This window comes from Bidens hawaiensis, unplaced genomic scaffold (genome assembly GCF_021521415.1).
Source record: "Bidens hawaiensis isolate Kalapana, Puna unplaced genomic scaffold, B.hawaiensis_p1.1 tig00042226_1, whole genome shotgun sequence".
NCBI lineage: Eukaryota > Viridiplantae > Streptophyta > Magnoliopsida > Asterales > Asteraceae > Bidens > Bidens hawaiensis.
Window position 1 is genome coordinate 59,560 of NW_027505762.1, and position 72,089 is coordinate 131,648.

Consider the following 72,089-nt stretch of genomic DNA (forward strand, 5'->3'; position numbering starts at 1 on the left):
GAGTTTGTTAGAGAGACTGAGAGGTAATTTGACTTTCTTAAACAAGTTTTAGTTGTGTCATCTTTTATAATCGGTGTCGTGAATATTTTCAATCCGTTGTCTTGTTATTTCTATCAACATGATTCATTCCTAGGTAGACGTCTTTATTCATTGAATTTAAACCAAAGTTTTCTAAAAGTGTTTTGTCAAAAGTTTTCATTTAATTAAGTTACGTAGTTAAATTAAATCTAAAAATAAATCAATTAAATGTTTTGGTGAGTCTTGGTTAGAGTTTCTTAATTAAAAACGTTTTCACGTGTCTTCGAGTTCGATATCCGGACTTTCCTTATCTGTGCTATACGCGACCGGTACACTTGCCGTTTGTGTGAACTAGGATAGATTGTTTGGTTTTTAAAGCTTAGTTGCGACTTGTGTTTTATTTATATATATATTTTCGCACATCAGGAATGGAAGAAGGAAAATTTCTGGGAGTGATTGTCACGGATGCGGGCTTCAAAGCTAATCCAGACAAAGTTCAAGCTATAGCCCGCATGCCTTCCCCGTCCTCCCTCAAGGAAGTTCAGACACTCAATGGGCGTTTGGTTGCTTTGAATCGATTCTTAACAAACCATGCAGCCAAATCTCACCCATTTATCTCAATACTAAGAAATTGCCTTAAGAAAGCATATTTCAATTGGACTGCGGAAGCAGAACAAGCTTTCTTGGAGGTTAAAAAATGTTTGATGGAGCTGCCCACGTTAACAGCACCCTGTGCGGGGGAACCTTTAACGTTATACCTATCAGCGTCAGACATTGCCATTGGGGCTGTCCTCCTGACAGATCGAAAGAATATTCAAACACCGATCTACTACATTAGCAGAACACTATCGGACCCGGAAACAAGATACTCCATGCTTGAAAAACTTGTTTTGGCACTGGTCTATGCTGCCCGATGCCTCCGCAGGTACTTTCAAGGGCACCCCATCAATGTTTTAACCTGATACAAACTCAAAAATGTCCTCAGTAAGCCCGAATTATCTGGACGACTGGCCAAATGGGCCATCGAACTAGGTGAACATGCAATAGAATACAAACCTAGGCCAGCAATCAGAGGGCAGGTGTTGGCGGACTTCGTGACAGAAGTTCCGCATCACAAAGAAAAAGAATGTTTAATCGAGCAACAACCCCAAGCACCTCCGGAATTGGACAAATTTGGTCCTTATTCACGGATGGAGCTTCAAGCAATGAGGGATATGGCGCAGGCCTCAGGCTGGTCAATCCCGAAGGCCATGAGTTTACATATGCCATAAAGTTGGACTTCAAAAGTACCAATAACGAGGCAGAATATGAAGCTTTTTTGGCAGGCTTGCGGATAGCCAAAAAGCTCGGAGTTAAACATTTAGAAGCCCAAGTGGATTCCATGTTGATTGCGGGACAGATCAACGGTACATACGAAGCAAAAAACGATATCATGGCTTCATACGTGTCACATGCAAAGGCTTTGATGCTTCAGTTCTCTTCTTGCAAAGTCATTCATATAAAGAGAAGTGAAAACAAATCAGCGGATGCTCTATGTAAATTGGCTTCAACGAATTTCGAACATTTTGCCAAAGACATCCGCATCGAGGTATTAGATCGCCCGTCTGTTCCGCAACATCAGGTGTTAGTGATCCAAACGGGAGTAGAATCCTAGATGACACCCCTTGCAGCGTACTTGTCATCCGGAACACTTCCGCAAGAAAAAGCAGCGGCCCGGTAGATAAAGCACAAAGCCTTGAATTACCAAATACATGACGGTGTTTTATACTGACGTTCCTTCCTTGGCCCACTACTCCGATGTGTGGATGCTGAGGACGCGAATTATTTATTCAGAGAGGTTCACGAAGGCATTTGTGGTCTTCACGCGGGTCCGCGGATGGTCGTAGCAAAGGTAATGAACGCTGGATATTACTGGACGGGGATGCATATGGATGCTGTACGTGAAATCAGGAAGTGTGATTCATGTCAACGCCATGCTCCTAACACGCTGCGACCAAAAAACGAGTTAGTTCCAGTCACTTCAGCTTGGCCGTTCCAGAAATGGGCAGTTGACATAATGGGACCTTTCCCTGAAGCCCCCGGACGCGTCAAATTCTTGATAGTAGCCATCGACTACTTTACAAAGTGGGTGGAGGCTAAACCAATGGCTTCCATAACAGCAGCAAATGTTAAAAAATTCATTTGGGAATTCATAATATGCCGGTTTGGCCTCCCTCTGGAACTCGTTAGTGATAATGGAACACAATTCGCGGATAGTGGGCTACAAGAATGGTTAAAAGAATTACACATTTCTCAAATCTTCACCTCAGTAGCCCACCCGCAGGCGAATGGTCAGGTGGAACGAACCAATCGGACCATCAAAGAAGGAATTAAGGCCAGACTAGGAACTAAAAGGACGGGTTGGGTTGATGAACTGCCCCACGTGCTGTGGGCTTTCCGCACTCAAAGGAATTCCAGCAATTCCGAAACCCCCTTCAGTTTAACATATGGCACAGAAGCCATGATTCCCGCCGAGATTGGTATCCCATCCGCCAGAGTCCTTATGATTGAAGATAATGATCATGAGCTCCAGATGAACCTCGACCTCCTCGAGGAAAGGAGGGAAATGGCATCGATCCGCGAGCATAATTACAAACGACAGTTGCAAAAGTATTATGAATTGCGGGTTCAAAGATGTGAATTCGATGTGGGAGACTATGTTTTCCGCAGTAACGAAGCCTCAGGGCAAGAGCCTCCGGGCAAGTTGGCCCCTACATGGGAAGCACATTATAGAATCCAGAAAGTTTTGTCTAAAGGTGCCTATAAACTTGAAAGGTTGGGCGGGACAGAGGTCCCTAGAACTTGGAATGGGGCCCAACTGAAAAAATGTTACATTTAGTTGGTTTTTCTTTTGGCCTGCGCGCCTAACTAGATGTAAAAACCTTTGTAATTTCATTTCTTGTAAGTTGGCTTATGCCCTAGTTATGAAAATATTCATTTCAGTCATTTGAGACTTGTATTATTACGTAATCCTTTATTGGCATACAAAGAAGATCCTACTAAACACTTATATTATGACAAAATAAACAAAGTGTAACGGATGCAAAATTAAAACTTCTTTATATACACAAATGGGATTACAACAAAAGATCAAGTTACAAGAAAAAAGAAAATTCTATCTATGGCGCGGCATCTTCGTGTTCCGCATCGTTACCTCCAGCATCTTCAGCATGGTCTTCTTCTTCTTCTTCTTCTTCTTCTTCGTTACTTCTATCAAGTTCAAGAAGAGTCTTTAGTCGCTGAATGCTATCCTCCTCGTCAGCAAGTTCGGATATCTGTTCCGCTAAAGAAAATTTCAAAGAATCAAAGTCCTTTGATTTCTGTTTAAGGATGGCAACAGTATCCTGACCAGCCAAAACGTACTCCTCAGGAAGCTTGGAAGTGGAACCAAACTGATAACCTTCTTTAAATCCCAGTTGGCGACCAACTTGCTTTGAAGCTTTGAGGAGGATAGCAACACAATTCCCAAGTTCATCACTAGCCCGAACATCGGCAATGACCTGATAGAACAGTTACACATAAGTAACTCTAAAAATACTTGGAACATTTATGATGTAAATAAGGCACATACCTTGGGAATAGCTTCCGCCAATAACCATTTTTGGTCCGCCTTGGCCTGGATGATTTCCATCTTTTGTTTAGCACATTCCAAAGCTTGATCACCGTTTTTTTAGCGTTAAGATCAATCAAGCGCTTGTCCTTGGCCGCTGATTCAGCCTGCAGGGTTTCCAGTAATTTGGCCTGTTCATCTAATTGCTTTTGAATAACGACCCTGGCTTCCTCAGCAGCGGACCGAGCAGCTTTTTCCGCCTCCAGGGCCTGGCGGGCCTCCCTAGCTTCGTTTATAGCTTTAAGAGCTTCTTGTTTAGCATCAGAAGCAGAGGCCGCCAGCTCATCCCATTGTTCATTCATCGCCAACCAATCTCTGTTATCTCATGAGTAGTGGACATAGTATTCGCCAAATAATAAGAATGAGAGTTTAGTAATTCTTGGCGAATACTAAGGCGACGTCTCTCCTTTTGACCATGAGGAAGACACTCCCCCAAAAATTCAAAACATGTGTCCACGTCACGGAATGTTGAATCCCGACGCAAGGACCAGTTAGGCTGGTGCGGGGTGGGATCTTCCTCCCCAGGAGAGGGAGAAGTCGGGGAAGCATATGGAAATGTGCTCATGCCCCCTTGATCCCTGAAGCGGTAAACGTTATGAGAGGGTGACACCTTAGTACGATCAGTTGTGTCATCCCCTCATTCTTCAATGGAGAATCATCCATCACAACGACCGGATTTTCAACGGTGTTAGGAGGTGGTTGTGACGGACGGATAGGTGACTCTTTCAATCCGGAAATACCCTCGGAAAGAATATCCAGGTTCACTGAAAAACACTAACAATGATTTAACATCACAATAAACAAAGAGAAAAGGGAAGTAGGAACTTGGCATACCCAGCGAAGGGTCCTCCGCATCAAGTTGTTCCAAGGTATGTGCCTTATTCTCATCATAAATGTTCCAAGGAAGTAGGACGGGTCTTCCGGAGCCTTCACAGACATATCTTCCGAAGAATCATCCTCAGAGTCTTCCCCAAGATAGGCCTTCAAAAGTTGTAGGCCATCATCTGCGGATGCAAACTCCGGAAGCATTTGCTGAAGCGGAAACACTATGTCATCATGTTCCTTTACCCGCGCAACTCGGGCTTGTTTAACATCAACTCTATGAAGATGATGATCTCTGAATGTGCGGTTGCTCTGAGCATACTTCATCCCTTCATGAAAGCCCACAACACGCCCAAGTGAGGAAGAAGCAGACATCGCATTGGCAAAGCTGTCATCTAGCTCCTTACCTCCTTTGATATGGCGAACAACCTGTTAAGACAAAAACATAAGTTCCCAATATCAAAAGGTACGAGTGAAACAACAATGATAAAGTGTGACTTACAGCATCAACTCCCCGAGTAAGGAACCATTGACGGTCCTGTTCCGCACGCTCGGCCCGCGCTCGGAACTCCTTTGATTCCGCGATGGCTTCCTCATGAGCTTGGAGGAGGGAATCATAAACAGTCTGGATTTCAACAGCACTTTGATCCTTAAGTTCAGCCTGCTCCTTCTGCAGGTTTAGCTCCGCTTCAAGATCGTGAATTCGCGCACCTTGAAGGGCTACTTGATTTTCTAACGAAGTATTAGTCTCTTGAACACGAGTCAACTCGTCTCTTTCCCTCTGAGCCTTAGCTCGAGCAGCTTCAAGAACGGAATTCTGCTTCTCACAAGCTTCCTTCCATCGACGGGCAGCCTCAGCATTGCGATCTTGTTCACTCTTAAGAGCAATCTCCGCATCGGACTATTTCCATTTAGCGGTCTGGGCAGCAATACGTTGCTCCTCAGCTTCTTTCTTGGCAACCTTGGCCGCCCGACGAGCTACCCCCACATTCCCGCCTAGAGTATGCCACTCACTTAAGACCTCCTAGCTACCGGCTAAGGCATTAGCCAGATGATAAACAACATTTGTATGAAGGTCGTGGCGGGAAAGATCACGCTGATATGCCATCTCAGCAGGGGGTGTGCAATGTTCAACAAATTCCATACAAGTTCTCGGTTGGGAAAACCGAGAACCATTGGTAATGCCCCATGGAGGGACAACATTTTGGACTATCTTTCCCCACCTTCCCGCCTAGGAGATAACATTTTGGACTATCTTTCTAATCAAGAAAGACTCCCTCGAAAACATTTTGTTCATCATATCTTTTGCACCACTAAATATTAAGTTAACTTGTACCTCGAAAATGACAACATTTTGTTAAGGCCAACACTTAGCCCCTATAATCACCAACACTTTGATGCCCATGGGATCATTTTCATTGAAGAAAAGCAAGTAATTCTACAAGCAAAGACAATCCTATCATAACTTGTACTTAGAAAATATATATGGACTACACTAATAAAGAATTCACCCAAAATAGTTTTTTTAATATTGTAGAGGCAGGGTACCAAAAAGAGCCAAATACCCTTAAATACTACCCGCGGGTCATAGAGAACCCTCTTATAAACTACCCGCGGGACACTTGGGCCGCCCGCATGTTACGAATAAGGAGGAACGTTCTCATAACACACGCGGAAGCATCCTGGCGTCCTCAAAAGTCATCCGCATGATAGGACGTCTGTCCGCTTAAACAACTGGAGGACAGTGCCAACATGACAGCTGTCATTACTCAAATACTCTCTAGAAGAAAGCTTACGATTCTAACTTAGGAAATACATAACATATTAACCAATGAATAAAGGACACCTGGCCAGGTTGTTATAACCGTGCACATGGCCAGGGTGCAATCCGTCCTATCATTTGGTGACGCGTGTCCAGGTTGTTATACCCATGCACATGGGACGTATAGCCCAACCTATCACAAGAAGACACGTGTCCAGGCGGTTATAAAAGATCTTCTAGAAGAGGACAGCTGTCCCAGTCATCTTCCATCATCCTTCGGCTATAAATACCTTGTCAAACGGTATGAGGTATTCATTCACTCACCTATATTCGGACTACACTTAGTCTTTGTACTTCAGTACTTTCTTCATTACGAACGTTACTGATTCTCACGCCGCACTGTGGTTACAGGAAGACCCCCCCCCCCTTTTGTCTTTTCTTTAACGAGACTCACGGTGTTTGTTTTGCAGGTTCTGGTCACTGGACTTAAGGGAGCTTTACTCATATCGTGGTAGTAGTTATCGTATTGTACCCTGTGGACTCATCGAATCTAGGACCCATACCTGGGAATTGGAGTCGTGTTTCTTCAAATATGCTCTTTACCAAAAGCCATAAAAAAAGTCCCGACACGCAAAACATAAAAACATAACCTTAGTTAATAGTTCCAAGTCAAAACATTTGCGGGAGATCGTTAGAATCTCAACATGTGCGTAGACCAACAATAGGTGTTGGTCAACACCCAACCAACGTTGGTCAGTGCCGGGTTTGCAAGCTTCAAGGTTTTGGTGTTGGTCAATGTTGGGTTCATTCAACAAACATTTTCTAACCATTTTGGTAGTTAAATCCGGTTATATGTAAACCTTTGCAACTCTTCATAATTTGGTTACACCTCTAAGAACTTCATGCCTATAGATAGAGATCTTTGGCTTTAATTTTCACACATCCTGTTCCATTGTATCACAATGCAAATTATATTTGTGAGAAAGTTTTGTTGGTTCGTTCATCACCTTCACCCTCTAGACTTGAGCAGGTCAGAAAATGCTCTTAGTCATCTAACCCATCAATGATTGTAGTGGGGGATAATTATCATTTAGGACAATAACTTGATCACATCCTCGTGTTGTGTTTCCTATTTCTTTTCCTACTTAAATACATTAGCTATATATAGACTTTGACATAATATCCTGACCCATAACAAATGTGACCCCGTGCATATAACCAAACGGGTCAAGTCGTAAATTGGGCACGACCCGTTTTCAATATGCAAGCCCAAGTCAGCCATCCAGCCCGACATCTAAGCATCCAGCCGGCCCAAAGCGCCAAACATATAATTCCATAAAACAAGAAACAAATAATTAGAAATTAAACCATACTAATCATAAAGAAGATATTGAATTAAACAACTAGCGGATTACCATTGTATCTTTCAACATTGTGTGTAAACGCATGATAAAAAATCAAGTAACTTATTTAGATTGCCCGACACTTGGCTTAACGTAACCAATATTGACAATGATATGTTGGAAGTTGGCTTGACTATCAAAGTCCTTTTCAAGAGAAATGCCGGGCATGACAATGATATATTGTTTTGGAAACATGCTTACCACTTTCAATTTCAAAGGACATAAGATTCTTGGATCTGGAGCGGAGATTCATTGGGAGCATTCAAAGTTTAGTCCTTTCGTGAGATTATACATGGTGGAGCATATATCACCTCTAGTTAAACTCCAGAACAAATATTTTATGGCTCAAATGGGTACCGACTAAAGATGCTTCATTTGGAGAAACTTGCATAACCGTATTCCACTGTTTCTCCAACTCGTTGTAACGGGTGTGTATTGGTTTTATACCCCTTTTGCTCGCTAGTAGTGGAAACTATAGACGATTTGCTCCTTACATTCACATTCACCAAGTAAAAGCACCCACATTGGGCTACATATCCCAAGGTCCCCCCCCCCCCCAATCTTTTACACACACACATACTATGTTTACATATACAGGAAAATTTGGAATTTAATGTGGCGATGGTGTGTCGATTTGTATGGGTTTGTTGTGAATGCTCTTAGGTCCTTCGCCTTACATCCTTTAGGAACAAGAACACATGATTTATTTTTTTTATTTTTTTTCTCTAACCAAAGTACCAAACTAATTCAATGCTTTGATTTTTTTTTGTTATGTAACAGCCTAGATAATATCCATTAGCAATCCTATTTTCATATATAATTTGTTGTTAAAAATAGTTTCATTAATTTCGTTACATTGGTTGTACACTTATACCTAAAGTAGAGGCACACAAAACGGGTTTTTGCGCCGAGCTGGACCGGTTTTAAAAGTGGTTCGGATCCAGTGAAAGGAAGTTAAAAACATGATCAGCCAAAACTGGTTCGGATTAAAAACCGGTTTAAGAAGAAAATAAGTTGGTTTGGTCTGAAACATGTTTTAATCCGATCCAGTTCAGTTTTAACCAGTTTTTTAGTAATATATCTCAAAAGTGATTTCAAACCGGTGGATGGGATACGATCGAGACTGGTTTCACCCAAACGGTCCTGGTATAGATTATATGCTTTGGAACTGCTTACGGATCTCAAACCGGCTTTGATGTGCATCTCTTACACGAAAATTGATTATTCTAGAAGAATTTTGTGCTTTCTCTTTTCTTGATGGACTAATAGTTAGTATAATTAGCCATTTAATTGTTCTTTTAACTTGTTGGCTAATATTCACGAAAGTGGGACCTTTTCAATGGGCATGATCAGTGGGACAGAGGTAACGTGTATTTATATTTATTTAATTTAATTTAGTGGATCATGTTCTTTAGTGTGATCCGACCAATAAACCAGTAGAACAACCAATTTGTAGGTCCATCTTTTAGATTCTGAGTGTCAAAAGACAAGAAAGAAAGTTGGTCTTATATAATTTTTTTTCATGACACGTGCTCCTTAGCCCTCGTGACATTTTAGTTCCTAATTACGATCGTTGATGTTGAAAATGGCTATAACAACTTAACAAGATCAATTATCAACTAATTAGAACTATTGTTATGACTTAGGCCCAATTTATTAGTATTCTATTAGAACCTAGAAGACCAAAATTCATTGTTTAGTTTATATATGGACCATTTGATAAATTTTTAGGCTCTTTCATAAACATATACTTTTTAGTACTTAAAATAAAATTCAGCCCCACCGAAAACAAACCCTAGACGGCGCCCGTTTGATCTCCTATTTGGTGTTAAAAACATTGCTTAGCTTTAAGTAGCCATTCGAATAAACATATATGACTTATTGCATATTTCATAATAGCATGTAAAATGTAACCCTCTAATATTCTCTTTTATTAATTAATTATATCCTAGGTTGTGTGTCGTGGGCATTCAATGGAGCCGTGAACGGATGAGTTCAGCCACCTGGCTTGCGCACTTCACAACGGCCACGCTTCATCGGTCGTCGCGAACGGATGAATTCAACCAGCGCCCAAACGAATGGAGAAAAATTGAAGATTCGCGCGAATGGCTAGCGGACCACAACTGGGGTGAAGCGAACAACAAGGGGTGAAGAGTTATGTTAGTCAGCACCATGTGACGCAATATAATACGATGGATTCATCCGCCCGCGGCTCCGTTAAATGCCCACAACACACAGCCTTATAAAGAAACCACTGTTTAAATCGTCATTTTTATCATTGGGGACTCCAATAAGTGTTCAAAAATCAAATCATCATTAACATAAAGTAAAATTAATGGTTGGTGTATCGGTCGTGCATCCTAAATGACATATATTTACAACTAGTTTGAGGCCCGTGTATTACATGGGTAATTGATAAAAAAAAATTAAACTTTAACCATTAAGTGAAATACATTCAACAAATTGATCATATATTGTTAATACAATGACAATTAACATTAATATTACAGAAGTTGGATAACTAAGTTTACACAAATATGTTACAAATAAGTAAAAACTTCATTTTACATTACATTTGTGATTGTATTAGTAGGTATACATTGTTTATTAAAAATCAATATATTTAATCCATGTCTGCTTGTAACTCTTAATAAGGTAACATATAGGTCTGCTTATAACTCTTGATATAGCCACGTATAGTTGTCCGTGTCACAAAAAGGTTCTCCAAGTACATACCAACTCTAGATAAATGATAATATATCCATGAAACTAATAAAAATATATTCATACACATAAAATATCATAGCTTTTAATCAGTTAATATGATGTCATTTGAGAAGATCTGCTCATGTTTATCCAAAAAAAAATAACATGATTATCCCAAAAACCATATTACCTGAACTTTGATGATTTAATCATCCTTAGAATTTGAAATTGATTGAGTATGATAAATTTGTTGTCATTAATATTGTATAATCAAGCAATATAAAAACCGAAAATTAAACTATAACAAAATGATTTGTTTCATTTCATATGAATGTAACTGCTAGGAAATGACAAATGCATACTAACCTTAAAATCATGTTCAAATAATATTGATTATTCTGAGTTAAAAGAATTTTAGAAGATTTAAAGTTGCATAAAGTGAAGGTACGTAGTGATTCTTATTTATAATAGTTGTAAGTATGGCTGTCATTTTTACCCGTAACCTGAAACTCAACCCAAGAAAACCCATACCCGAGAAACTAGAACCCAAGAAAATACTAACTCAAACCTAAACCGAAGTAATTGGGGTTGGTGCTTTGGTCAGAATTCTAGGTTTCGAGTCAACACAAATAAACTTTTAATTTTAAAATCATATATATTTTTAGGTATTAAAGGCTAAGCCTTAGCTGCTGGCGTTATCAGGATTTAGTCTAAGGCGATTGTTCTTATTCCACATATAATGAATCGAGTGTTTATTTTTATTATTTTTAATATAAATCATAATAAACACTATAATTATGTATTAATAGGTAATGCTAACATAACATCAATTCATTGTATATGTATAAAAATACAATTAATAAGTTAATATAATACAGAAATTATGTAAATAACTGATGAAAATGATATTTAGGTTTCAATATCCTAAATGATTTTTGAAAAACGAAAATAATGGAATGGGATTGAAACAATTTTTTTGGTTTAAAATATCAAATGCTTTTAATTAAGTAATTTATCTTATAAGGCATATTAAATTAAATATATTTGAATGTACAGAATAAGTATAAATCAAGTCATAAAACATATGTTTCTAAAGCATTTTGGCCTGAGTTATGAAAGAAAATATTGAAAATTAAATATTGATCATCTTATTGCTAAAACTCTTTATACTACACAAAAAAGTCATATGAATAGATGACAGAAAGTTCAAAGATTAAATCGTTATATATATAGATTATAATTATACTATTTAACTTCAATGATATAATGCTAAACACCAAGATATATAAAACAAGTATTATTCACGTTTGTAATATTTATACAAAATGTTTGTAGAAAATTAAGAAAATACACATTTCATGAGTTCAAATGCATGCGAGGAAATTTTAAATCCAAATTTGAAACCAATCTTATATAAAAAAATTGTGCACTGCTGTTTGAATCCCTGCTTAAAAACAATTTGTAGTTTACCATACAAATCCAAATTTTTCGACAATAATGCACCTTTGTTTTTTTTAATTTGCAATTATATGTGACTTTCAAATTTTATTTTAACAGGTCTGCAACTTCAATTTTGATATTATCTTATTTCACCATTAATGTTAATGAAAGAATCCACTAATATTTACATTTAATAAACATAAACTTGAATTCATATATTGAAATGACTTAAAAAGATAAGGACCATATATAAAAATTGGTTACAAAAAAGGTAAGGAGGACTATGAGCTTGACAAGTGACAAAAGTTGTAGTCTTTTATTAGAATAGATATTTATTTCATTCCAGCTATGGTTGGGTGTTAAAGACTCTTGTATTTGATAGTGAACAACAGGGTTTAAGTTTAAATACTAGCATGGCCATAGATTATTTCTTAGTGTAGTTTAGGACTAGAAGTATGGATAGATGGGTGTGTAGCCGTTAAAAATACAATATTTATGGTATTATTATAAATGAGTTTGTGACCTTTATGTTGTGGGTAAGGGTAAGATATGATGCATATGGTTTTTTATGAAAAAAAATGACTAGGATGTTAAAGTTTGGCCATAGAAATATATAGATGTTTTGTTTAAAGGTGTCTTGCATCAAAAGGGAGTACTTTTTCATACTTACAAAGTGACTAGGATACATAGAGGACATACATGTATACAGCAAGGAGTGATAATGATACACATAAAGTTCATGTATATATGAAATAAGACAAAATAGTGTAAATGGGTCTAATCAACCATTAGTTGAAAAAATTAGGTGAAAAAGAAGTTTTATATGAACTTTAGACACAAATAGTGGCATACATTTGTGTTATATGTATATAATTTATAAGCTTGTGTTATTTTTCAATAATTAAGCAATAAGATCACATGTGTCCAAACGAATGATATATCAATAACATCGTCAAGCAAAGTTGTGTTTTCTTTGTGTTCTCTTTGATGAGAGCTTCACACCAAGCTAAGATATGTCAAACTGGAGCTTTGTTAAATTGCTTGATTGACTCGGAATATTCATAGTTGAGCGCCCGAAAAGAAAAGATTTACAAGACCGAAATTCTCAAGCTTACGCAAGATGGGTTTGCTTCGACCTAGTTTCTTAAGATTATAACTACAACTCACTAAACAAAAATACAAGATAAATGTTTTTTTTTTCTTTTCAAATTTAGGTATACATGTTAATAGTTGTACCATGAAACATAGATGTCAACTCTGTTTTATATAAACTATGTTTAACACGAGTTCTCATACAAACTATATTTATTTTGTTATGTTATAATTTTGATTCCTGTTGGCTATTTCCTATTAATTATTTATTTTTATACTCATGAAACTTTTGTATATACATTTGGTGCTGAAAGTAATCTGAGGACAAAAAGTGATGTGACAATTAGCTTTTACAATGGCCAAAAGTGTGATACATATTTCTTCTAAGTTTTAAGTATTTCGTCTGCATAAAGTCATGACGCACTGACTTACTTAATATGTGCATTTTAGGTCATAATGTTGTAATAAAAAACAAGGTAAAGGAAAAGTTTAACAAGGCCTTTTATACTATTGTTCGAATCAATAACTGTTTTTTAAATTTAAAACTAAGGTTGTATTGTAATTGTGTTTGATTCCTTGTTTCGGTACATGAAGATATTTTAGATTTGGTTTGTTGTATTTAACATGCTTAATAGACTACTGTTTGGATTAACCTAGTTATCCCATATAACTAAATAGGTTGTGTTTGAGTTGTATAAATTAAACAAATCCAACTGCTAGCTTGTTTTGCATTACTGGATGGGTGCCGCGTGATGCATCAGGTATTTACACACAGACCCTGATAATCACATAATAAATATGGATGTCCAAGGTTTGGTTTAAAACACTGAAACACATTAAACCAAACCAGAACCAGAGTGTTAGTAACAGCTCGGTTTTAATTTTCAACGGTTCAGTTATGATTTTGATGACAAAAATTTGTTACTAATGGTTGGCTCACATGTTTAACATAAAAACCGTTAAAACCGACCGTGAATACCCATTCGTAACATATTATAATTATTTTTTTAGTATAACATCATAGCCTAGACTGAAGATTTAAGCAACAAAACGAAAACAACATAAATCACTAGTGATTAGTGGGTAAAAAGATACGTTTTAATGTTTGATATCGTTTCTTTTTGTTAATTTATATATATTGAACACAATTACTTTGAGATCTCTTATAATTGCAGGTGTTTGATGCTTAAACAAGCAAATCCAGAGCACAAGTATGCGTTATGGAAGCTTTTGGATGGGAACCGAAGGAATGGGAATGAGACACAATGGAGAAAGAAAAAATATGGGCAAATATGAGTTTGGCGTACGATACGCCAAAATTAACGTACGGTAGCGTATGTGTCACCGTATGGCAAAGTGTTGGAGTTTTGCTTTGTTAGAGTTAGCTTATGGTACGCCAAACTTTGCGTACGATACATCGAAGGCCGACTGCGTTCGAAAAATCACGAAAAAAACACTATTTAAGCCATATGTTTTAGGGTTTCGGGGTAGAACTTTTATAAGCTTTAAACATATTGCATCACCACTTTTTCTAATCTTTTCTTGAGCATGGATTTTTTTTTCTGTAATGTGATAACGCTTGTTGGAAAGGGTAAGGGGATAGAAAGGAGAGTCGAGAAAAATGAGAAAGGGTGTGAAGAAACACTAAGTGATCCCAACAGATTAAGGATAATCTTAGGGTTAAGTAGATGTTTCCCACGAGGGTTAGGTCCGGCAAAGATGGTTATTCTTCTCAACCTGCAAAACAGACACCGTAAGCTCGTCACTGAGAAAAGGGGGGGGGGGGTTCCTCCTTGTGACCACCCTCCGGCGTGAGAATCAGACTAGATTGTCCATACCTTGGTAGGTATAGTACAAAAGATCTTCTAGAAGCGTACAGACTGGCTCTTTTGGGCGGGAATATTCCCGCCCTGCTCATTCCTTCTTCAGGTGACATTACTAAAGTATAAGAGTTAGTGCCTTATGCGTGTAGCCTTACTGTTAGTGCGGGTAGCCTTCCTTCTTGGCTTGTACCCACAGCTGCGGGGACAGGCAGGGTACTGTATCAAGGGAGGCTTTCCTGCGGGGACAGCTGGCTTACTGCGTGTAAGGTCTTCATCTCTCTGAGCATGGTGGGTCCTGCGGATCCAGTTGGTCTTTGCGCAGACGTACCTTTTTAAGGTGAGTCTTGCGGGTCCAACTGGGCTTTGCGGGGACCTACCTCTTCAAGTCCCCCCAGTCCATTGTTCTTCTCATGAATTGTTAATAAGTGAGGTGAACTTTTGGACTTTAAGCAAGGGGTTTTAAAGGGGTTTTCGTTTTTTAAGGTTCTCCGTGGGGATTCTTCCCGCAGTTTTCCTAATGTCACTTGCAGAAAATTCCCGACTTTTTCTGCCTGATCTTTGGGTATGATGCGGGTAGGTGCGTAACCTCTCCGCAAGTCGGGAGCGTCGAGTTTCACTTGTGTAGATTCTCCACGGGGTATTGGTAGTTTTAGACATAGTGACCAGTTATGTTAAAACAACCAATTCCACCTTGAAGCTTCAAACAATCTAGTTCTCAACGTTCCCGCCATGCGGGGGTGTTATTTCCCTTTCCGCAAGCATGACCCATAAGATCCATCTTGGGTTCAATTCCCTGCAAGTGCTGAGTATGTGAAGGGTTTCGCCTTGACACTGTACCCGCACTTGTCTTATGGTTTCTTGTTTTCCAAGGTATCTTCTTGGCTTCAATTCCCTGCAAGTGCTAAGTATGTGAAGGGTTTCGCATTGACACTGTACCCGCACTTGTCTTACGGTTTCTTGCTTTCCAAGGTAGGGGGGTATATTCCCTCTTATATTTGAATCTTTTTGAATCTCTGGAATTCGGAGAGTTGGTGAAAGGATAAGGACAGTCTAAACGGTTGAAGGGACGTTGGCGTCTTCTGACGGTTTCAGGACGTGCAGGAAGTTATGACGACGTGACAGCATGTGGTCAATCAGGACGCTTTTTAAAGCGCGTGGGCGCGAGTTTCATGACACGCGCCATTCCGACACCTGTTGCCAGCTTGCTTTATCCACACGTGTCGCCGTGTCATTGCGCCTGCGCTTTCTCTCTTATCCGCATTAAATTCATCGCATTTATTGCGATGAGTATATAAGGGGGGAGAGGGTGTATCTCGTCCCATACCTTCACTTCACCTTTCCTTTTCCTTTTATGCGATTTCCGGCGAATACTCATCTTTTCCGGCGAGCATTCTCCTGAAACCGCTTTCTTTTATTAACATTTAAAAAATGTCTTCTTCTACTCATGACCCCGAGGTTAACGTCGAGGAGTCCGACGTTTACCTCGAGAACCCGACGTCCACGTCCGATAAGGACGATAAGAGTACTGCTGGCGAGTGCCAGTGTACTCTTTCTGTCGATGTATACCATTACATCGTCAAGAAGTTCATGCTGGAGCCGTATGAGCCAGAGTTCCCGGAGGCCAACCAGACCGTATACGACACCCCTAAGGACAAGATAGGGGTCTACGCTTCGTTCTTCCTATATGGGAATCTAAGATTCCTATTAACGAAGTTCGTGTACCGTGTTCTGGAGAAGCACGGTGTTCACTTGACGGAGGTGCACCCAATGGCAATTGCCAAAGTTCGCCATTTCGAATGGGTGTGCCATATTTTGGGTATCGAGCCTCGCGTCGACCGTCTGATGACCTTCTACACTTGGAGGTGCATCCAGGGTTGGTATACCCTTGTTACTCGGATCAAGGGTTTGAAGATCTGCGCTACTGAGCGTAGTCTTCGTTCTTGGAAGCGGGAGTTTTTCTACATCTCCGCTCGCGTCGTCCCCATCGCGATGACGTTCAAGAATGGGAGGGCACTTCCTAACCTTTACGCCTCCAATTACCAGGAGACGGAATGGTTCACCAAGATCTCCCAGATTCAGACTCCGGTTTTTTCGCTTCGCGGAGTCTGGGATGGTGATGCTTGGGATGAGCCGCGTGTGGAAGGATGCCGGGTCTGGAACGCCGCAAATACTCATCGTCCTTGAATACGCTTTGAACTATATTCCCTATGGTATGCTCCGTCTTTTGTGTTGGTTTAGGATTTTCTTCTAACATTGTTATCTTTTTATTTCAGAAGGGAACAACTTACAGTCGCTCTTGCACCCGCGGGAGACTGGTGGTCCCGCACGATTGGGTACTCGTGATCTCGATGAGAACGAGTTGCCCATTTTGGAGCAGACTGCGGATAGATTTGTAGAAGTCTACCCGCCAGGCCACAAGATTTTAAGCGCCACTCGGCCAGGTAAGGAGTTTTTCAATCCTCGTCCTCTTCATGCTCAAACTTCTGCTGGAATTCCTCTGATCTTTTCATCTTCTGATAAGGGATCCGCAGATGGGCCTTTTATTGTGAGGAAGAAGAAGGCGGCTGGCGCGAAAGGCAAAACGAAGGTTGCTACCTTCGTTAACTTGGGGAATCAGTCTGATTCTGAGACTGAAAGTGAGGAGGCGGCGGGGAACCTTGGTGGTGGTGACGAGGCCATTGTCTCAGAGGTTGAGACAACGGTTGTCACTTCCGAGCCACCAAGCGCTGCGAAGGTGACTGGCGTGAAGAGGCCAGTTTCATCGGGTCCATCTCCACCTGTCAGGGCTTTCAAGATCAAGAAAACCAGTAAGTATACTTTTTGTGTACCTTTTCCGCATTTCCTTCCGCCTTTGCTTTTTATATCTTTTGTTTTTCTTCATGCAGGAGTGGACTTATCTGCTTTCGAGATCGGTGCGGGAGGAAGCGGTTCAGGACCCACGACGATAGGTTTGGTCAACCTATCCGAGGCGATGACCCAGGCGGCTGCGCCTGTTTCTGGTACTGGTTCAGTTGCTCATACTGTTGAAGCAACTGTTCTGGTTATGACGTCATCTGGCATGGCTGCTGTGCCGACGATGGCATCCAATTTCGTTGCTGCGTTGAGCAGTTCAACTTCTCTGCCGGCCGTCAGTGCCATCTTTACTACATCATTCATCGGACCGGCGGTGACTTTTTCCGCGAGCTCATCTGCGGCGGCTACCACGGTTATGAGTTCATCTCAAATGAGTTCATCTCCGATGGTTTCTACCTCAATGGCTTTTGCAGTGTCACATTCGGCGTCAGCGACTACCTCGTCCTTGCCCGGTTCTTCAGGTATGTTTAGAGTTGGGGCCTCTAGACTTACCTCTGTTGATAAGGGGGTCCAATCTTTGCCTCCTTCCCATCTCCTTGACCTCTTGGATGGATATCCTTTAGGTTCGGGTGATGGGTTTAGCGGCTATCGGCCTGTTATCGACCCTACAGGTGCGTGGGGTTACTTTGGCCTGTTATCCATTCTTGTCATTTTTTCCTTACTGTTTTTTGTTTTTGCAGTTTCGGATTCCAATGAGGTTTATGCTCCAAGGTGGAATATCCGCCGGGGAACAACCCTCCGGACGGTTGCAGACTGCGTCGACTGGGCGCGCCATGCCGCTTCAAGCGGTGCATTGGGGGAGGCAATGGCTAGCTACCAGGAGGGCAGGTTGTCCAACGAGCTCCGAATCCTTCTCGCCCGGATGCAGCCGCGTGTTGAGTTACTTTGTCGTGAAAACGACAAGTTAAAGACTGCGCGTAGCTTTGAGGGGGCTCAGGTGCGATCGCTACGGGAGGAGAACAAGAAGCTTGCCGCCACCGCTGCGGAGAAAGAGAAGGCCTTCAAGGACCTTGAGGCCGAAATTCAAGCTAGGCATGAGGCCCGTTCCAAGGCTACCCAAGCTATTAACGAACAACTTAGGTTGGCTAAGGAAACTGCGTGTAATGCAACTGAAAGGGCCACCAAAGCTGAAGCCGTTGCTGAGCCTCTGCGCGCTGAGAATGAAGAATTAAAAGCTAAATTGGAGAAGCTTCAGCAGGCTCATGAGGCTTTGGCTTTGGAAGATGCCAAGAAGCTACAGGAGCTCTTGGATCAGAAGGGTGTGCTTGATCGCACTGAGCGCAAGCTTAAAAGCGTTGAGGAGGCTGCTGCCAAGGAAGTGCTGCTCGCCAACTTAAACAAGAATGAGGCCGAACGCGGACGCGATCAAGCTCACGCTACCCTTCAAGAGGTTCTGTCCAATAAGGACTGGCTTCTACGAGAAGTGTTGCCACAGGTACGCATAGCTCCATAACTCTTTGCTTTTTGCTCCTTTTCTTTATACTTAGAAAAGTTTTTTTTTTTTTGTAGGTTGTGCATCGGATTTTTGCGAATACATCCTATGATGATGCCATGAGTGCAGCCCTCAACGCTTCTCATGAGGATGAAGAGAAAGCTGGATTCTTGCTTGGTCTAGGATTTGCAGAGAAAGGCATCCCGCCTTCCAAATTTCCTCTACATGATGTTGATACTGAAGCTGCCTATGACCAAGCTGTGAACCAGTATGCTGCTTTCTCTCATCCGGTTGTGGAGAAGGTGAATGAAGTTGCTTGCTGATGACGGACTAGCTGTTCTCAAATCTTTCCTTGAACAGCCGCAGCCAACTGATGGTGCGGGTTCAAGTGGGTTTGGAGGGAGTGGTCCCGAAGCCTGAATCTTGAGATTCCTCCCAGCCGTTAGGATAGATTTGTATTTTTTGTAGGCGGGTAGATACCTGGCCATTTTGTAATGTTTGAACAACTTTTAATGTGAATATAAATGTTTTGTTAACGCTTTGCCTTGTAAACATTATATGATTTGTTCATGCATATTTTAGTTTAACTTAGCAATTTTCTAAGTGTTTTGAATAAGTTAACCTTTCGACGCGTGTCAGATAATAGGTTAATGTTCTGTTTCCTCTATCATGATTGTGCGGGTAGGACCGTCACTTTCACTTAGTAGGATGACCAAACTTCATCTATGTCTGACCTGCGTGAAGGTTTTCCTCATCTTCCCCTTAGAAATTTTTGTTGTTTTTGTGTTTATGCGGGTCGTGCCGCTTTCCACACGCAACGACTTACTTCCTCCTTCACTTATTTATGCGGTGAATACCGGCATATCAGTGTGGTCAGTTCATAAGTATAAAGGCAAGGCTATCAACATCAATGTGATAAGGAGAATCATTTCCATTAGAAGTGGCTCTAGGCCTTTTCTTTACAAGTTTGGAATTGATCTACATGTAACATCTGCGTAATTGAGCTCCATTCCATGTTCTTGGGATGGGGGTGCCATTGAGCCTTTCGAGCCGGTATGTGCCCTTTCCTAGAACTTCTTTAATAATGTATGGCCCTTCCCAGACCGGGGCCAGCTTTCCTGGGCGCTCCTGGTTTGAAGCCTCGTTGTTACGCAGTATGCAGTCTCCGACATTGAAGTTGCAGAGTTTCACCCGCGTGTTGTAGTACTTTCGCATTTATCGCTTGTAGTTCTCTTCACGCGCTGCGGCTAAGTCTCTGCGCTCTTCGATTAGCATAAGGTCTAACCGTCTTTCCGCATCATTGTCTTCTGGTTGAGTCATGACTCTTGGAGAGGGTAGAGCAATCTCGACTGGAACCATGGCTTCAGTGCCGTAGGTGAGGCTGAATGGGGTTTCGCCCGTGCTTGCCTTTTTCTGCGTTCTGTTTGCCCAAAGGACGTGTGGAACTTCGTCCACCCAGCCGGATCTATGCTCCAAGAGTCTTTTCTTTATGCCGTTGACGATGCTTTTGTTTGCTCTTTCCACCTCACCATTACCCTGCGGGTGTGCCACTGAGGTAAAGGTGTGGGTGATTTGAAGCTCTTTCAGCCATTTTTGTAGCTTCTGGTTAGCAAAGTTGGTGCCGTTATCGCTCACCAAATTCTGTGGAAGTCCAAAATGACAAATAATAAATTCCCAAATAAATTTTTGATATGTTTTGCGGTTGTTTGGGCTAGGGGTTTTACTTCTATCCACTTGGTGAAGTAGTCGATGGCTACCACTAGGAACTGAACGTTCCCTGCTGTTGTGGGAAATGGGCCTGTCACATCGATGGCCCACTTCTGGAATGGCCATGAAGAAGTGACTAGAACAAGTTCGTTCTTCGGGCAATGCGTGTTGGGTGCATAGAGCTGGCAGGATCTACATTTTCTGATGTAGGCCAGCGCATCCGTATGCATCCCCGGCCAAAAGTATCCCGCGTTGTTTAGCTTAGCTACAACTGCGCGTGGACTTGCGTGTACTCCACAGATGCCTTCGTGTACTTCCCTTAGGAGGTAGTCAGCATCTTGGTCATCAACGCATCTGAGGAGCGGGCCAAGAAAATTACGCCTGTAAAGTATGTCATCGACAAGTTGATAGTTCAGTGATTTACAGCGTATCTTTCTTGCCTGTGTCTTTGACTCTGGTAGTACACCCGCTGCAAGGTAATTTATGATTGGTGTCATCCATGTTTCCGTGCCGGTTTGGATGACACAAATTTCCTTGTGCGGGACTGATGGTGCTCCAAGAAGTTCAACGCGGATGTCTTTTCCCAAGAGGGTGAAGGCTAACGATGCAAGCTTGCTTAACGCATCCACAGATTTGTTTTCGCTTCGCTTGATGTGCATAATTTTGCAATCGTTGAAATCGCGCATAAGGGTTTTTGCTTGTGCGAGGTACAGGGCCATTGTGTCTTTCACGGCCGTGTACGTCCCGTTTATCTGGTTGGCTACTAGCATGGAATCCACGTGGGCTTCCAAGTTTTTCACCCCATCTTACGCGCAATTCTTAATCCGGCCAAGAATACTTCGTACTCCGCTTCGTTATTCGTACTTGGGAAATCTAGCCGAATAGCGTAAGTGTATTCTTGGCCTGTTGGGTTAGTTAGTTTCAACCCTGCGTCTGAACCTTCGTTGTTAGCTGCTCCATCAGTGTAGAGTCGCCAGACATCGTTAATGTCTTGTGCTGGAGAGGGTTGAGCCTCTTCCTGGCACTCTTTTTCCCGCGAAGCGGGGACTTCTGCAATAAAGTCGGCCAAGACCTGGCCTTTTATGGCTGGTCTTGGCTTGTACTTTATCGCGTATTCTCCCAACTCAATTGCCCATTTAGCTAGGCGTTCCGACAACTCGGGTTTTCCTAGAACGGTTGCAAGTTTGAAGTTGGTGAGAATGGTGACTGGGTGGCCTTGGAAATATCGTCTTAGCCTGCGTGAGGCTTGTACAAGCGCTAAGACTAATTTTTCCAGGGTGGAGTACCGGGTTTCCACGTTTGTTAAGATGCGGCTTACATAGTAGATGGGCATCTGGACGCCCTTTCGTTCTACTAGTAAGACTGCCCCAGTTGCTCTGTCTGTGGCGGAGAGGTAGAGAATTAATTCCTCCCCCACTTCTGGTGCTGTGAGTGTTGGGAGTTCGATCAAGCGCGACCGAATCTCTTGAAAAGCTGCTTCCGCTTCTGGTGTCCAGCGGAAGTGCGTTTTCTTCAAGCAATTTCTCAATGTTAACACGAATGGGAACGACCTATCCGCATGGTTTGCCAAAAAGCGGTTAAGTGCGACTAGTCGTCCATTCAGTGTCTGAGCCTGTTTAATGGTAGCAGTTGATTCTATTTTCATAATGGCTTCGACCTTTTCAGGGTTCGCTCTGAAGCCATCTTTGGTAACGATGACTCCTAAGAACTTCCCTTCTTCCATCCCAAAGGAACACTTGCTCGGGTTGAGCTTCATGTTTATCTTTCTGAGCGTGTTGAAAGTTTCTTCGATGTCTTTCAACATCGCTTCTGGCTCGAGGCTTTTGATGACCAAGTCATCCATGTAGACTTCCAAGTTCCTCCCAATTTGGGCATGAAACTCTTTGTCCATCAGGCGTTGGTATGTGGACACGACATTCTTAAGTCCGAATGGCATCATTTGGTAACAAAATGTGCCATCGGGCGTCCGAAATGCGGTTTTATCCTGATCGTCAACAGCCATATGGATTTGATGGTACCCTTTATACGCATCAAGGAAGCATTTAAGGCGAAACGGTGCTAATGAATCTACCTTAAGGTCAATTTCGGGTAACGGGTAACAATCCTTGGGGCATGCCTTGTTTAGGTCTTTAAAATCTATGCACATGCGCCATTGTTTGTTGGATTTCGGTACCATGACGGGATTTGCAACCCATGTTTGATATTTACTAACGCGTACGATGCCTGCGTCAAGGAGTTCCTTGACTTGGGTTCTACACGCGTTAGCCTGTTCGGCACCCATTACGCGACGCTTTTGTATGACCGGCGCAAACGCCGGGTCACACTTGAGCTTATGCTCAGCCTTACTTCGAGGTACACCAGTCATGTCAGCTGGTGTCCACGCGAAGATGTCTGCATTTTTTTGCAACAAGCGTTTGAGTAAGGTGCGTGTGTGATTAGTGATCGTTGGGCCAATGGTAACAGCCTGGTCAGGGTATTTGCCATTGAAGGCCCATTCTTATGGCTCAGAGGTTGTTGGTTTAGCCATCTTTGGTTTGGGTTTAGATGAGACAGATGCGATGCATACCTGGGGAATAGCCGTGATCATCGCGACGCCCTCAGCTGTTGGCCATCCCATCATACCATAGACCGAAGACACCACGGCATTAAATCTTGCCATCCCATCTCTCCCGAAGAGAATGTCGTATGTGTGGTGTGGCTTCTTCATTACAACGAAGTCCACGTCTTCTGTGCGGGAGTACTTCCCGTCCGTGAGAGTGACGGGGAATGATAGGATACCCAAGGGGGTGTTTGTGCTGCCGTCAAACCCTTCCATCGAGGCGTAAACCGTTTCTAGGCGTTCTTTGTCTTCGTCGTCTAGCTTGTCGAAGAACTGCCAATACATGACCGTTGACGAAGCGCCATTATCAGCAAGAGTGCGGGAGGTGATGTAGTGCCCCAGCTGGCTTTTGATGACTATGGGGCCTTCTTTGTTGGGCCCTCCTGGCACACGCGGGAAGCGCACTTCAGCTTCCTTCCACGCACTTGGCTCTGTTGTTCGTCTTTTTCTTCCTCTGACGTTGCCATGAACCATGTGAATGCTGATGTCGACGGGCTTTCGTCCATTGCCCTTGTACCGATTGTCATTCCTCCCTCCGTTCTTGATTGACGCCACGAGGTGTGTGAGTTTCCCATCTTTGACGAATGTTACGACGATATCCTTCAAAGATGTGCATTCCTCCGTGGTGTGGCCTTTTGTCCCGTGGAAGTCACAGGATTTGCTCTGATAAGCGTTATGACGCTGTCGGATTATTGGAGCCTTTGGCCATGGGAGTTTCTCGGTGGCAAATATCTCGGTGACGCTTTTGGTGAGTGGCGTCCATCTAGGATTCCGGTTCGGCGAGTGCGTGTTGTCCCTTCCGCCTAAGAGAGGGCGAGAGCTGGATGAGGTGTCAAAGTTTATCCTTGACTGCCAAATACCAAGCTTCCTCTTTTTATTTTGTCGGGCGGTACAGACGTTATTTTCTCTTGTTCTCTGCATGTAGAGGTTTGTGCTCTGGGGAAGATTTCTACCCAGTTGCTTCTCCGTCTCGGCAAAGCGTTTAGCTGCCGTCATGATGGCATCCCACGTGGATGGCATGCCATCTTTACCCGTCAACGTGCGGATGAGCTCTGGGTACTCAGCGCCCTGGATGAAAGCGGCGCGAACAAGATCTTCGCTAATAGTGCCCAGACTTAGCTTCTTTGAGTTGAAGCGAGTGATGAAGTCTAGCAAAGATTCGTCTTCCTCTCGGATGCAGTTGAGGATCGTCCATTGCTCTTCAGAATATTTTCTTTGTTGACTGAAGTGCTGGCTGAACTTGTGCTGGAAGTCTGCCCAATCATAGATGTGGTGGAACGGTAGACGATCAAACCACGCTCTGGCTGCCCCCACGAGCGTCATCTGGAACATGTAACACCATGTGGGTTTCGTCCAATTACTGACGGTTGCCCCCGCTATAAATCTGTTCAGGTGATCGTCCGGGTCAGATATGCCATCATAAGTGCCTATGTTGGATATCTGTTTGGCACTCTTTGGAGCGATTGCTTCCGCAATGTCCCTTGCAAATTTGGACGTTCCCGCATTCGCAACAGTTGGTCTAAAAGTTTTGGAGAAGTCACGTGGGTTTCCCCCCGTGTTCTTTGGTTTTAAGGTTCCCTCGAAATTTCTTCTCGAGTGGAAGTCTACTTCTTTACGCTTCCCTTTCGCCTTATGACGAGGGTTTGCGTCACTGTTAGATTCTTCCCAATCTTCATCATCCAAATACTCGCAATCATTGCTCATGTTGAGTTGTTGTCGTGTGCTTCCGAATTCATCATTGGCCTGTTGGAGTGAACGTAAACGTTCGTCCAACTCGGCTTGGAATTCTTTCTGACGTGCTTCCGCCCAAGCTTTAACTTGATCTAGTGTTTGTCGGGGAAGCCTCGTCTGTTGTTTCTCCACCTGGGTATCAATGAATCCCAGGGGAGGATTGTTTACTGCACTTGCCCCGGCTTGGGTAGCCGGGGTAGTGTTCGTAAAAATCGTGTATTCACCGGTGTTCCCCCCAGTAGCTGGGGTTGTGTTTACCGGAGTTTCTTGGTTACTCGGTGGCTTTGGCATCGGAGTAACCTTAACCATCTTTCCAAAAGTTTGAAAAAACTGAGAAAAAGAATTAGTTCTAACTTAATGCACGGATGGCGCCAATGAAGAAACACTAAGTGACCCCGGCAGATTAAGGATAATCTTAGGGTTAAGTAGATGTTTCCCATGAGGGTTAGGTCCGGCAAAGATGGTTATTCTTCTCAACCTGCAAAACAGACACCGTAAGCTCGTCACTGAGAAGGGGGGGTTCCTCCTTGTGACCACCCTCCGGCGTGAGAATCAGACTAGATTGCTCTGAATATAAGTGTATATTGAGAGAAATAGCTAGAGAGAAGATGATGATACCGTTCCAAGGTGTTGGAGTATTTATAGCCGAAGGTAGGTTTCCAAGCAGGTATGGCCAGCTGTATATAATATTCCTTTTCCACCAACTATGGGCTACGTTCGTGCCACGATGGGAGTTGGTGGGTAGGCAGCGGCCGATAGTGACATTTTGTACTGGAGCGTGCTCCTCCTCGTACTATTGTCAGTGAGCTGTCACCCTGTGATTGGTTCATGGGTCGCTTTTGTCAGATCTTGTCTATTTGTCCATACCTTGGTAGGTATAGTACAAAAGATCTTCTAAAACCGTACGAACTGGCTCTTTTGGGCGGGAATATTCCCGCCCTGCTCATTCCTTTTTCAGGTGACATTACTAAAGTATAAGAGTTAGTGCCTTATGCGTGTAGCCTTACTGTTAGTGCGGGTAGCCTTCCTTCTTGGCTTGTACCCACAGCTGCGGGGACAGGCAGTGTACTGTACCAAGGGAGGCTTTCTTGCGGAGACAGCTGGCTTACTGCGTTGTTAAACATAAATTTCTAACATGTTTAAAGGAAAATTAGGCGTTGTTTGTTTTTTTAAGGTAAAATGTCTGTAGTTTGCGGACCACATTTGCAGACATTTGTACAAGAAGAGGTGACCAACCTCTGCAGTCTGCAAGAAGAAGACTGACTGTCTTTTAACGTCTGCAGACGACTAAATAATTTCCCAAATGCTCAATTCAAACCTAAACATGAACAATTTTTCAAGTGCTCAACTTAGACCTAAACATAAACAATTTTCCAATGCACAAATTAGGTGCTCAATTCAAACCAAAACATATTATATTCAAATCAAGTGCCAAATTCAAACCTAAACACTAATCACAAAACATAGCACAATCAGTTACATTACCTGCGGGTGAAGATTTATTGGCGGTTGCTGCTTGGAGAAGGTGGTGCGACGGTGGCTACGACGGACAGGGTGGAGGTGAGGGGGATGCGGCTGGGTGGGTGGAGGAGGTGCAACGGAGGACAACTATTGGGGTGGATGTGAGGGTGGAGGAGAAGGGAATCGCCGGTGGTGGGTTGGAAGAGAGGAGGATGGCGATGGGTATCACACCCCGACCAAATGCGGCGGAACATGTCGAGGCGTAACATATTGATTGGACAGTAGCTCCAAAGACACTAATTAAAGCGACAATAAATATTTAATTTCATTAACATTAAACAAGTACACAAATTCAATAATCATAATAAATACATCATAATTTTGTTATTTGAATAAATATCCTAAAAATTATCTTCAATCTTGAACAATATCACTACTTGTACCTGTAGCATGTATAGAGTTTGTCAACACGAATGTTGGTGCGAATACACAAGTTTTTGTTATATATATATATATAGATAAATCACAATTCATATGTAAATGATGAGCATTACAAATCTTATGAAAATGTAAACAACTAAATAGATGTTGAAAGCAACCTACTTAGGTATATGTATGATCATACTAGATGAGAATAGATGAGGATGAGATACCAACCACCAAACATAAAATAAACATTTAAGCACATAGAACATAATCATAGAGCATGCAATAATCACACATAAACATATATTAAATTGCATTTTTAAAAAAATCGGTAATTAACATGAGTAAAAGTTAAGGCATACATGCCACCCTCAAAATATTAAGGATGAAAAAAGGGTCTGTAAACTTACCTTTAATATAACGTAGACGGTAACGGGGATACGATAACGGTTATGGCGAAGATAAGTTAGTTAGTTCCATGAGGAGTCTTGACAGTAAATCATAGTTATAAAATATACAAGTAAATAAATATTCCGACGATATAACAAATAAGACATGATAGCATGGATTTTATAACGGAATTATGGATCGATAAGGCATTGAATAAAAAACATATTAATTTATATAAGTGTAATAAGAATGTAATCAATTTAAAAACTAAAACTTGCTTTGAAAGCTTAATGGTGACCGGCTTGTTTAAACGAGTAAAAACCAATTTTTGTATTAATTAATTTATAAAATTATATTAGGTTAAAACAAGTATACACACACACACGATTAAACGAAGACATCTGAGAGTTTTAACTGCGTTTGGTCGGTTAAACAAGTAAAATAATCACTAGGTTTTATTAAATATGTTGTTTAAATAGTATTAATAAATAAAATAAAAGAGAAAAAAATATATAAACAAAAAAGAAGCAAAACCGGCCCCAAAGGGGCTCGAACTCACGTCACACAAGGCCCAATGTTTTAATGTAGCATGCACTGACCACTTAGGTCGATGTTTAACCTGTTTACTAGATGAAAAACAAAATCTATAAAAACAACCCCAAACAAACCCAATTCCTTATAAACCCTAGATTAAACCACACTTGAATTGGGCTTTGATTGCCCTCTGTCAATCAAAATTAACAGAGGGCTTTTGTTTAAGCCTTAAATTCGATCAAGAAACACCAACCAATTACCTGCAATATGTTCTAATTGATGGAGACCGACGACCTAGGGTTCGCGGCAAGAACATGACATCATAGGTAGGCTAAAACTTCTTATGAGCATAAATTGATAAGGGGGATTGCTTTGTGGGTGCATTGACGACACTTAAGGTTAGGAGAATGGTGAAATATTCACGTATCACATAAAGGGTGGGGGCATGTGTATGGCTTCTAGGTGGGTTGGGCTTGTTGGGCTTGCGATTGGGCCAAGATATGGTTTTGGGAATTGGACTTTCTTTTATTTTTGCGATAGCGGGGAGAGTTGTTGTTGTTGTGCTTGAAGGATTTGGGCTTAGAGGATTCGGTCTTGGGTTCTTTAGTAGACTCGGTGTAGGGTTACATTGGGTTTCTTGGAATTCTTCAGTGTCAAGGTCCTGGCCTTAACGTGGTTTTTGGTGAGGGTATCGGTTTGAGTGATGGCATCATGAAGGACTTTTGGGTCACGACTCAGAATGAAATTTTGGATTTGCATAGGCAAACCCGAGATGTATTTATCAATGGCCCGCTCTAAAGGAGTGACCATATGCGGGATGAGAAGGCTTATTTCGTTGAATCGATTATTGTAAGCGGTATTATCACCACCTTCTTGCCTCAAGTTCCAAAACTCCTCTTCCAACTTACGGGGTTCGTATTTTGGGCATAACATTTCTAGCATGAGCTTCTTGAGATCGTCCCATGGCAAAGCCATGGCAACCTCGGCCCCAAGAGAGTACCTTTTACCATTCGACCAAGTGAGGGCACTCGATTTGCAAACGCTTGAGGCATAGGTGGTCTTTTTGTCTTCCGGACATGCGGATAAACACACTTTCCATATGTTCGAACCATTGGAGGAGGGAGGTAGTGTCACACCCCGACCAAAGGCGGAACATGCCGGGGCGTAACGCATTGATTGGACAGTAGCTCAAAAGACACTAATTAAAGCGTTTATAATTATTTAACTTCATTAATGTCACACCTCCATCTAAGGCCTAGGAGTATGACCAATAGTTGGTACCATAATTGTAAATAAATCAGAGTTGCGTTTGTAAGTGGAAGCCTTATAAAACTTTAAGGATCAAAACATAATATACATATATTCAGAAGACAGGTTATAAAATACCCGTTAGAGTTGTTACAAAACATTTACTTGTTTATAATTACAAACCACCATATTAATGTGTTAAGTTTACAAAATAAATCTGAGCCGTCGGATATATAAGTAGCACTTCGACACTCCAAGCGCTAAACTTGTTCACCTGCAAAATGTAATAAAATACGTCAGCAACGAATGCTGGTGAACACGCTGACGCTAAAATAATTTCTTTTACTTTATCACCCCTCGAGACTACGCCTGCCTCGGCCCTTCGTGGCTTAGGAATAACAAAGTCAAATAACACATTATAAACTCGAGCCTCTACTCTAGGTCACCTCAGCAAACGCCGCAGCGTTCGACTTAGTTAAGTACCTGTAAATATACACATAAGGTCGTACTCCCTGCAGGAGAGCGTCCTACGACCAAGGGTGGTGCGATGTGCCCATTCATCGCGTAGTACCACCTATGTAAGGATCCAGACACACGTATACCACAGCCTGAGGGCTATGTTTATACCCTTATTTATAACAGTTTTAGGAACACGTAGTTCCTTGTAAACAATTTCAAATAACATGTTTGACTTGTTTGAAAACAAGTTTATAAAAGTTTGGGGGCGTATTCACCTTGTCGCTTTGGGATCGGCTTCACTCACCGTCCGAGGGTTTTTCCCTTATTTATATCGCACCTATAGTACGAGTATAAACATTTGTTAGTCGGATACACGATCCGGCTTAAGACCTATAGTCTTATTTTATATCTCAACCTCGATGAACCTTTAGTTCATTTTCTTTTACTTGAAAACCTTTAGTTTAAAAGTAATTTATAAACCTTTAGTTTATATTTAGAAACCCGACGTTTCTTCTTCTCTAAGAAACGCATTCTTTTTCTTTTATTATTTAAGAATACTCATTATTTCTTTAATAATAATTTCATAACAAAGAATATACATATATACTTACACACATATATACGTATTTAATAACATCCATCATTCATTCTTTCATTCATTTCTTTGTTATGTTATGTTTTATTTTCTTTTATCGAGGTATCGAGTATAACCTCGACTTAAGGCTTAAGCCTTTTAATATAATATAATATTATATTATATTGATTTTTCGTTACGCCTAACCTTTTTGGCGTATTGGAAACCCTAGGAACTCGAGCAGCACTTCAACGCCGCTTCACTTTCTCGACACTCCAAACGATGAACACCAATCTTCAAAAATTGATGACAGGCCTTTCGAGAACAAACACCATCTTGGTCGTATGTGGGTGGAGGGTGGCACAAAATTTGAGGAAACGTTGGTACACAAGCGAGGTTTCGGACACGCAAATCGAGGAATTATGGCACATTTATCGAGGCGGATCGTTAATATGATTTTGGGGATTTAGAGAGAGGCTAGAGAGAGATAGATGTGTGTGTTTTGGGTGTGAGTTATGAAGACCCCGGACCTGCTATTTATAGACGAAATTCTGGATCCCATCGCGGTACACGACGGGCTCCTGGGCATCCGTCGCGTACCGCGACGCAGCCCAGGTGAGTCACATCGTAGGTCTGCCACGTGTTGACACGTGGCGGACATCGTGTCACGTGTGGCCACGTGTCGGGACACGTGGCGACCGGTGTGCCACGTGTGGACACGTGGCGTGCCACGCGTCTCGCTGTCAGACACCCCATCGCGGTACGCGATGGGTCTCTCTTCTGATCCATCGCGTAGCGCGATAGGTTAGAAAACAGAATTTTCACATTTAACCCTCGAGTTTGGATTTTGGCAATTTTAGTCCCTATACTTTGGAAAGTTGACAATTTGAACTCGAAATTTTCACGATGTTACAATTAACATTAAACAAGTACACAAATTCAATAATCATAACAATTACATCACATTTATTATTTGATTAAATATCCTAAGGTAAAAACTAATATCTTCAATCTTGATCAAAGTAAATTACTTGTACTTGTAGCATGTATAAAAATATAGTTTGTCAAAACGAATTTTGGTGAGAACACATAAGTTTAGTTGAGATATATATCGATAAAAACCACAATTCTTATGTTAATGTTGAGCATCACAATTCCTACGAAAATGTAAACAACTAAATAAATGTGGACCCGTTCCTATTGATACGAAATCAAAGTACTTTGGTAAGTGTATGATCATACTAGATGAGGATGAGATACCAACCACAAAACATAAAATAAACAATTAAACACATAGAGCATTATCATAGAGCGTGCAATAATCACACATAAACATATATTGAATTGTGTTATGAAATGATTAGTAAATAAAAATGAATAATTTAAATAGGATATACATGCCACCCCCAAAATATAAAAGATAAGAAAAGGGGGTATGTAAACTCACATGAATGATAGGGTGGTATTGAAAAGTAGTCTAAACGAGTTGGATGATGGTGCGGAGAGTCACACCATATTATCCTTGATTTGCCAATAATAGAAAAAGAATCCTCGCGTGTAAAAAGTAAACGATGCGAAACCTATAATTATTATGATTTAGAATCTAAAGTCAATATTTGATAAATATAATAAGTATCTGGTCAAAAGTCATTGTTTAAACTTTAATTTTAAAAGATGAAATCGTTTAAAATAACATTATGTATGTGAAATCTTTGAATGATATTGGCAAGCAAATGGTCTCACTAACACACTTTTAACATTTGAACAATGTCCGAGGATTATTTGTAAACTAATGTGAAAGAATTGATAATATAGTTAATAACCTGAAAACAATAGACAGAATTACAAATTTTGTCCTTTAAAAAAAGCCAAATTATGGTTCGTGTCCTTTTCTAAGTTTCCTTGCAGGCGGTGTACTTTAAACTTTTTTTTTCTACACGTTATGTCCTTTACGCTAACTGGGTTAGAAAAACTCAGTTAAATGCCCTCACGTGAGGCGCATGTGAGGGCATTTTTGTCTTTTCGTCTACTGGTAGTTATTTATAATTAAAAAATAAATTAATATATTATAACAAAAATAAATAATAGATATTAAATAAATACTTTCTCTCTCTCTTCCCGTCTTCTTTCTCTCTCTCTACTCTCTCCCTCCCTCTCACTACACCAACACCACCACTACCTAACCACCAAACCAACCACCGTTCTCAGCCGTGACCACCACAACTACCATCACCAAACCAACTCCCTTTCTTCTTAAGTCACCGCTGCCTGTAGGTCCCCCCGGGGCGTCGGCGATCGATACGAGATCCGCACGAGGTCTAGGAGTGCGGAATCCTCCTAGACTCGTTTATGGTGTACAGACGAATAACACAAACACGTACACGATCAAATACACAAACAAATACTAGAACGGGATAAACAAATCTGCAGATTCATATATAAAATAATCACGTTACATACCGTAACAAAAACAGAAAACACGACTGACCCGAGGTGAGCTCTACCTCGGGTCGTCTCACACGACTCTAGTCTCTTACTCTCTCTCAATAAACAAGCTGCTCAAACACACACTGATTTCTTGATTACTAAAACTAAACAAGACACAACTATATATAGACAAACATTCACGGGCCTGGGCTTCAGTAGGCGAAGTTGTGCTAACTTCGCCTATGGCGAAGTTGTGATAACTTCGCCTAAGGCAGAAGTTGTTACAACTTCACCGTTGGCGAAGTTGCTCTAACTTCGCCTAAGGCGAAGTTGTGCTAACTTCGCCTGTGGCGTTCCGCTGGTCAGAATTGCATAGCGACGGTCACAAAATGCACCAACAGTCTCCCCTTTGACCGTTGCTCTCAATTCTAACAAACACGAAAGATCATCTGTTACAAAACATGCACCAACAGACTCCCTCTTAACTGATGATCTTCTGTTTGCAGTCAACCAGCCGTGTCAGAAACTGTCCTGTAGCTTCACAAATCTACCAATCACCCAGCGTCTTCCATATCAGATCTCCCCTTCAGTGTAAGCTTCTCCGACTATAACGATTGAGGTCTTTGTAATGCATGCATCCTCGTGCCAATAGATCATCTCAACCAATCACGTGAGTCCATCTGACTTCACCACCACATGAAGTTGGGCTTCCTCCACAACTTCACCAACTCGTCGGCATACGATAAGGTTTAATCTTCAACTACTCAACATCAAGTGATCAATTTCATCACAAAACCATCCTGACAGAATCTAACACACGACCATTAAAAAATCTGAAGCATCTTCAATCACCAGGGATAACGATCAGGAACATAAACACTTTAATTCCCGGTTAAATCCAACTTGTTCCAGAATCTTCACTCTAATAAATAAGCATCACGTTTCAGGATCCAATTCTCGAACGCCTTGAAAATAACATAAAAAATATGCTCTGACCGCAATCCAGTAATGACGAAAAACCTTCAGTTCAATTTGACTTTCTTCGGTTGGTCACCACGAACAACAACAATTTCCTTTCCCACAAACACCCGAATATGTGTCACTATCCAGTTTCAAACAATAACCCATTCACAACCTCAACTCCAAATCAGAGTTGACACGTATTTGTTCACACGTAAGATCAAGAGATAACAAGATCACTCGTTGACGGAACAACATCTTCGGTCTCACAATAATCGCGTACACCTGGCCATAAAGACGAAAACTCCAAACAAATTATTTTTTTTTTTTTTTTTTTTTTTTTTAACTTCACCTGGCTGCTAACTTCACCTGGCCATAACTTCGCCTGGCTGCTAACTTCGCCTGGCCATAACTTCGCCTGGCCATAACTTCGCCTGGCTATAACTTCGCCGAGAAGTCAACTTCGCCTAAAGTCAACTTTGCCTGTTCATAACTTCGCCAGACCTTATATCTTCGCTGAAACCCTACGAACAGTGACGGCAACTTCGCCTGATGAACAATAACTTCGCCTGAAGAACTGTTCGGCCAGAAACGCACAGAAACGTGCCAGAAACACCAAAACGCAGATCTCGAACCATAGCGTAAGAGCCTAAGGCTCTGATACCACTTGAAGGTCCCCCCGGGGCGTCGGCGATCGATACGAGATCCGCACGAGGTCTAGGAGTGCGGAATCCTCCTAGACTCGTTTATGGTGTACAGACGAATAACACAAACACGTACACGATCAAATACACAAACAAATACTAGAACGGGATAAACAAATCTGCAGATTCATATATAAAATAATCACGTTACATACCGTAACAAAAACAGAAAACACGACTGACCCGAGGTGAGCTCTACCTCGGGTCGTCTCACACGACTCTAGTCTCTTACTCTCTCTCAATAAACAAGCTGCTCAAACACACACTGATTTCTTGATTACTAAAACTAAACAAGACACAACTATATATAGACAAACATTCAAGGGCCTGGGCTTCAGTAGGCGAAGTTGTGCTAACTTCGCCTATGGCGAAGTTGTGATAACTTCGCCTAAGGCAGAAGTTGTTACAACTTCGCCGTTGGCGAAGTTGCTCTAACTTCGCCTAAGGCGAAGTTGTGCTAACTTCGCCTGTGGCGTTCCGCTGGTCAGAATTGCATAGCGACGGTCACAAAATGCACCAACACTGCCACTTAACATATTGCCGGAGATCTTGTCCTCTACTGGCTGCCGCACCTCATGCCATGACTCAAATCCACCACCACCGTGACTCCTACTCGATTTCACCGATGAAACCCCCCACGCATCATCGTCAACTTTCATCTTGTGCCCTAAGTCATCGCCGCCCCTACCCCAAATCGATGAGGTAGGGTACAATTAGCACTCCGATTTAAGTGATTTCTGCCCAATCGTCCATTATATGGCCGGAAGTTGAGCGGAGTTAGTGTGGTGCTGGATGATGACACGGGTGGTAGGAGGTATGGTGAGTAGAGAGACGGTGAAGGTATGGTGATGAGAGAGACATATGATTATTGATTTGTTGGTGGGTTTTTATTTTTGGGGGTGGTGGCCGGTGATTATGATGGGTTGTGGTGGTGGTTCACATATGAAGAAATGAAGAAGATGAACACGATCTGGGTGTGGTGTGATGCTTCAATATATTAGAATATTGATTTTATATTTAATTTAAGTTTCTATAAACTTACCACACACTTTGATACCTCAACGAAACCCTATCGAAACCCATTCGGAATCCAAACACACCGGAACCCTATCGAAACCCATTCACTGTCTTTCGGTCAAAAGAGAAAGGAAGATGGTGAATCTTGGCTCTTCGATTTAATGGCGGTGGAGGTTTGCTGGATGAAGAAAACCATACGGAGAAGAGAATGGGTGGTAGAAATGGTGGTGTTTGCGGAGATGGCGGTTGGAGATCGAATGGTTGTGGTTTTTTGGTGGTGGTGGTGGTGTTCATGGCTATTGGTGGTGGATGGAAAGGGAGATTAAAGAAACACAGGGAAAGAGGAAGAAGAAGTTGCAGGGTAGACGAAAAGACAAAAATGCCCTCACATGCGCCTCACGTGAGGGCATTTAACTGAGTTTTTCTAACCCAGTTAGCGTAAAGGACATAACGTGTAGAAAAAAAAGTTTAAAGTACACCGCCTGCAAGGAAACTTAGAAAAGGACACGAACCGTAATTTGGCTTTTTTTAAAGGACAAAATTTGTAATTCTGTCGAAAACAATATATCAAATTTGAACGAATAATAATAAATATAATAATATATAATTCCGTAGCACAGTTTACATATATATTATATCGAAATTGAGTTTACTAATAATATTGCATCTCGTTATCAAATAAAAAATATAATAATAAAAAGTAAAAATTAAAAGTGTTTAAAATAATGAAATTTGGTCATCTTCTTCATTAAATTTGTATTATTATTATCTTTGCTAAAATTTCATGTCTAAATTATAGTTTGATAAAAACAGTTTGTTAGTGAGCATTGGATCTTTTATTTGCTAGATCAAAACGAACCTATTGGTACAAGACTAACCTTCTTCGTTACTTAAACAAGTGGTGGAGGGGTTCATCGGAGTTCCAACGCGGCAGTGACGGCGATCGACTAATCACTAGCACACACTGAGAGATGGAGAGAGAGAGAGAGAGAAATGTAGAGTGAAAGGGACCGATTTCCGGGTGAGGTGCGTCAAATATGAGCAAGATCGTCTCAATTTATAGGATTTACAGACGTGTTTTCTATTTATAGAAAATCCCGTAATTTTCGACGGCATTAAATTAGTGTTAAAAGCATGAAACCAACTTCTAAAAAGGGTGGCGTAATGACCGATGAACGATTACGAGCCAAACAATTAAAAAAAATTAACCATAACTTGGAGTATTGATGAAATTGATAATTAAATGTGTAGCAACTCAGACTTTTCGTTTATAATATATATACATATTTCCCTACCCGTTTTCGTTTCGGATAATTTAATCAATAAAATAATGCATTTATTAAGTTATTATTATTTTTTATCATATTTATTAATTTTCCATTATATATTTGGTTTATATACAAATTTCACCCTAAAACTTAGTTTTTAACCCTTTTGTATCCGCACCTAAGGATTATATTATATTACCCTATCCAAACTCGCAACCCATATCCAAACCCGTTTATGATACAAACTGTAACCCATATGATTTCTTGATCCTTAATTTTCGTATTATATTGAAATTGATTTTCGTGCGTCGTGTACCTACCTTATGCGTGTTACACCGACGATCTAATTGAAGAATATGATCAATGAACGATTTGGTTTACATTATTATCAAACCGTCTTATACTATATCGTAATATACTATTTAGAATCCATAATAATCCAATTAAACTCATATACATGTTCCTGCATATATCACGAATGTAAACCCTACAATTAATTGAATTATACCAACTGCCATTATAAATTTTAGTTAAAGTTTATGCCGCCGGCTCCAGTTTGTCGTTCATCATCAATTCAACATTGTTTATGGTAATTAATTCATGCATTCAGGTCATCCTTGATAAGTTAACATTAACCCTAATATTAATTAAACAAACTTAAAGCAGATTATCGAGTTCAGAAAGTTAGGGTTTATAATTCAATTAGGGTTTAATCAGTTTTCATATTTAATAAACTATTTTCGTATGATAATCAACTAACACACCAGGGTTGGTGTGTGTGTGTGTGTGTGTTCAAACATTGAGCTGGCTAGGGGTGCGGGTTCGACCCTCCCCCAGCCCAGTTTTGTAAATTTTTTTTAATTATTTTAATTGTTTAAATGATTTTTAAATTTATTTATAATTAATATTAAATATAAAATATACATTATTTTATTAAGCCATCATCATTACGTTTCTTGAAAATTAATCTCGTTACAAGTTTTCGTGTATATATATATATTGCATGTTTTAATTATCTATGTAAATATTTATCATATTATTACATATTATAATTAACTATCTAAACATTTATTATTATATTATATCTCAACTCATATTTATTTATTTAAACCAATTATTTATAAATTCGATTATATGTTTATTATATTTTGTATAAAGGAGATTTTATAAGTAATAAAAGTAATGATTCTTTTAATTAAATGATAAACAAAATAATATTGATTTTGCAATAACAATAACCATAGAAATTAATTGTTCTATCAATAACATTCTAATCACAAACATAACTCAAATCATCGAAATCCTAAGTTCATTATATGTGTTATGTCATTTATAATTAACTCGTAATATTATATTTCACTAGGAATCATTGTCGTTGCATCCCGAAGGGTTTAACCGTTTACTGTTCTATAATCATCACTTGTGTTTTGTTCCACTAATCAGGTGAATAATCATTCCCCTATTTTACTTGTTTTCGCACGTCTTGGGGACTTATGCGTACCAATTATTAATTTACATATTATATTACATTCTCAAATGCAAACTATTAACATTTGTGTTGTGTATCAATTGAATGACTATTTGCTATTTGCTATTTGTTTATGTGTTTATTTATCGTATTCGGAGAGGTCCATCATTTATCAATTGTCACATCATGTTGTAGTGGCCGGCGTCCGATCGCATGACAATGGTTTCACTGACAACTCAATTATTCTATCATGGTAACCAACGGCCGATTCTCATGGCAACGATTTAGCTCGCACATCAATATTTGTTTGTAATATTTACATGCTATGGTTTGATTGTTTATACTCACGAATAACAGTTTTGCGGTTTTCTTATATATATTATTGTTAGTGTCAAAACTGGTGATTTTCTCACTCAACCTCGTGTTGCTCGTGTTGACAAACCTATGCTATTTTGTACGCATTTGTTGGTTATCAGGTTGGATTGTCTATCAAGGTGAAGAACACTTAGTGATGACCTTTAGGTTAAATTTTATACAATATGGTTTAGATTTGTTTTGTAATGTTCTATGAATTGATCTACTTGTTTATAAAAATGTAATTTGTTATTAAATAATTAATTAGATATTGTCACCTTACAATTGCATGCTAGTACCTTGTAACTTGTGAATAATCTGTTCGCGCCCCGGTATTACCGTCTTAGGTTGGGGTGCGACAAAATGAAATAGTAAAACTTAAACAGTGGGTTGAGACGTACATGAATCATCATGAGCTTAAGAAATTAATCATCATAACAAAATATACAATTTAACAAACTCTCATTGTTGAAATATCCATGTATCACCATGGCTTAATTTTCCAACAACATATTTAAAATTTATTAAAATCGAGATGAGAGGGTTGAGGTGAATGGGTTGGTGTATCCATGTATCACCATGGCTTTTCCAACCCATTCTTTCAACTAAAACATCACAAATAAGAATCGAGTTTAGCCACGTATCACCGTGAATTCGGTTATGATTTAAGGGTGTGGTCGTCACATGACCATGTTTAATAAAATGAGGTTAGTAGATTCGTGGGCGTTTGATGTGACATGCTTTGGCTTAATAAGTTTCACACCCTCGTCGAAGCCTCCAGGAAAGCAACCAGGTCTCACGTTGATTGAGATTTACGCGCATTGTTTTTCCTTAGGCTCGCAAGCCTGGCGGCAAGGGTTCGAATGTAACATCTATGAATTTTTCTTGCTAATAAACGCTAGTCTTTTGTATTCATACTTAATGAAGTTCTCATATTTATTTCATCGTCTACATTTATTAGTGTTGAATTATATGAATAACATTAACTTTGTTTTCGTAATTATATAATCCTATACTCATTTCATCATAAACATGCTTAATCGTTAATATGACACGTTAAACCGGAATGCCTAAATTAATATTTTATAACATATAGCAATATATTTCGTTATTATTAATTTTATCCTAAGTATTTAAATTAATCATTTAATTTATAATGGAATATTCTAGAACCTTCTATCTTAATCTTGTTTCTAAAGTTTTACTTTATCTAATTCATTTAATTTGAAAAAAAAAATGAATATTCTATTTATAAACGCTACTAGTAGAAGCTTTAACTTTTTTTTCTGACCTAAAATTTTCAAGCTTCTCGAACCAAACAGAGTTTTATAATTCAACAGAAGAACTTTTTCTTAAAAACTTAAAGTTAGAAGCTCCTAAAAACTCTTAAAATCTTCTTACCAAACGTACCCTAGTGTGAAATTCCTTGCTATCTTTGTCCATTGGCCAACATCCTTATATTTTCCCTGCTTGTTCATTTGTCTTTTTTTGTGCATACATTATTTGTATTTATCATAGGGACTAGAAAACTCTTTTTTAACCCTGTAAATTAAATATTACAATATCTAAAGATTATGTTACAGTTTGTAAAGTACTTTATGGTACAAACTATTTTAAAAACTTCAAAATGTGTAGAATAAGAAGTTCAAAATATATAAAATAAGAAGTTAATGGTTCAACCAGGATATAGCTAGTGTAATATTTAGTCATTAAAAAAATATATACATCACTTAGTTTTGGTATGCTAGATAGACCATGAGAGTATGATAAATTCATTCTCATCCTCTTCTCTACATTAAAATTTATTATTTATGTAATCAACTAAAAATATTGCTCCATCAATTTCCTATTCCCATAATATTTGAAGATTCAATATTTATCACTCCAAGTTCATAAACCAGTTAGATAATGACAGTTGGCATATAGTTTTTATTACAGGAAAAGAAATAATCAATGTGAGAAACATAGTCTGAGATGAAAATGAAAGTATATTCAAATTAACAAAACAATAATTTTAGTTAAAGTACATAAACGAGCTAAATTATAGAAACGATGATGAAAAATGAATCGTGAACACTAGTGAACATAAAATTAAACATGGGAACTTGCTTGGCAATAGAACAAAATTTGATTCTCTGTTAATCAAATTAATCATCACCTCAGCATATGATATAATAATGAAATTTTTGTACATTACAAAACATCAAATACATTTACTAGTAAACACATTAGAATATAAGTTTTAAATCTCAAAATATATGGTAGCAATCAAGGATACCTAAATCGTGATTCACTTTACTACCACGTCATTATTTGTAATATAGTATCTATTACCTAAATAATTAACTTTTAAGAGTGAGAACCGTACAAACAAAATTAATCTACTAAGCATTTAATAAGTAGTATTACTCCAGAGTAACTATTAGTCAACAGTTTTAAAACAGTAAACAATGAAGTAGAATAATAATAGTTATTCAATAATAGATTAATAGTACCCTATGGGGTAGAGGTGAGGCTGTTGACTCTCCTCAGACCTACCGGAAGCAGCCTCTCTATCCCTATGGGGTAGAGGTAAGACTGCCTACATCTTACCCTCCTCAAACCCTACCATAGCTTTGCTATTGGTGGGATATACTGAGTACGATGATGATGATGATGATGATGATGATGATTAATAGTACTCCATTCTAAATTAACCGTGTATATATTTCTATTTTAGTTTCTTTAGAAAATAATACATACTCGATATCTCAACCTTTTTATTTTGTCCTTAACTGTATTCAATTAAATACCTTGAATTATTTAATAGTACGAATATAATTTCCTGTCTAAACTATAGTAATTACAATTTACTAAAACTAAAAGCATTATATATAGTAACACTAAAGGAGTAATTCAAGGCATATAATGATTTGCATTAATCGTAACGTATAATTGTATAAAATAAAAAAAATGAAAGATCATTACCATTACTGAAGAGGTAGGTCCCAGCAGAGCCCAGTTGGTCCCGCAAGACTCACATTGAACAGGGACGTCTGCGCAAAGGCCATCTGCTTCCGCAGGACCCACCATGCTCAGAGAACCTTACGCGCAGTACGCAAGCTGTACACGTAGGGAAAGCCTCCCAATGGTGAAGTACCCCGCCTGTTCCCGCAGTTGTGGATACAAGCCATCAGGGAAGGCTACCCGCAGACAGCAGGGCTACACGCACAAGACAATAGATACTTCAGTAGTCACATGAAGGAATGAGCAAGACGGGAACAATCCCGCCAAAATGAGCCAGTCCGTATGATTCTGAAAGATCTTCTGTACTATACCTACCAAGGTATGGATAGGACAGACAATCTGACCAGAACAGCCCATGAGCCAATCACAGGGTGACAGCTCACCGACAACAGTACGAGGAGGAGCACCCTCTAGTACTGTTTGTCACTATTAGCCGCTGCCTACTCACCAACCCTTACTGCAGGGCATGCGCAGCCTACAGTTGGTGAAATAGTGTTACTGTTGGCCGTAACCTATTCACCAACCAGCATGGCCTGCGTATAATCCACAGTAGGTAGGACGTGCATAATCTACAGTTGGAGGAATAGTGCAGCCGACATAGTTACTGTTGGCCGTAACCTATCCACCAACCAGTATGGCCTGTGCATAGTCCACTGTTGGTAGAACAGGAATACTATTCAGCCGGCTATACCTTCTAACCTACCTTCGGCTATAAATACTCCAACATCTTGGAATGGTAAGATCATCTGCTACCCAGTTATCTAGCAATCTCTTAATATACACTTATATTCAGAGCAATCTAGTCTGATTCTCACGCCGGATGGTGGTCACAAGGAGGAACCCCCCCCTTCTCAGTGACGAGCTTACGGTGTTTATTTTGCAGGTCTCCTGAAGAACAGCCTTCTCAGTTAGATCTCATCCGTGGGAAACATTACTTAACCCCCAGATTATCCATAATCTGTCCAGATTATCTATAATCTGTCCAGGGTTCACTTAGTGTTTCTTCATTGGCGCCATCCGCGCAGGACCGTCAGCTTCCCGCGGGTACAGGAGCGACTCCAAGTTGTTCCCCTCTGAAAGAAAATAAACAGTTAGAAGATAAACTCGTATAAGCAAAGAGAAACGGAGCATACCGTAAGGGATAGAGTTCGAACCGTATTCGAGGACGATTGGAACCTTTTGCGCGTCAGCCTCTTTCCACACTCGGCTCATCCCCAACATCACCATCCCGGACTCCGGAAACCGGAAAACCGGAGATTGGACCAGGGATATCTTTGCAAACCATTCCGCCTCCTGGTAGTTTGTGGCGTGGTGGCTCGGAATGGCTTGGCCATTTTTAAACTTCATGGCAATGGGGACGGCGCGAGCAGAAATGTAGAAGAACTCCCGCTTCCACGATCGGAGACTGCGCTCTGTCGCGCAGATCTTCAAACCCTTGATTCGGGTTGTCAGGGTGTACCACCCCTGGATGCACCTCCAAGTATAGAAGGTCATCAGGCGGTCCACGTAGGGCTCAACACCCAATATCCGGCACACCCACTCGAAGTGGCGACTCTTCGCGATCGCCATTGGGTGCAGCTCGGTCAGATGAACACCGTGCCTTTCGAGGACACGGTAAACAAACTTTGTCAATGGGAACCTAAGGTTCCCATAAACAAAGAATGCAGCATATACCCCGATCTTGCCACTGGGGGCATCGTACACGGTCTGATGGGGTTCAGGAAACTCAGGCTCGAGAGGATCGAGCATGAACTTCCTAACAACATACCGGTACTGATCGCCGGGCAGAGCACACTGGCACTCACCAGCAGTACTCTTGTCATCGGCCGAAGACTCAAGATCACGAGAAGACATTGTGCAGAAAAAAGAAAGCGATTTCGGGAAAATGCTAGCCTGAAAAGGGGGAGTATTTGCCGGAAATCGCTAAAGAAGAAGAGAAGGGTGAAAGTGTGGATTGCAAACAGCCCTCTCCCCCTTTATATACTAATCGCAATTAATGCGATGAATTTAATGCGGAGGAGAGAGAAATCGAAGGTGCAATGAAACTATGACACGTGGCATAAAGCAGGCTGGCAACAGCTGTTGACAGGACGTGTGCCTGCAATTTCGCGGCCACGCGCCGGAAAAATCGCGCCCACGCGCCTGAAAAAGAGACTGGAATGACCATATAATGTCACGTCACCATAACTTCCTGCACGTCCTGACACAGTCAGAAGAAACCGTCGCACGAAGTTTCAGACATTTGGACTGTTCCTATCTTTCTACCAACTCTTCGAATTTTGAAATTCAAAATTCAAAAAAGATTCAAAAGTAAGCGGGAAAACACCCCTTACCTTGGCAAACAAGTAACCATAAGCCGGGTGCGGGTACAGTGTTAAGGCAAAACCCTTCACATACCTAGCACCCGCAGGGAATTGAAGCCAAGAATACCTTGGCAACCAAGTAACTATAAGACAGGTGCGGGTACTGTGTTAAGGCAAAACCCTTCACATACCTAGCACCCGCAGAGAATTGAAACCAAGAAGGATCTTCTAGGCAATGCTTGCGGATAGAGGAATAACATCCCCGCATAACGGGAACGTCGAGAATTATATTGTTTGAAACTCCGTAATGGAATTGGTGGTCTTAGCATAATTGATCACTATGTTGAAAACCACCAGAACCTCATGGAGACTATATACAAGTAAGACTCAACGCTCCTGCCTTGCGAGAAGGTTACATACCTACCCGCATCATACCCAAAGATCAAGCAAAAAAATCGGGAATTTTTGCAAGTGACACTAGGAAACCCGCGGGAAGAATCCCCACGGAGAACCTTAAAACTAAAAAGCCTTTTCAAAACCCCTTGCTCAAAGTCCAAAAGTTCACCTCACTTTATTAAACATTCATGAGAAGAACATTGGACTGGGGGGACTTGAAGAGGTAGGTCCCAGCAGAGCCCAGTTGGTCCCGCAAGACTCACCTTGAACAGGGACGTCTGCGCAAAGGCCATCTGCTTCCGCAGGACCCACCATGCTCAGAGAACCTTACACGCAGTACGCAAGCTGTACACGTAGGGAAAGCCTCCCAATGGTGAAGTACCCCGCCTGTTCCCGCAGTTGTGGATACAAGCCATCAGGGAAGGCTACCCGCAGACAGCAGGGCTACACGCACAAGACAATAGATACTTCAGTAGTCACATGAAGGAATGAGCAAGACGGGAACAATCCCGCCAAAATGAGCCAGTCCGTATGATTCTGAAAGATCTTCTGTACTATACCTACCAAGGTATGGATAGGACAGACAATCTGACCAGAACAGCCCATGAGCCAATCACAGGGTGACAGCTCACCGACAACAGTACGAGGAGGAGCACCCTCTAGTACTGTTTGTCACTATTAGCCGCTGCCTACTCACCAACCCTTACTGCAGGGCATGCGCAGCCTACAGTTGGTGAAATAGTGTTACTGTTGGCCGTAACCTATTCACCAACCAGCATGGCCTGCGTATAATCCACAGTAGGTAGGACGTGCATAATCTACAGTTGGAGGAATAGTGCAGCCGACATAGTTACTGTTGGCCGTAACCTATCCACCAACCAGTATGGCCTGTGCATAGTCCACTGTTGGTAGAACAGGAATACTATTCAGCCGGCTATACCTTCTAACCTACCTTCGGCTATAAATACTCCAACATCTTGGAATGGTAAGATCATCTGCTACCCAGTTATCTAGCAATCTCTTAATATACACTTATATTCAGAGCAATCTAGTCTGATTCTCACGCCGGAGGGTGGTCACAAGGAGGAACCCCCCCCCCTTCTCAGTGACGAGCTTACGGTGTTTATTTTGCAGGTCTCCTGAAGAACAGCCTTCTCAGTTAGATCTCATCCGTGGGAAACATTACTTAACCCCCAGATTATCCATAATCTGTCCAGATTATCTATAATCTGTCCAGGGTTCACTTAGTGTTTCTTCAATTACCATTACCAAATTGCAAAAAGATTCTTTCATTTCCTCAATAAGTACCCCTTCACATTATTTTATCTTCTTCACGCTTTCTAAATTCTTATTACATGCTCTTGCTTCTACTTCAACAATCGAGCTCTTTGTTTTCTGCATAATTCTCATGTTGACACCGTTTCTGACGTCAGTCAACGCCCGTGTCCCCGGTGTCTACACAGCGGGTTCGTGGGAAACTGCACACGCCACCTTTTATGGTGGCAGACTGGCAGGGATGCTTCCGGCACCATGGGTACGTTTCCATTTTATTTCCCATGTTTTCTTGTTTTTACGTATGGTTCGGTTTGGGTTGGTTTTCATTTCGGTTTTTGAGTTTATTAAAATGTTCATTTTCAATTTTTCAGGTTTTTGGTTTTAATCTTTTTGGTTTTATCATTTGGGTTGGCTGAACCAAAAAATCTGCCAAATATAATGGATAACTAATTGCAAAATATTATGTTTAAGCAATATATTAAACTAATATAATTTGCAAAATTTATAAAAAATGAAAACTTTTAAGTTTGGTTTGGTTATGTTGGTTTTAGTAAAACACAAAATCGAAACCAAACCGAAGGTTTGATATTTATGAAATAATAATCCAAACACCGGGTTTTGTTTGGGATCTTCTAGAGACACTTTATTTTTTGTTAAAATCCCCCCTATACACCCCGCCCCTTATAAGACTATAAGGGACGTATATATAGGGGGTATCTGGGTGTCCCTAGTGTATTGTTTAAGTTTGGTTAGTTTGGCTATGTTTTTTTTCAGTTTTGGATGGTTTTTGACTTCAAGTGCACCTCTCCTTTTAAATTTGTGACCATCATCTCTTAATTCGTGTTGAAATTGAATCTATTTATCAAAATCTCTTTCACTTTCAGGAGGGGCTTGCGGATATGGGAATTTGTATAGTCAAGGATACGGTGTGAACACGGCGGCGCTAAGTACGACACTGTTCAACAAAGGGCTGAGTTGCGGTTCGTGTTTTGAATTGAAGTGTGACAATGACCCTAAATGGTGCCACCTTGGCAACCCTTCTATTTTCATTACCGCTACCAATTTCTGCCCGCCAAATTTCGCTCAGCCTAGTGATAATGGTGGATGGTGCAACCCACCTCGCCCTCATTTCGATCTTGCCATGCCAATGTTTCTTAAGATCACCGAGTACCGTGCGGGAATCGTGCCCGTCGGTTACCGCAGGTTAGTTTGCTTTAACTTTTTCACGCACAGTATAAAAGTTTTTATTTCGTTCTTTTTGGTTATCTTTATGACTCATTTAGTTACTATCTTTTTTGTAATTACATCTTTTATATTGTAGATTTATACAAATCAATATTTTAAATGTAAGATATAATTTGTGCTGACAGAAAATTTACAAATGAATATACTTGGTATTTTAATAAAAGATTTTGTTACTATTTTAATTTCTATAGAATTTGAAGCTCTTTCTTACCACCATCACCGACGTCACTATAAAAATATTGTTGCAATTCTCATCATATCCACTTTAACAAATTTATTAATTAAAATGATTATTTTGTAAGCTAAAGGCCGTTGTACTGTATTTTTAACTACAAAATTTCATATTAACTTTGCACTCGTGAGGATTTAAGTCTGCAATCTCCATATGTGAAGGGGAAACATCCAATTTGTATGAAACTTTCTATTTGTTTATATTGCTAAATACTTATTTTTCTACTTGTTTACATAAGTTTAATTAAATCATGTTGTTAAAATTATTAAAATTTCTTTTTTAGGGTGCCATGCCGTAAACAAGGAGGAATACGGTTCACTATAAACGGTTTCCGCTACTTCGACTTGGTTTTAATCACCAACATTGCGGGTGCGGGTGACATCACCAAGGTCTGGCTCAAGGGTTCCAACACTCCGTGGATGGGTCTTCGCCGAAACTGGGGTCAAAAATGGCGGTCGAATACAGTGTTGGTTGGACAATCACTTTCGTTCAGGGTCAAAGGCAGTGATGGTCGCGTTTCCACCTCTCTGAATGTAGTACCTTCTAATTGGCAATTTGGACAAACTTTTACTGGAAAAAATTTTAGGGTTTGAAAGTTGAATCGGGTTAAGATTTGTTTTAGTTGGAATTTATCTTTTTTAAGGGACAAAAATATTTTTCTTATGATAAGTAAAATTGGAGCGTTATTTTATTTACTATTGATAACTTGTAAAGCCGTAAAGGAAGCTAAGTTGGCCATGCCTCCATGTAGGGGCCCACAGCTGTACTTCTATCTTTTTTAATATGTTTTGGGTTTTATGATTTTTTCATGTAAAAGGTACTAATAAGAAAGCAAAGTGAACTCAGACTATTGTCAAGCTCTGATATCAGATAAGAAAATCGTATTAGAAGAATAAAGAGGATGGTCACTTTATGCACGAAATATTATATTAAAGTTCATGTCAATATGTATTTACGACGTTTGATTCGACTAAACTCTGTATTTAACTAGTTTCGAAGCGTGTTTGTTGCGTTTGTACTTGTTAAATTCATCCCTCTCAATTTGGATACCGTCAGGTAAGCTATGTTGAAAGTCGGCACCTAGTAAGTTATTTATAAAAGCGAAAGAATTTTGATTTACTGAGACCAAACACTTCAAAGTTCAAAAAAATCAAACAATTTTGACATTTTGAGTTGAAGTTAACTTACTAATTTAACAGCAAATTCAAAAGTTGCATTGTTCTTTAATAACACTCTGAAAGTTAACATTAAGCCATTATGGAATCACAGATTTTCATTATGCTATCATTCGGTTTTTGTGACTGATTGGTAATCGTATACAATTCCACACGAACAAATATCTGCTGTGCAAAATGAAGCTTAGCAACTACATCCTCTAGCCGTCTTGGATTTGTATGAAGTAGAATCAAGCAAATCCCAAACATGTCTCCACTTTTCATCTTGGAGAATGGGGATCGATATTCGTAGTGGGCACCTTTATACCTGATCTGCTGTGACACCTTATCAGATAAAATCGGGTATGCATGTTTTTCTTAATCCGCACTATAAAGCCAAATAAATATACATATATACATATTAGCTAGATATATATTTGTAATTGGAACTCTTGTAATCCTCTTTTGATATATCTACTATTATAGTAAACAAAAATGTTGGCTGAACCACAAACCCTTTAGTTGGCCTAATATTTCAACAAGTGGCACACTCAAGCAATTTCTAATTAAATTTATTAATTAAAATACAATTTTAATTATGATTTAAAACATTCCTTATTAGCCTTATCAATCATCACATCAATATTAAATTTACACATTATACTTACCAGCATAAATTATTTAAATATTACAATTTTAGATATTGTTAATTTTAGTGTATAGTAACCACATAACCGTTTACAATATGTACAAAACTAATGTTGTATTTTTTGTTTACGGTTATGGTGGAACTGGTAAAACCTTTTTGTGGAAGACACTTTCAGCTTCAATAAGATCCAAAGGAGAAATAGCTTTGAATGTTGCTTCAAGTGGCATTGCATCTTTATTATTGTCGGGAGGAAGAACAACACATTTAAGGTTTGGAATTTCTATAAATCTTACTGAGGTTTCATCTTGTGGCATTAAAAAAACACTGATGATGCACATTTATTAAAGAAAACAAAGTTATTTATATGGAACGAGACACCTATGACTCATAAACATGCGTTTGAAGCTTCGGGCAGAACCTTGAGAGACATGTTAGGTCAAAATGGTAACATGAATTGTGAAAAGCCATTTGGTGGAAAAGTTGTCGTTTTTTGTGGTGATTTTAGACAAACTCTTCCTATTGTTCAATGCGGCACGAGGTAAGACATTGTTAATGCATCTTTGTGTTCATCTTACCTTTGGGGTATTTGCAAACTACTTAAACTAACAAAAAACATGAGGTTAACGGTTGGAAGTGACACATCTAAAATACAAGAAACAAAAGAGTTCGCTAATTGGCTTTTGGATCTAGGAGAGGGAAAACTTGGTGGTCAAAATGATGGTGACGCGAGTTTTGATATTCCTGACGATCTTCTTATCAAGGATACAAGTGATCCTATTTCACAATTAATTAACTTTGTATATCCTTGTATCCTCAGAGACTATGAAAATCCAGATTTCTTTAGTGAATGAGCCTTACTCACCAACAAATGAGGTCGTTGAGGAAGTTAACGATCGTTTGTTGTCCATGTTTCCATGAGAAGAGAAAGAATACCTTAGCTCTGATAGTATATGTCCAGATGAAAATGTTCGTGAGACGCTTCAAGAAAATATGTACTCTCCTGATGTTTTAAATGGATTAAAAATTTCTTGAATGTCAAATCACAAGTTAGTACTAAAAGTTGGAGGACCGATCTTGCTACTTAGAAATGTTTACCAAAAAAATGGTCTATATAATGGAACAAGACTACAGGTAAAAAGACTTTATAATCGTGTTATTGAAGTTGTCATATCTGGAATCAATATTGGTGACCGCACTTATATTTCAAGAACAAATCTTATACCAACAGATAAAAAAATTCTGTTCAGATTTCAAATGAGGCAGTTTCCGGTTGTTTGTTTTGCAATGACAATCAATAAAAGCCAAAGCCAATCACTTTCTAGGGTTGGTTTATTTTTTAGACAACCAATTTTCGCCCATGGCCAGTTATATGTTGCGCTGTCTAGAGTTAAAACAAGAGGACTCAAAGTACTCATTTTTATGAAGATGGTCAAGTTTAAAAAAAGACTACGAGCGTTGTATATAAAGAGATTTTTAGAGAGTTTTTTCATGTAATTCTATTTGTCTTCAATGTAATTTATTAGATGTTTTAAGTGCATCTTTAGATTCATTGACTTTTTTATAATATAATTTATCCAACCCGTGTATCACACGGGTACCTAACCTAGTGTGTGTGTGTGTATATATATGTGTGTGTGGGGAAGATCAAGAGAGAACTTCTTATTGGGGAGAGAACTAGAGAACTCATAAGTAGAAGGGTATCTTTGTAAAATCCTTTCAAAATAGATCTCAAACGCACGCACTTGCCTTGTCTTCCCTAATCGTCTCCCCTTTCTTCCATGCGAGATACAACCATTGAAGATCGAATCTCAAGCTTCAATTCTAGTCAACTACAAACCCTAATCGTTGATTATGAAGTATAATCAGAAGTTGGGGATTACTGTTAAAGATTGATTCTCTATTTATGCAACCGTTGAAGATCGACTCTCGAGCTTCGATTTCAGTCATTGAACATGTCAATTGAAGGTATTTCAAGTGTTTTACTATAGATTTGATATGGTATTGGTGAATCTAGGTCAGAAATTACTTTTACTAAAGAAAAAAAACATATTTTTTATATCAGAATACTTAAATGAGTTTACCTGCTACTTTGCATTAAAATTTGATAATTATACAGGTATTCCTTGCATTTTGTTTGTATTGAGCAAATAAGCAACATATTATTTATATACTACATATATGTGATATTCGTTTGCGTATCACAATTGCAGCAACAATAATATAACACATTTTCAACATATGTTACACATATGCAATATAACTAAATCTAGCTCATCGTTTAATTATTTTTGCTTACAATTTTTTTTATATATTCATAATAGTTTTGCTTTCATAGATCTAATCAACTGAATTGATATAATATGGTTTTACTTGATCTAAATTAAACAAAAGAGAGACAACATAAACTAATTTATACAAAATTAATCTGAATAAATTAGGATTTTGAATTACTAATCAGGTGTGTTTGTGGATACAACGAAGAAATTTTGGAAAACATAATTGAGTAGCATTTGTATGAATGTTTGTACTGTTAATTTTCAGCAGGGTTATTATATCAAGAAGGAAGAACCTCGATGTCGATCAAAGATGGCTAGAACAAGTGGGCGAATGAAGACACACAAGATAAAAGAGGTTAATTACATATTATTTTATACCATTAAAAGTTTTAGATGAGAATGTAAATGTTGATTAGTTGGTTTTGGTTTCAGCAGCGGGAGCTGATAGGGAGTTTGATGACATTAATTCCTCAGTTAGTATTGAATTGTGTATTTCTATATTAACAATTTTTAATTATTTTTAACATGCGGTTTGTTTGTTTTTATACAAAGTCTTAACCTCAATGGTGGAGAGGAAAAATACTATGAAGGTGAGCGTCTTGTAAACGAACACAACGGGGCATGTTCGGGTTCGTTTGTTTAAGTTTAACAGGGCATATGATTAAACACGAACTGTTAAATTAACGGGGAGTTTCTTGTTCGTGTTTGTTTGTTGATAGTATAGACGAATGGTTCATGAACGTAAATGGACAAAAACGAACGAATATATCTGAATATAGATGAATAGGAATACATAATTGAGCAAACACCAGTTAAAAGTAAATGTAAATATTAATTTGTTGGCCAAGAAAACTAGACAAATTTAATGGGCCTAACAATTAAAATGACGACATAAACAAACAACCATAAACTAATGAACATAAATGAGCGGTTGTAAACGAACATAAACGAACGTTTCGAACATAAACGAACGTTATAAACATAAACGAACAAACGAGACACATGTTCAAGTTCGTTCATACTATATAAACGAAAATGAACAAACTACCTGTTGAACGATTTACTGAACTTTTGGTTCGTCTACAACCTTATAAGACAGCTATCATGACTCAAACCAATGAAAAATTGTACCCTTTTTAGTCCTATAGTATGAATCGATTAACTTATGTTCCCGACCTTTTACAATATAACTACAAACATATATTACACGTATGCAATATAAAAATTACTGCCTTATTAGTAAATCATTTTATTAAAATATATGCAACGACATGGACATTATCATTTTAACATAACATATATATGTAATATAAATAGCCATTTGCAACAATATTAACATTACACATTTTCAACATATATTACACATATGCAGTATAAATTGGCTCATCATTTAATTATTTTCCCTTTAATATGTTGTTTTCTCTATATGATATATTCCTAATAGTTTATGTTAATATGTTTTAATGTGTTATTTGTCATGTGTAGGTTAACCTTTGGCGTGTGTACGCGATCAGTCAATTCATGTTCGGGCATGGGTTTCCCGGGTATCGGCTACACGTGTAGGCAGCTGAGAACTATTCATACCTATCTCATAGCCTCCATTCAGCCTTATATGTTTGTATTACACATGTGTATTGCATGGTTTAATTACTTGTATTATGTATGTTTGATGTATGTTTTACTCACATTTTAAACATTGTATATTTGTACTAAATTCATAATATAGTTTAAATATACTTCGTTAATGCACTTCATAATTTACATTTTACACACATTCTATACATTGTATATTCGTGTCGTGTATATGTTTTAAAATAGTTTATGATACATTCAACATCGTATATCATACAACAATTAACACCAACACATAAATCTACTTTAGTATTCATATTAATGTTGTCATAACACATCTTATTCTAATAACTCTTACACAAACTCGAAGAAATATTCCATCCAAATGTCATTGATTTTAAACACGCCCATATAAACAATAACAAAATAATTCAATCTGCTTAATATACACAAACTTCTAAAACTATATTATTGTGGTCTAATCCCTAAGTGATGTAAACCATGCATTCTTTTTCCACCATCGTTTTGTTTAACTTTGGTTTCTTTTCTAGCACATCATTTTCTTTTCTTTTTTATATCTTCTTTTATTTATAATCTTCATCACCTGATTATAAATTCAAGCAAACAGTTAATATTTACATGTGTACGATAATACTGCATGACTGCATGTGTGCCATAAATCATTACTACATATATGTAATACAACTTACCACATACACAAGCACTATATACATGTAATACAACATACTATACATATATGAACCAAATAGATAACTAATGTATCAATTATAATGTTGCATATATGCAACACAACAGACTACATATATGTATGTAATAGATAACTACTACATATATGTAATACAACATATCTGCATATATATGTAATAAACAAGTACTACAAATATATAATACAAAAGACTTCATATGTATGTATTAGACAAGTGTTGAGTATATGCAGTGGCGGATCCAGAAATTTTTTCTACGAGGGGCACAAAATGAGCCGGTAAAAAAATAAGTCGGGTCAAAGAGAACTGGGTCGGCTAACCATTATGGAGACCCAAAACGAAATGATTTCGGGGCAAATGAGAGGGTCCGTATTAATCTTGTTTTATGTTCCTAATCGTAGATCAATTGTTTTTATTTTTTTTTCTCGATCTACTACGTACACAATAACGGATGTCAAACCGTTTATTTAATATACTTAAATGTTATTTACATGATTTAATAAATAACGTTGTAACAAATAAACAAAACATAAAATAGAAAAAAAAGTTAACTTTATTTAAAAGTTTAATCAATAAATATATTAAATCATCTTTGTGACTAGTTTGTCTGTCTTTGTGGTCCCTTTTATTACTTTGACAGTTTGACCCATTTACAATTGTTATAACAATCTGGGCCATTACTTATAATTTAAAAAGGCCCAACACGGCAATACCTCCTTAATTGATTAGGTCATTACTTATCTTCTTCCTTTGTACAACTATTAATGCCGGCGATCGGAATCTGGGTATGGCTTTCACTTTCTTTTACATCTCAAATATGCTTTCTGTCTCTGCTGATAATACCTTGACGGTGGGCACTGACTAAGTATTGACTCATCATATACTAAATCATAATCGTAAACACGACACTCCAACAAACGGACAGTGGGCATCGGCCCATGTTGGTACATGTGTGTCAGTAGTTCATAGTCTAGCATTTGTAATAGAGTCTGTAATGTAATTATGTTTTGTTTATGATTGTTTTGTAATACGCGAAGTTGTCAACAAGTTCGCTATGGCGAACTTGTTGAATCAGCGAAGTTATGGACAACTTCGCCAATGGCGAAGTTGTCGTGTATAAAACTGTTTCGCTGAAACAGTTTGAGAGTTGTTCGTTTTAGGGTTTGTTGCAGTTGTTCTGTGAACGTGTTCGTGTCATAGTCTGTAACAGTGACCGTGAGTCACGTGTTCGGTTATCAATATAACGTGGTTGATTTATTGCTCGTGTGATTCTATCTCTACACTCGTAACTACCTGCGCAGGGATTCCGCACCTGCGTTGTTAGCGATATCCCGTGTACGATCCGTCCGGGAACCTTCAATTGGTATCAGAGCCAATCGGCTCGATTGTGAGGTTCGGGATTTCACGCGGGTGTAGAAAACGTCTCGTTTGACCTATTCGCGGGACGTGTTTTTGTTGGGATTGAGTTTTGCTAGTGCTTGACAGTCATTTTCAAGCCTTTGCATTGATCGGGAGCTGCTGGATTGACGAAAACAGATCTGAACAAACTTCCCTGTTCATCGGGCGAAGTTACCGTTCATCGGGCGAAGTTACCATTCTTCAGGCGAAGTTGCCGTCGCTGGAATTAGGGTTTTTGGCGAAGATATAAGGATTAGCGAAGTTAACCACAACTTCGCTCACTTCATAAGTTCGCCTTAGCGAAGTTATCCGCAACTTCGCTTCATACCCAAGTTCGCTCATCTCATAAGTTCGCCAGAGCTAAGCGAAGTTATTTTTTAACTTCGCCAAATCTAGCGAATTTAAGAACTCAGCGAAGTTCTCTTTTCAGCGAAGTTAACTTTCAGGCGAAGTTATTCTTAACTTCGCCTACTGAGCTGTTTTAATATTTTTTTTTTGTTTTTTCCAGGTTTTTCAGGTTTTTGCAAGGATGTCGTCGATCAACATCTCCGATTTGGTCAAGATGGAAGTAGAAGCGGGGTCTGCCACTAAGGCCCCGAGGCTGATGAAAGGAACTGACTTCGTGGCATGGAAGGACAGATTCATCCAATATATTAAATATCAGGATGCAAAGATGTGGGTGTGCATCCAGGATGGATATATCCCACCAACCATGGTGTACGAAGGTCGTGATGTGGTTAAGAAGTACAGCAAGATGGAGGAAGAGGAGAGGAAGATGTACGAAGCCGAAAGCAAGGCTCACGCAGCTATCACTATGGCTCTTCCACAGGAGATCCTTCATACTTTCAGAAAGTATACATCGGCTCGAGAGCTTTGGGATGCTCTTGAAAATAGATTCGAAGGAAATGTGGGCATTCGTGCCTCGAAGATTAAACTGTTGAAGACTCAGTTCTCTGTCTTCAAATTTTTGAAGAACGAATCTCTGGATGATATTATCACTCGATATTATCATCTAATGACAGAGCTAAACAACTATTCGATTGCTTACAGAGAAGAGGAGATAGTTGAAAAGCTTCTCGATGCTCTCCCGCCGAAGTGGGAAATGTACACAGTTCTGATGAGGGAAGACAGAGACTTTCCTAATTGTGATTTGGAGACAGCAGTAAACAAGCTCAGAACCTTTGAGCTTAATATGGTACGTAAAGAGACACCAACAGATCAGATTCAAGATCCTGGTATGTATGGTGCTAAGGTTAAATCAGGCTCAAGTTCAAGGCCTGAATCTGCTGCTTATTACTCAAAAGGGGAGTCAGGTTCTGACTCTTCTCATGAAGGAAACGTCTCTGTAAACTCGAATGGTGACGTCTGTTTCGTTGCTGGAGGATCAAGTACTTCAAAGCCTCAAGCATCCTCAAGTAGTTTTTCTGCAAATGCCTCAAGCAATAATTATTCCAAGATGCCTATGAGTGTAAAATCTGCTGAAGAGCAGTTTGCAGTCTATGCATCATTTATTGCTTCCTACGAAAACTACATCCAGGGAAAGATTGTGGACCCTGCTGTTCTGGATGAGGACTACGACCAGATCGATGCTGATGATCTGGAGGAGATGGATTTGCAATGGCAAATGGCAATGATTGTGAGGCGTGTTAAACGGTTTATGCACAAAACTGGAAGAAAGTTTGTTGGTGGTAGGCCCAGTTTCGACAAATCCAAGGTAAGGTGCTATAACTGTCAACAGTATGGGCACTTTGCAAAGGAATGCAGAAATGAGAGGGTTGAACGAGGACAAGGTCGGCCTACACAACACTCAGGAGTTAACAGAGAGATAAATGCCATGTTGACCAGAGAGGCAGGAGAGTACAACTGGAATCAACGGTCAAGTGGTTCTGGTGAGCAAGCAAACATGGCTGAGTCTGAAGCTGAAGAATGTGAGAAGGTTGAAGAAATTGAGAAAGCAAATGAAGAAGAAACCGCTTTCATGGCAAATGACAAAGATAATCGCTCCGAGGTAAGTCCTAAAACTATTTGTACTAGTTGTGAAAATTTGTCTGAGCAACTCACTACGATAACTGATCAGTACGTCCGTTTAGATGCTGATTTTAAAACTATTAAAGAAGATCACCATTTTACAAAAGCAAGAGAAACAAGTTATAAAATTAAAATAAAAGCATGTGAAAAAGACATTCAAAGCTTAAAGCTTAAACTTGCTGAGAAAATTGAAATAATTGATCTTAGTTATGAAGTTTTGGAGGAAAAAACTAAAGTGATTGCTGATCGGGATAAACAGATTGCTGACCACCAGGTAAAGGTGGTGGAACTGAACCGCAAACTTGAGCAGTTCAGGAATTCCTCGGCAATCCTTGATCACCTCGTGAGTGATCAAGGTACCTCTCCAAAGAGAGGAGGAATTGGTTATCACGAGGTTCCACCACCGTATAACCATAATTACACTTTTAACCCTAGTGTACAGAAATCTGCTGAGTTTGAAGTTCCTCAGACAGTTCCCATCAAGGTTACATTTAAAGAACCAACTGTTAGTAATGGCGAAACGAGTTCGCCTGTTTCTAGTGTAAATATTTCTGTTACGAGTCCAGTCTCATCGGATTCGGATAAGTTGTCCGAATCTGGTAAGACGAAAGAGAATATAGTGTTACCCACCGGTGGAGATAAAAATAAATCTTCTAAAAAGTGTACTCCACTCAACCCGTATGTCCCACCTTATGTGAGACGAACGGCTGGTAACACTGCCTCTACATCCAAACCAACATTTGACAAGAAATTGGAGAGTCGGTGTTGCTTTAGATGTAACAAATTAGGGCATTTAGTTGCAGATTGCCCTCTGGAGCCGAGATTCAGAGGTGTGAAGCCAAATAAAAATGAGAATAAGCGTCATTTTGTTCCTGCTAAAAATGAAAACTTTAAAAAATGCCAAAATGTAACGAATTCAAGTTTTCATAAAAACCAACCTCATTTTTACAACCAAACCTCAAGATATAACACTTTCAATTCTCAAAGGTTTGGAAGGCATTACACCCAATCTGCAAGGAGATTCCCTAACAGGACTTACAGAAATTATCCTGACGCTAACTTGAGAAAGCCAGGGTACGGGACGTATCGATCCAAGACCAATTGGTCTTGGGTCCCACGATTCTAACTCTTTGTTTTATTGTGCAGGAACAGTTGAACAGGGCTGCAAACAATCTTTGGATTGTTGATAGCGGCTGTTCCAGGCACATGACAGGCAACAAACACTTGTTGCAAGACTTAAAACCTGTTCAGGGAGCTAGAGTTAGTTTTGCTGGTGAAAGCGGTGGAAGGATTACCGGTAGAGGAACTGTGTCGAATGGGAGAATGACACTTGAAAATGTAAACTTTGTGGAGGAATTAAAGCACAATCTGCTGAGTGTGTCGCAGATTTGTGATAAAGAATACACTGTCCATTTCACTAAGAATGAAGCGATTGTATTGAAGCCTGGTTTTCATATACCAGAAGAATGGATAGTAATGAAAGCTCCACGTGAAACGAATACATACGTGATGGATATGAGGTCTACTGAAATGGCCACCGGAGAATCCTGTTTAATGACAAAGGCAAGCGAATCAGAATCAGAATTATGGCACAGGAGAATGGGACATATTCATCTTCGTAAGATGAACTTCATTGTCAAAAATGGGCTTGTGATGGGCGTTCCCTTAAAGAGTTTTAACTTTGAAGATAAATGCATAGCGTGCAAGAAGGGAAAACAACACAAGAAAAGCCATCTCACCAAGACGATCAACTCAATTGCTGGTACTCTAGAACTACTTCATATGGATCTCTTCGGTCCGGTGAATGTACAAAGTCTAGGCGGTACTTCTTACTGCTTGGTGATAACTGATGATTACTCGCGATACTCGTGGGTATATTTTCTGAAAACGAAAGACGAGACGACTCAGATGGTGAAGAATCTAATTACAAAAGTCGAGAACGTCATGAGTAAATCAGTTAAATTCATCAGAAGCGACAATGGGACAGAGTTCAAGAACTTTGAGATGGAAATCTTTTGTCTTCAGAAGGGTATTGAGCATCAATACAGCGCTCCGTATACTCCACAACAGAACGGAGTAGCTGAAAGGAAGAATCGAACGTTGATTGAAGGAGCCAGAACTATGCTGGCAGACTCAAAGCTTCCTGTGATGTTCTGGGCTGAAGCAGTTGCTACAGCCTGCTATGTTCTGAATCGGGTGTTAACCGTTAAGAGACTTGGAAAAACTTGTTACGAGCTTATGCACGGAAGGAAGCCCAACTTGTGCGGTCTTGAACCTTTTGGGTCTCCTTGTTCGATTTTGAAGACTAATTCGAAATTTGGTGAAGTAGCTGATGAGGGAATCCTAGTCGGTTATGTTGTTGGGACTCCCAACAGACGGGTCTTCAATACGACAACTTGCAAGGTGGAGGTGGTTTGTAACACCGACATTACTAGTTACCAACCGCCAAAACCAAGCAATGGACCTGCTGAGCTGTTTGACTATGTTAAACTTTTTAAGTCGTTTAACGTACCTACTTTGGAAATTTCTGAAGAAGACGAAAGAGCAGTGACGAAGATGATATTTGATGAGGAAGAGGAGGTAGTGCAACATCAGATGACAGAAAAATCTCAGCCTTCCACATCAAACCCTATCGATACCCCTGCGGCCTCAACTGAAGATGAGTTTATTAATCCTTTTCACTCTCAGCCTGAAACTACCATAGATGAGATCTCTTCAAACTTGGAAGACAATTTGCATGTCGGTGCTGTTCCGACCACGAGAATTCACAAAGATCACCCATTGGAGAATGTTATAGGTGATGTGTCCTCTAGTGTACAAACCAGAAGTAGCTTGAATGAGCACACCTGTGTTTATACAAGCATTAAAGATACAGGTATCATGAACGAATGTTTGTACTCTTGCTTCATAAGCCAAGTTGAACCGAAGAATTATCAAATGGCTTTAAAGGACAGCTCGTGGGTCGAAGCCATGCAAGAAGAGTTGGCTCAGTTCGAAAAAATGGAAGTTTGGACGTTGGTTGAAAAACCAAAGAATGTGCATGCTATAGGCACGAAATGGGTGTTCAAGTGCAAGAGAGATGAAAAGGGGATTATCGTGAGAAATAAGGCGAGGCTGGTTGTTAAAGGTTTTAATCAGCAAGAGGGTATTGACTACAATGAGGTTTTCGCTCCTGTTGCCCGGTTAGAAGCGATTAGATTGTTTTTGGCGTTTGCTGCATCTAAAAAGATGAAGGTGTTTCAGTTGGATGTGAAGAGCGCGTTTCTTAACGGGAAAGTTGATGAGGTTGTGTTTGTTGAGCAACCTCCGGGTTTTCCTGACCCAGACTTTCCGGATCACGTATACAGGTTGAGCAAGGCGTTATATGGGTTACATCAGGCACCTCGTGCCTGGTATTCAACGTTATCAGACTACTTGATGGAAAATGGTTTTGAAAGAGGATTGATTGACAGTACGTTGTTTGTGAAGAGAGAAGGATGTGACTTCCTACTGGTTCAAGTCTACGTGGATGATATCATTTTTGCTGCATCAAGAGTATCCATGTGTCAGGATTTTGAAGCTGTCATGAAGAAACGATTCGAGATGAGTGCTATGGGTGAACTAACCTTCTTTCTAGGATTGCAGGTTGATCAGAAGAAGGATGGGATGTTCATTCATCAAACAAAGTATGTTCATGATGTGCTGAAGAGATTCAAGATGGAGGACAGTTCTCCATATGACACCCCAATCTGCGTCAATCACAAATTGGGCGCTGAATCAGATGGTGACGCAGATGTGGACCCTACTCTGTATCGGGCGATAATAGGTTCATTAATGTATTTAACTGCTTCTAGGCCCGATATAATGTTTTCTGTTTGTCTTTGTGCTCGTTTTCAGGCAAACCCAAAGGAATCTCACATGAAAGGTGTGAAGAGGATTTTGCGGTATCTTAAGGGCAAGCCGAAACTAGGGTTGTGGTACCCAAAGGGAGGAGACGTTGAACTGGTGGCATATACAGATTCTGATTATGGTGGATGTAATCAGAGTCGGAAGTCAACAACAGGAGGCTGTCAGTTTCTTGGAGGAAGATTAGTTTCCTGGCAGTGCAAGAAACAGACATCAGTTGCAATTTCAACATGCGAAGCTGAATACATGGCAGCATCCAACTGCTGCTCTCAGGTTTTGTGGATTCAGCAACAATTGCGCGACTATGGTCTGAATTTCTTACTTACTCCTATTTTAATTGATAACACTGCCGCCATCTCAGTAATTAACAATCCCGTGAAGCACAGTAAAACTAAGCATATTGACATTCGTCATCACTTCATACGGGATTGTGCTGAGAAGAAACTGATAAAGATCGAAAAAGTTGATACACTTGAAAATTTTGCTGACTTGTTTACAAAAGCGTTTGATAAATCCAGATTTCAAAACCTAATTGAGCTAAACGGGATGATCAATCCCGAGTAACCATGGTTGATTTAAAAAAAAAAAAAAAAAAAAAAAAAAAAAAAAAACAAGGGTCATTTTTGCTTAAAATTAGTCGGTTACCTCAGTTTGATGGACATATCCTCGGATATGTTTTGGTCCTCGTTTTTCGACTTAGAAAATAAGGATAGCCATTAACCGGAAGACTGAAAGTAACCGGGGCAGCTATGACGTGTGTTCTTTCAGTTGCTGAAAATTAGTCGGTCATTCTTAGTAAGAAGGACACATACTTGTATGTGGTCGGTCCAGTTGATCCGTTGGATCTTCAGGATAGCCGTTTACCTGACGACTTTGACGTGATCGGGGCGATTGAAATCAAATTTTTTTTTAAGCGGGAAATGAAATTACTTTTCAAGTCTGTTACTTCGTAAGAAGTTCTATGCTGTGTTTAACAGAAAATTGATCCAACCTTGGAAAATGATATATATACTGATTGTGTGTGCTTAACTAGTGAAGTTATTAGGCTTAAAAGGCTTTAGAACAGTCATTGTATGTCATGGTAATTTTTATGGTGCGTAAAAGTGTATGTGATACTAACTTAAATTTACTCGAATTTACGTGGAAACTCCTTAAGAGTTTTGTATGTCTTCATACATATCTTTTCGAAGGATAGGCAGAAAAGCGACTACCCAGTCATACACGAGCCCGTGAGTGTTCTGATTCCCGTGAAGAAAGCATTTCAAGATACTGCAGTGATCCAGATTCGGGACTTGCAGTGGTTTAGTACTCCGAAGTCGATAAAAATGTTGATTTAAAAAAAAAAATATATATATATATATATATATATATATATACGTGTATATTTTTAAATACTTATGAGACATAGTAACAATCAAGACTTCTCAAGTCTGGAGTTAGAAGAAAACGGGAGGCAGACATCGTGTATCTACAAGATAATCAGACATTATGGGTCGAAGTCAATTCGGGGTGACTTGGGTATAGCCAAATACGCTTTGAGAATAGATAGAAGACATCATTATCTCTGAGATGTTGCCAACTTAAATTTTTGAGCTTAACTGAACCTTAATCCGTATCACAGAAACGATGAAAACCATTTACGTTATTTACATGCTTACAACCTGTGTCTCTATGTCATAATACAGCTAAACACGGATCTAAGTGACAGTCACATCGTTAGTATGATTCCTGTTAGGATCTTTTCTAAAACGTAGTGGTCCCTGACTAGACTGAAATTTGATCCCTTATTTCGTTAAAATTTTTCTAAGTTTTTTTTTTTGTTTTTGTAGTTATATTATTTTATTGTTGGTTACTGGGTCTTGATCATATTTGTTTAACTCTTTTTGGAAACTTCTAATGTTAAGTGCAAGATTTTTCAAACTTAAAGGGCTGATTTTGAAATTACGGGCGAAGTTGTTGAATTCGGCGAAGTTGTGCTTAACTTCGCCAAGGCGAAGTTAAGCGTAACTTCGCCTGAACCAACTCAGCCCTATATAAGGACTTTCAAACGGAAACAGTAACATATATTGCAAATTTTTCCGGCGAACATAATATCAAATCCATATTATCCGATATCGTGTTTTCATTCCGTTTTCGATCCTTGATTTCAGTTTCTTGTGCTCATTAACGGTATGTGTTGTCAATATCATTCACAAACTTACTCGTTCGGTATAGTTTTACCCGGTTCGAGACCTCGGGTCGTCGAACCTTCGAAACCAAGTTTTTTCGACCTCACGTTACGTGTTCATGGACGACCTTTTCGTCCTAACACCATTGAAATATGTTGGACTTCATTGTTATATCCTTAAATCGGTCCGAAACGTCGGATAAAACTTGTTTGAATCTGAACAGTCGCCGTTTCAGATTCAGGCGAAGTTAAGGTTTACGCGAAGTTATTCTCAACTTCGCCAGTGGCTTAAGTTCGCCTTCAGCGAAGTTATCCACAACTTCGCTTGAAGCTTAATTTCGCCTATGGTGAAGTTATCCATAACTTCGCCTTGAACACAACTTCGCCTATTTCAATTTTTTTTTATAAGATTTCAGACGAACTTACAGATGAAGCGAAGTTGTTCCCAACTTCGCCTCACCTTTAAATTCGCCTGTTCTGTGTACATCACAACTTCGCACATGGTACACAGCGAACTTGTGAGATGGTTATATGGTCTCTAACTTGATTTGTTTTATGCAGATATGGCTGCTGTTGGAGGTGCTGGTGGTGATGATGGTGATGAGCAACGACAATTCTTTCCAGCCCATAACCAATACATCACTTTGGATCCAGACGCACGAGGCGTTGAAGACTATAGGGAGATTATCACATTTCTCCAACGATCACGAGTTTTTCACGCGATCACTAATACACTACCCATATCTCTGCCTAACATTGAAGATTTCTGGCAGACGGTGTATTATGATTGCAGACCTGAGCCTCCAGTGATGCGAGCAACTGTCAATGGTCAAGGCATACAGTTTTCCTCGGAAGACATACGGTTGGCTCTGCAGTTCGGTGATGAAACGAGAGACGACCCAACGGAGTTCGTAGCTCCTTTCCGTGACGGAGCTTACTTGAGGATGGGTTATTCGGGTCCGCTGGGGGACTCGCAGAGGAGGAAAGGCTTTCTGCTGGATCAATGGCACTTTCTGATGCATGTGTTAATAGTATGCATGTCCGGCAGAAAGGCAGGAACAGACGGGATGGGTGCGACGATGCAATCGGCCATGATTGCGCTGACTTACAACCGCAGATATTCTTTTAGTCAGCTAATCTTTTACGAGATTGATCGTCAGAGACGGGCGACGGCGCGCGAGCGTTTTATTATGTATCCTCGGTTTCTACAAATGATTATTAATCATGTCGCTCCGTCTATACCGCAAAGACGCCCTATCAGATACGTTGAGTGCGTAACAAAACGTATCTTTGCTCAGTGCAGGACGTCGAGCACTCGTAGCAACCCTGAGCGGCGTCCCAGGCATACTCCACTTTTCGGGTATCTCATCAACCCGGAGTATGTTCCTGCAGGAGGGGACGAGTTCAGGGATCCGCAACCACATCAGGCGGCAGCACCTCATGCTATATCAGCTGCGCCTGTTGTATCTTCTGCTGCTGTGCCAGCTACTATATCTCAGGCTGTGTCCACTGCTGAACATGTTGATCTAGATGCTGCTTTTAGTGGACATGGTTTGTTTGATATGGATGTCTCGGGTCCTCAGTTGGTTGATGTTACTAGAAGAGCTACTTCGGTAGCTGACTCCGATTTAGACGAAACGTTTGCTGAGGCGAGACGGCTCATGGTATCTCGGGAAAGGATTACGGGAAAGAGGCCGAGAACTGTGGAGGAGGATGAGGATGAAGTGGATGAAGAGGAGGCAGTACAGATTGTGCTCAGACGTTCACGTAGAGAATGGACAGGTAGGGGTTCGGGAGCGGGAGAATCTTCCAGACTAGTACGTTTTGCTCCGCCTGCCTTGTCCGGTATGTCTCTTATTCCTTCATCAGAACGGGTTACTACTACTGCTGTCGAGGCGTCGGCACCGGCAGTTATGTCTCTACCACCCCAACCGTTTAATCCACCGGTGGTAGTTGCACGATTCGTTGATTCTACAATTACAACAACTGCAGGATTACCAAGTGTACCACATGCGGTCACTTCAGCTACTGATGTTCCACCAACTCCATTGCCTACTTCAGATACCGAGAGGATTCTTTCGCTAGAGCGGATTGTTACTGAACAGTCAAAGACTATTGACCGCCTAGTGGAATCCAATCGACTACAAGCTGCCCTCCTGGTTGAACATGGAAGAATAATAGATGCCTTCAAGGATTACTTGGCATCTCAGGGGGAGAATACTTGTAGGGGCGATGAGTTGAGAACGAAAAGACGAGAAGATCATGACGATGATCCCAATGCACCTTCCGGTGCAGGTGATGAGCTGCCAAGAACCTCTCAGGCTCTTGGGGCTTCCACAACTGAGGGGGAGTCTACAAATGCAGCTGGTGATGATGTTGTAGTTGTGGATGACGACGCTGATGTTGAAGACGTTATCGATGCTTTGAAGGAGTTGGATGAGGAGGAGGACGATGAGTTGATGGATGATGACGACGTGTTGCCTATGGATGAGATTGAGAGGATTGGAGAACAGATTAATGTGGTAGATGTATTAGAAGAAGGTGAGATTGTGGATGATTCAGTGGAACATGAGATTCCAGCTGTTGAGAGATCAGAATTGGGGGATGAGAGCGTGATAGAAGATACAGTATGGGAGGAGCAGCCGAACTGGAAAGAAGGCTGTGCTCAGTGGTTTGTTAAAACCAAGAAGCCTGCAGTGCCAACGATGTTCAGAAAGACTTATAATATAAAGGGCTATGCAGAGTCAAAGAAGGGAATCATATGCTGGTTGTACGACAAAGAGCTGAAACTATTTGTGATCAAACGGTACGACGGCATTCAGTACTTTAAGAGATTGTTGAGATCTCTAAATTCCTTACCAGAATGTGAGGTGAAAGATTTAGCGAGATTGGGGCTGATCAATAGAAGCAATGATGATATGGCAAGAATCATTGAGAAGATCGTATGGAAAGAAGCCATTAAAGGCAAAAAGTTTGAACTGCTAAAGCCTCAAAAAGGAAAGTTGATAGAAGACAAAGATCGTGGAATGAGGGCTGACGGCAAACCATGGATGGTTATGAAGTATAAACCAGTCCGTCATTTGAAAGAAGTACCGATGAAAGTTATGCCCAAGAACGTCCTAAAAGATTTAAAATGGTGGTACGTGGATTGTGAGACAGCTGAGGCGGTAATGGAAGATGAGGATGAACAAGAAGTACTTCGGGTGTACGACCCGATGCATCTTGTTAATCTATCGAAGGCTGATCTGAAGGTGCTCAACGAGAAGAAGATCTTCTACATTCCTGCTTGGAAGGATCAAGCTAGGAAATATCAAGGGGTAGTGTCGGTATGTGTGAGAGAAGGGGCGCACGCGTAGAGGTGAAGATTACAAGACTCAAGATTTGAAGATCAAGATATGAAGCTACTGCCAAGGGGGAGTCTGTTGGTACATGTGTGTCAGTAGTTCATAGTCTAGCATTTGTAATCGAGTCTGTAATGTAATTATGTTTTGTTTATGATTGTTTTGTAATACGCGAAGTTGTCAACAAGTTCGCTATGGCGAACTTGTTGAATCAGCGAAGTTATGGACAACTTCGCCAATGGCGAAGTTGTCGTGTATAAAACTGTTTCGCTGAAACAGTTTGAGAGTTGTTCGTTTTAGGGTTTGTTGCAGTTGTTCTGTGAACGTGTTCGTGTCATAGTCTGTAACAGTGACCGTGAGTCACGTGTTCGGTTATCAATATAACGTGGTTGATTTATTGCTCGTGTGATTCTATCTCTACACTCGTAACTACCTGCGCAGGGATTCCGCACCTGCGTTGTTAGCGATATCCCGTGTACGATCCGTCCGGGAACCTTCAGCCCACCGTGTTCAAGCCTTAGATCCGCCCCTGATTATATGTAATACAACATGCTTTATATGTATGTAACTGATTTGTGTTGTATATACGTAATAAATAACTGATGCATATATGTAACACAACATACTGTGCATGTACATGATAAACAAGTGTTGCATATGCATTTAATAGATAGACAATGTATACATGTAATACAACAGACCACGTATGTGTATATGAATAAGTGTTGCAAATATGTAATATAACCAACTGTATATATACTTAATAATTTAAGTGATGCATCAATTATGGATTGCACATATGTAGTACTTGACAAGTAATGCAAAATACACAAACTGACATCAATACGCACATCGTTCATTGCTTAATTAGCGTACAAATTTATATTCATCGACACTCTAATACCACGTTCAACACTTTATATATGCAGTATAGCTAGAAATATGCAGTCAAATACATCATTTATGAACTACATATATATAATATTCATCCTATCATGTAAGGCACCTAAACTGATATCAAGATCTGATACTTCAAATACGCTCGTTCATAACTTTCATAAAAAACAGAGCATCTGCACTATATGCATGTAGTGCACATAATTGACACTTATAACATATGAATTGAATGATTATGAGTATGTACCTATTATTGTTCTTAAGTTTCCTGCTTGATTTCGCGATTGACAGGAAGCGTTAGATTATTGAACATCCGACACCTAATTGACACTAATAGTGTTTGAATTAAACGATTAGAAATGTATATATGTAATGCATATATGCAAACGTCAGACTTACATGTATGCAATGCATCAAAATTGTATATACATGTAGTACACCCGTAATACATATATGCAATACTTGAAAAATCATGTAAAATATGAACTGGTCAATATGTTCACCAATCTACAAATTAGTGTTCAACTATGCTATATCATTATTCGATTAAACAAAAAAAACAGAGTCTAGCGAACACAATAGCCTCATATTTGTGCTTGATTGGTGTATAATAACCCCAATTACACACAAAATATTCAACTACAATATATCATTATTCGATTAAACAAAAAAAAACAGAGTCTAGCGAACACGATAGCCTCTTATTTGTGCTCGATTGATGTATAATAACCCCCAATTGACACAAAAAATACGAGAAATCTATGGTTGCAGTTGCTTACATGTTCGTGTTCTTCATATTCATGCTTGATTTTGCAGTCAATTTGGATGAACCAGAGGATCGATTGACGCAAAATTGAAACCCTAGATCTGAAAATAAGTGAATCGATGTGGGTGAGTGAGAAGAGGGAAGAAAGAAACACTTATATTTTCTTAATTCCAATATTAGCCTCCTTCACTAAAGAAAACCCAACAGTTTTTATTTTTCCCCTTCCCTTTTTTAAGCCTTTGGTCTAATAAAATCAATGGTATTAAGGGAGTTCTCTAGTTCTCTCTTTAAGAGGAGTTCTCTCTAGATCCCACTCATATATATGAAGTACTTTTTCTTTACACTTTGTTTTATTTTTTGTGAATAATATAAGTGTTATTTAGGATCTTCATATATGTCAATAAAGAATTACTTAGATAATGTTATGCCAAATAAGAATATCATGACGCGTGGGTCACTTCTGGCATGCAGGCCAGGTATAAGTTTAATGACACGCTGGTCACTTCTGCCACGCATGTCAAGTATAAGTTTAATGACACACGGGTCACTTCTGACACTCAGGCCAAGTATAAGTTTAATGACACGCGGGTCACTTATGGCACGCATGCCAGGTATAAGTTTAATGACACGCGGGTCACTTCTGGCACGCATGCCATGTATTAGTTTAATAACACGTGTGTCACTTCTGGAACGCAGGCCAGGTATAAGTTTAATGACATGCGGGTCACTTCTGCCACGCATGCTAGGTATAAGTTTAATGACACGCGGGCCACCTCTAGCACGCATGCCAGGTTTAAGTTTGATGACACGCGGGTCACTTCTGGCACGCAGGCCAGGTATAAGTTTAATGACACGCGGGTCACTTATGGCACGCAGGCCAGGTATAATAGTAATTTGTATGCCAACCATATTGCGGGTAAAAAATTTCTTAAGAAGTGGCATGCAAGCCTTTATACAATATAACATTTATCGTGAAGTGATACGCAGATCACCTTTAACTAACAGTGGCACACATGCCAAAAATAGAAATGCCAATATGTCGAAATAACTCGTGACCCTTCATATGTAGCATTTTTTTAGCTGGGCTACGTTCCATGTTCTTGAAATATCGGTTCCATCTAGCTTTTCTAACTTGCAAGCTCCTTTTTAGAAAACTTCTTTAATTCGATACGGCCCTTCCAAAGTTAGATCCAGCTTGGGCGAAGGCTCTTTTCATGACGCTTCGTTATTGCGAAAGACAAAATCTCCTGCATTGAACTTGCAAATTGAACTTTTGAATCATAGTACTTCTGAAGATGACGTTTGTAATTACTCTCTCGAATCAATGCTAATTCTCGCCTTTCTTTAAGGAGATTAAGATTCAGACGTAACTCCTCCTCATTATTAATAACGGACAATGTTCTTGAGGATGAGATTACAATCTCTGCGGGAATCATAGCTTCAGTACCATACGTCAACTTAAAGGTGTTCCGGAATTACTTGTCTTCTTTTGAGTTCTGAAAGCCCATAACACATGAGGTAACTCATCAACCCACCTCGTTTTTTTAGTTCCTAGTCGTGACTTAATCCCATCTTTGATGGTTCTGTTAGCTATCTCAACTTGACCGTTGGCCTGTGGATGGGCCACTGATGTAAACTGTAAGGCCTCGTTACCGGTGCCCTACTTTGGACGTTGGATTTACTCATAAACACAGTTCTAAATATCAGAGTTAATTAAAACTTTACGCGGAATATAAAACTTTCATAACATTACGATAATAAACCATATCTTGTCTTAAAACATTCTTGTCTTTCAAATTTAAAACATTAAATATAAAACATCATCAGTTTTCAGATGCCAGACTCTTATTCTTCTGCCATGTATCCCCGCTCCAGCCAGCTGTCTCATCCTACTCACATGCGTGCATACTAAAAGTCAGCTACGCTGAGTGAGTTCTAGTTAATCATGCATCATACAATACATATACTTACCTTCAATTATGCACCCGAAGATACATAATAATAACTTACTAATTTACTTCAATTACATAATTTCATACATACGTTCATACTTTATTACTTTCATACTATATAATTACGGTCCATTCTATCTCAGATATTATCAGGGTCTGATCCCTTAATTTTCTATCTAAGTTATTATTAGGGTCTGATCCCTCTTTCCTTTGTCTATCTTAGATATTATTAGGGTCTGATCCATTTCTTGTCCTTCTCAGATATTAGTAGGGTCTGATCCCTCATTACTTCTCTATCTCAGATATTATTAGGGTCTGACCCTCGTTACTTCTCTATCTCAGATATTATTAGGGTCTGATCCCTTTCTTCTTCATCTTTGTTTATTCTGTCTTTACATACCCGTAACATACATATACGTTCTTTACTCATTCATACATATTCATATGTCGTACATATATCTATCATACACATCCATCTATTATATACATACCTCCCTTGTCAATACGTGCAATATTCGAAGATCGTTCACGTACCGACAAGCTTCCGTTCACATTCAAGATATACATAATTACATATAAATCATACATGGCATACACTTACCATTTAAGGTAAGTGTATTAACTATCACATTGAGTATGCACACAGCCCCGAAAACATAACAAGGAAATGGGGCTAGAAACTCACCTGAATGCGATTACGTTCACCGTTTATGGTTATTACTTTCTTGAGCTGTGCACGACTAACTGTATAACAATTACACGTATCAGTTTACTATAACCACTCATATCGTATTTCTAGTTTAGTTATTATCCTTAACGAACGGAGGTCCGGGGGCAGCGCCCCTGGCAGCGGGGTTCTAGGGGCGGCAGCCCCTAGCTGGGTCCAAAGGGCAGAGCCCCTGGCTGGGGTTAAGCTATCTTAACACATTTTTCATTAGGATTTTAACTTATTTTCTAATTAATTAACCCATTCTATATAACGAATTAAGCCTAATTCGTTAGCTAATTTGTTATCTTTTGTGATTTGGTTCGTTAACCGATTCGTCATCTGATCAGCATATGATTCGTCATCTAAATTCGTTATCTGAACATCATGTGATTCGTTATTCTGATTCGTTAGCTGATTCGTTATTCTGGTTCATCCTCGTAACATAGAGAATGGCGACTAACGAACTAATTGGTTCGTTATCTAAATATAACGAATTGGCTATTCTGATTCGTTATCTGAACATAGCGAATTGGCGCGTGACAAATCACCTGATTCGTTATTTTAACTTTAAAGAATTGGCTCAGTCTTATCCAGACTTTGACCCTGAGGTCAAAGTCAAAGTCAAAATCGATATGAACACATAACAATCAACACCCATCAGATCTGTAATAAACCTTTGTTTCTTAACGAAACAAAACGATTTTGGTGTCAATGAACTCGTCTATACATCGCCTGCAAACCCCAACCCATTAATCATCCATACATTCGTGTTTACATGGTGCGATTTGTGTATATACATACGGGTTTTTCATACTAACAACTAACCTATCAAACTGTAATCAATTTTAGTAAGTTTAGCTTCGTTGGATTCGTTTTTACCATACTAACACGGATCTATGATTTCTAGACTAAATCCAAACTTAAACGAACAAGTTCTCGATATAAACGTACCTTAAACGAGTACGTTTACGAACACGGCCTAGTCTTGATGTTGTTTTGGTTCGTCACGACGATCTAGCACCAACGGGTTTGGGTTTCCACCTTCGGATCTTGTCTCGGGTTATATGAAGGTATTAGTGTGTATTTTTGATGGTGTAGGCTATTGTGTAGAGATGGATAAAATGGAAAGGTTTAGGGTTTAAGGGGTATGTATACTCCCTTAAGCCCATGGACCTAAGGCCCATGCCATTTCATATTCCATCTTTTTAAGTCCAAGCCCGCCTTCTGTTAGTTTATTATCTAAACCGATAAACGACACACTATAAAATAAACGAAATTTATTTTATTAATATAACCGAAAGTAGGATGTTACATAAACACTTGACTTATTTGTAATTAAAATATCATAATCATAAATGATAAGCAAAACAATAATTGATGTGTGAAAAGGTATACAATAAACTTAATTACTAAAACCGGTTCACAAACATGGTTTCAAAAGGGAATCGCCCACTAAACTTCACACAAGGGAAATTTTACCGATCGTCTAATAGTAAGTATAAACAAGTTCGTCTATCAAATCCGTGGATGCAACAGTGTTTTCCACTCCATCAATCTAGAACTTCTCTACATCATCGAATATCAATGTGGATCCGGGGATGATAAGGATGGTGTGTTGCACTCTACGGGCATCTATTATCATCCTATGTGAAGACATGTGGCTTGAAGTGTAACATCCCAAAAATTTCCATACCAATTTTGACAATTTAAGAAGTTGAGGGACCAATTAGTCATTTAGCTAAAATAAATATATAAAACTCTCATGAAGCGACACATGTCCGATGAC

General features: G+C 39.7%; 1 protein-coding gene and 1 pseudogene across 1 annotated transcript; both read left to right on the top strand.

Annotated features, from left to right (window-relative positions):
- Positions 1–35,398: 35,398 nt before the first annotated feature.
- On the top strand, positions 35,399–47,492 carry LOC143615188 (expansin-A6-like; annotated as a pseudogene).
- Positions 47,493–48,967: 1,475 nt separating this feature from the next.
- Positions 48,968–49,438, top strand: LOC143615189 (uncharacterized). Its single transcript, XM_077088379.1, has 2 exons — positions 48,968–49,125; positions 49,207–49,438. The coding sequence occupies exons 1-2, from the start codon at positions 48,968–48,970 to the stop codon at positions 49,436–49,438; spliced, it is 390 nt and encodes a 129-aa protein (XP_076944494.1).
- Positions 49,439–72,089: the final 22,651 nt, after the last annotated feature.

Bases quoted from the DNA above. Each gene is read 5' to 3' on its own strand.
- LOC143615189 (XM_077088379.1), top strand. From the start codon at position 48,968: ATGACTCATAAACATGCGTTTGAAGCTTCGGGCAGAACCTTGAGAGAC. The intron at 49,126-49,206 runs GTAAGACATTGT...AAAAAACATGAG, and splicing joins ATTGTTCAATGCGGCACGAG to GTTAACGGTTGGAAGTGACA.